At 40.2% G+C, this 72,089-nt stretch overlaps 2 protein-coding genes across 4 annotated transcripts in view; both read left to right on the top strand.

Moving 5' to 3' along the window:
- The window catches only part of GlcT (ceramide glucosyltransferase), an 82,507-nt gene extending 62,029 nt beyond the window's left edge, over positions 1–20,478 (top strand). Inside the window, 9 exon segments of the mRNA XM_071672205.1 lie at positions 104–257; positions 14,012–14,114; positions 15,205–15,248; positions 15,250–15,420; positions 17,480–17,524; positions 17,527–17,608; positions 18,005–18,155; positions 18,617–18,806; positions 20,161–20,478. Coding sequence (XP_071528306.1) covers positions 104–257; positions 14,012–14,114; positions 15,205–15,248; positions 15,250–15,420; positions 17,480–17,524; positions 17,527–17,608; positions 18,005–18,155; positions 18,617–18,806; positions 20,161–20,343 — 1,123 coding nt within the window. The 3' untranslated portion in view covers positions 20,344–20,478.
- An 18,110-nt stretch (positions 20,479–38,588) lies between these two features.
- Positions 38,589–63,319, top strand: LOC139754649 (phosphatidylinositol 4,5-bisphosphate 5-phosphatase A-like). Of its 3 annotated transcripts, none has more exons than XM_071672182.1 (10): positions 38,589–38,651; positions 41,566–41,620; positions 43,181–43,312; positions 43,593–43,818; positions 44,230–44,405; positions 45,732–45,956; positions 48,016–48,169; positions 50,187–50,324; positions 54,545–54,631; positions 56,402–63,319. In XM_071672182.1, the coding sequence occupies exons 2-10, from the start codon at positions 41,607–41,609 to the stop codon at positions 56,519–56,521; spliced, it is 1,272 nt and encodes a 423-aa protein (XP_071528283.1). In that variant the 5' UTR covers positions 38,589–38,651; positions 41,566–41,606; the 3' UTR covers positions 56,522–63,319. The 3 variants fall into 3 exon arrangements, with proteins under 3 accessions (XP_071528283.1, XP_071528275.1, XP_071528292.1); XM_071672174.1 differs by lacking the exon at positions 38,589–38,651 and adding an exon at positions 38,799–39,347 and having other exon boundaries at positions 56,402–56,979; XM_071672191.1 differs by lacking the exons at positions 38,589–38,651; positions 41,566–41,620 and adding an exon at positions 39,208–39,347 and having other exon boundaries at positions 56,402–56,652.
- The last annotated feature ends 8,770 nt before the right edge of the window (positions 63,320–72,089 follow it).

The following is a 72,089-nucleotide window of genomic DNA, read 5'->3' as shown; positions in this document are numbered from 1 at the left end:
CCACATCCCCCTCCTCCGTGATGTATGACATGTGTACCTCACAGGTGAGGCTGGGGGTGCACCACGGACCATAATAACAACACCTGTGTTTTCCTCCCTGCAGATACCGTCGACTGCACCAGCGTCGGCCGGTGAACGTGGAGGGCGGGGAGCAGGGCGTGCTGGGCGTGAGCATCCTGAAGCCCCTGGTGGGCACGCCCATGGACCCCAACCTCATGACCAACCTGGAGACCTTCTTCACCCTCGACTACCCCAAGGTCAGTACTGCCACTCCGACCTGGCGCCCCTCAGGAGGGGGGGGGGGTCACAAGCCATCTCTCTCTCTCTCTCTCTCTCTCTCTCTCTCTCTCTCTCTCTCTCTCTCTCTCTCTCTCTCTCTCCCCCTTCCCCCGCTGCACCAGAGGGGTCAATAGTGGCATTCTTTTTATCCTGTTTATGAAGCTGGTGGTAAGGCCAGTGGTCAGTTCTGGGTCCTTTAGCTGAGCTAAGGGTGAGTATTGAGTACCCTCGAGAGAGAGAGACTGAGCTAAGGGTGAGGATTGAGTACCCGAGAGAGAGAGAGAGAGAGAGAGAGAGAGAGAGAGAGAGAGAGAGAGAGAGAGGCTGGGGGAGAGGAGTTTAGATGCTGACGGAAAGGTGGGATGGGGAGGGGGACATTTAAGGTGGTATGAGGGAGATGCTATGAGGAAGGAGATGGAAGGGTTGGAAGAAGGTGGTGGGGGGAGATGGGACAGTGACGGGGTTTTGGGTCATGGGTAACTAACTATTGGCAACATGGACGTGAATATGACTTCAGGGAGCCACCCCTACACCCGCCTTACTGGTGTGGTAGTGTATGAGTAGGTAGGGTACACCCCCATAGAGGTGTATTAGTGTATGGGTAGGTAGGGTACACCCTTATAGACGTGTATTAGTGTATGGGTAGGTAGGGTACACCCTTATAGACGTGTATTAGTGTATGGGTTAGTAGGGTACACCCTATGGAGGTGTATTAGTGTATGGGTAGGTAGGATACACTCATAGAGGGGTATTAGTGCAGGGGTAGGTAAGGTACACCCTATGGAGGTGTGTATTAGTGTATGGGTAGGTAGGGTACACCCTATGGAGGTGTATTAGTGTACGGGTAGGTAGGGTACATCCTATGGAGGTGTGTATTAGTGTATGGGTAGTGTATGGGTACACCCTTATAGACGTGTATTAGTGTATGGGTAGGTAGGGTACACCCTCATTGAGGTGTATTAGTGCAGGGGTAGGTAGGGTACACCCCCATGGAGGTTTATTAGTGTATGGGTAAGTAGGGTACACCCTGTGGAGGTGTATTGGTGTATGAGTAGGTAGGGTACACCCTATGGAGGTGTATTAGTGTATGGGTAGGTAGGGTACACCCTATGGAGGTGTATTAGTGTATGGGTAGGTAGGGTACACCCTCATAGACGTGTATTAGTGTATGGGTAGGTAGGGTACACCCCCATAGAGGTTTATTAGTGTATGGGTAAGTAGGGTACACCCTATGGAGGTGTATTAGTGTGTGAGTAGGTAAGGTACACCCTATGGAGGTGTATTAGTGTATGAGTAGGTAAGGTACACCCTATGGAGGTGTATTAGTGTATGGGCAGGTAGGGTACACTCCATGGAGGTGTAGCAGTGTGTGTGTGTGTGTGTGTGTGTAGGTGTTCAAGTTGCGGATATTGTGGTCAGGCTTGGGTGAGGCTGTTTCTGAGGGTGAGTCATGTGACGGAGGGTGGCTGCTAGGCTCTCACTCATATCCGGTGAGGGGCTCATGCCTCACACACACACACACACACGGGGAAGTGCGGGGTTGGTGTGGACGGCGCACGGTACCGTGTGTGTTGGGCTGTGGACGGTGCACGGTACCGTGTGTTGGGCTGTGGACGGCGCACGGTACCGTGTGTTGGGCTGTGGATGGTGCACGGTACTGTGTGTTGGGCTGTGGACGGTGCACGGTACCGTGTGTGTTGGGCTGTGGACGGTGCACGGTACCGTGTGTTGGGCTATGGACGGCGCACGGTACCGTGTGTTGGGCTGTGGACGGCGCACGGTACTGTGTGTTGGGCTGTGGACGGTGCACGGTACCGTGTGTGTTAGGCTGTGGACGGTGCACGGTACCGTGTGTTGGGCTGTGGACGGTGCACGGTACCGTGTGTTGGGCTGTGGACGGCGCACGGTACTGTGTGTTGGGCTGTGGACGGTGCACGGTACCGTGTGTTGGGCTGTGGACGGTGCACGGTACCGTGTGTTGGGCTGTGGACGGTGCACGGTACCGTGTGTGTTGGGCTGTGGACGGTGCACGGTACCGTGTGTTGGGCTGTGGACGGTGCACGGTACCGTGTGTTGGGCTGTGGACGGTGCACGGTACCGTGTGTTGGGCTGTGGACGGCGCACGGTACCGTGTGTGTTGGGCTGTGGACGGCGCACGGTACCGTGTGTTGGGCTGTGGACGGCGCACGGTACTGTGTGTTGGGCTGTGGACGGTGCACGGTACCGTGTGTTGGACTGTGGACGGTGCACGGTACCGTGTGTTGGACTGTGGACGGCGCACGGTACCGTGTGTTGGGCTGTGGACGGCGCACGGTACCGTGTGTTGGGCTGTGGACGGCGCACGGTACCGTGTGTTGGGCTGTGGACGGTGCACGGTACCGTGTGTTGGGCTGTGGACGGCGCACGGTACCGTGTGTTGGGCTGTGGACGGCGCACGGTACCGTGTGTTGGGCTGTGGACGGTGCACGGTACCGTGTGTTGGGCTGTGGACGGTGCACGGTACCGTGTGTTGGGCTGTGGACGGTGCACGGTACTGTGTGTTGGGCTGTGGACGGTGCACGGTACCGTGTGTTGGACTGTGGACGGCGCACGGTACTGTGTGTTGAGTTGCAGGAGCGGCTGGTTGATGGCTCCTGTACATCCTGTGGGCGGTGGCGCAAAAGCGAACACAGTGTACAGACAGATCCCCAGGCGCGGGGGGCGCGAGTCGGTGAGCGAGCGACATGTTGGTTAAGAATGGAGCTCCTGTTTCCAGAGGCTCGACGACAATTATAGGATGATAACAGGTTAACAGAAAAAAAGATAAATCAGTCATTTACATTTGGGTAAATCAGTCATTTACATTTGGGTAAATCAGTCATTTACATTTGGGTAAATCAGTCATTTACATTTGGGTAAGTTATGATGCTTTTCAGATAGCTGAGGGGAACATTGTTATGCACGAAATGTCGACACATATCGTGTCATGTTCGGTCGGAATTTCCTCTTATTTTCAGTCATTTTTGCAGCCGTCAGAGTACATAATTGTGCATACCTTGAAGTTAGTGTTGCGGTCACCCGTTGACACGGGGTCTGTATGGTATCAACTGGTGGGGGGGAAACTCCCATGAGCATATGTAACACTTCCTGAGTCCACTGACATAAAAAGGTTGTCGACCGATTCTTTTGAGTGTAATCAAATCTGTATTTTGAATTCTTTTTGCAGGATATGATTCCAAAAGATTTAGTTCAGATACTTTCTAAACGGTATGCATATATATATATATATATTTTTTTCTAGGCTACTGGCAATAAAGACTTGGGTTATAGTCAAGTACAATCCTTCGAGGCAAAGGCTTTTATTTTTTTCCTTATGTGTGAAAATCCAGAGAAACTGCGCTCTTATCCCTGCCATGGGCGGGTATACCTGTGTCATGCTTCAAAACACCAAGGACATGCCGTCATGCTGGAGGGAGGTTTGGGTGCAGCTTTTGTGAGGGAAGAGTTTAATAAGGTTCATGAGAATAACATGTAGTTCAATCTGAAGTGTGCATGCCCGGATAATTGATCCCGACTCCCCCATTCGTGTTCAGAACCGCCGGGCTGCGGTCGTAAGGAGGACGGCTCCCCCCAGTGGTCTGTTACAGTGGCCCGTCTGAATACATCACTTGGGAGGAGATTATGCCGTGTGGCGGTGGTAGTTCGTGTGACGAAGACCCCCTCGCGTATGTCTCCCTCCTCCTTCTCCTCACCTGAGACTGTGTTCTGACCTCTGGCTTTTAGGCTCGGGGCAGGAGAGTGTCTGGCACGGTCCAGTTCCCGAAGACCTCTCGCCGTGATCCCCAGTGGTGTAGATGGTGTAGTAACCCTTGATGACCGGGGGGGGGTCTGCCACTGGAGCGGAAAGCCTGGAGGGATTCGTGCTTTGGGGTGGGAAGTGTATGGTAACACTGCAGATGTGTAGACTAAAGCTATACATGTGTAGACCGTCTGGCCTACCAGGCTGCACTGTTGAAGGGATTTGATGTTTCATTACGTGATCTTTGTTCGTCTCGGGATACACAGACGAGGCGTTACAGTGATGGCTTGGATGATGGCTGCATGGTTAGGTGTCAAGGCGTAGGCGAATGCGTTGAATTTTGGGTTGCATGATTGACAGAATGCAGTGTGATACTGATGGGTGCGTATGGAGAATATATATATATATATATATATATAAAGTTTTGTGGGGCCTGGTTGTGGAAAGGGAGCTGTGGTTTCAATGCATTATACATGACAGCTAGAGACTGAGTGTGAACGAATGTGGCCTTTGTTGTCTTTTCGTACCGCCACCTCGCGCGCATGCGGGGGGAGGGGGTTGTCATTTCATGTGCGGCGGGGTGGCGACGGGAATGAATAAAGGCGGCAAGTAGGAATTATATATATATATATATATATATATATATATATATATATATATATATATATATATATATATATATATATATACTGAAATGTAAAGGTATTTATATGTGCGTTTGTGGACGTGATGCCTTCGTGGCTCAGGGCATGACAGATTGTGGTTATAGTGCCAGCCTTTCCTGAAGGAGAGGTGGAGTATGATGGTGAGGGGCCCTGTGGTGGAGCAGGGTGGTGAGTCAGGGATCATGAGGGGTTCAGCAGGGTGGTGAAGGGTCACGGGGTGGAGCAGGATGGTGAGTCAGGGATCATGAGGGGGGTGGAGCAGGGTGGTGAGTCAGGGATCATGAGGGGGTGGAGCAGGGTGGTGAGTCAGGGATCATGAGGGGGTGGAGCAGGATGGTGAGTCAGGGATCATGAGGGGGTGGAGCAGGGTGGTGAGTCAGGGATCATGAGGTGGTGGAGGAGGGTGGTCATGATGTGTTCCCCGACCCTGAGGTCGACCCCTATGGCCGACCTGCAGCGAATGATGACCGTCACCCAGTTTAAGTAGGAGGACGAGGACGACGTTTGTGGAGTGGCATGTCCCCGGATGACAGACGACGCCAGACGCTCTCTCCGTCAGCCATGACACATGAGGATATCAGCCGTCAGCAGACAGCTCGGCTGATTTCAAGCTGCCTCCTCAGCGCTTTGAAGCTGACGATGTTTTTTTTTGTTTTTTCCATGCTTCACGTGTTGTGAGTCACAGCCACAACAACATACTGCGGGCGGTAGGTCAGGTTTGGTTGTTACCCGTTGGTCCTGGACCTGTTGTGTGTTCTTGTTGACCTGGGAGGGACCAGCCAGCCTCTCTCACCACCATCCCCCGGACAACCATGTCGCGTCTCACGCCACCACCGCCACCCGCTGACCAGGTCACGTCTCCACCACCACCACCATCTCAGGTCACCTCTCCACCACCACCACCACCACCACCACCAGCCGACCAGGTCACGTCTCCACCACCACCACCATCTCAGGTCACCTCTCCACCACCACCACCACCACCCGCCGACCAGGTCACGTCTCCACCACCACCACCATCTCAGGTCACGTCTCCACCACCACCACCATCTCAGGTCACCTCTCACCACCACCACCCGCTGACCAGGTCACGTCTCCACCACCACCACCATCTCAGGTCACCTCTCCTCCACCACCACCCGCCGACCGGGTCACGCCTCACCACCACCACCCACCGACCAGGTCACCACCTCACACCTCCACCACCACATACTGGCCACCAGTCACCACCATCCACCAAAGGCAGTATGAGGAAGAAGTCAGGTCTGTTTTAACCCCTTGAGCGTACGGTCATAATTCACATATAGGTATGATGACGAGGCCATCATATCCAGGGGTCGTATACCTTGGTCGTGTAAGGGTTTTAAGGGTGACCTGACCACCCTACCCAGGTTACGTAATGCCATCTCATTCATATGCCTGAGGTGTCTGGCAGTGGTAGGGGGTGATGGTGGTGGGTCCTGGGTAAGGGATGGTGGTGGGTCCTGGGTAAGGGGTAGTGGTGGTGGGTCCTGGGTAAGGGGTGATGGTTGTGGGTCCTGGGTAAGGGATGGTGGTGGTGGGTCCTGGTAAGGGGTGGCGGCAGTGGGTCCTGGGTAAGGGGTAGTGGTGGTGGGTCCTGGGTAAGGGGTGGTGGTGGTGGGTCCTGGGTAAGGGGTGGTGATTGTGGGTCATGGGTAAGGGGTGGTGGTGGTGGGTCCTGGGTAAGGGGTGATGGTTGTGGGTCCTGGGTAAGGGATGGTGGTGGTGGGTCCTGGTAAGGGGTGGCGGCAGTGGGTCCTGGGTAAGGGGTAGTGGTGGTGGGTCCTGGGTAAGGGGTAGTGGTGGTGGGTCCTGGGTAAGGGGTGGTGATTGTGGGTCCTGGGTAAGGGGTAGTGGTGGTGGGTCCTGGGTAAGGGGTGGTGATTGTGGGTCCTGGGTAAGGAGTAGTGATGGTGGGTCCTGGGTAAGGGGTGGTGGTGGTGGGTCCTGGGTAAGGGGTGGTGATTGTGGGTCCTGGGTAAGGGGTAGTGGTGGTGGGTCCTGGGTAAGGGGTAGTGATGGTGGGTCAGGGTAAGGGGTAGTGGTGGTGGGTCCTGGGTAAGGGGTAGTGGTGAGTCCTGGGTAAGGAGTAGAGGTGGTGGGTCCTGGGTAAGGAGTAGTGGTGGTGGGTCCTGGATAAGGGGTAGTGGTGGTGGGTCCTGGATAAGGGGTGGTGGTTGTGGGTCCTGGGTAAGGGGTAGTGGTGGTGGGTCCTGGGTAAGGAGTAGTGGTGGTGGGTCCTGGGTAAGGAGTAGTGGTGGGTCCTGGATAAGGGGTGCTGGTGGTGAGGAGCAGCAGGAGGTGACCAAGTAAGGTACACAATGGAGTGTAGCGGTGTGTGTGTGTGTGTGGGGCAGGCTCGTCAGGCGTCTTGGTGTAGCATATGTGTTACTCTGGTGGCGTTGTGGTGGCGTGGGGGGGCAGGTGTTACCCCCCGTTGACCTTAGCTGAGACCTTCGTCTCGTAGACCTGGCTGCCCTGGGAGCCAGCATACCTGGCGGCCCAAGCCCTCAGCTACCCTCCCCCTATACGAGATCTAGTTTGGACTCGTCATCTCACAAGCTTCTGTCTCCACGTGGTGCTGAAGATGTTACGTGATGGCGTGTGGGTGGCACGTGATGGCGTGCAGGTGGCGGCACGTGATGGCCTGCAGGTGGCACGTGACGGCGTGCAGGTGGTGGCACATGATGGCGTGCAGGTGGCGGCACGTGATGGCGTGCAGGTGGTGGCACGTGATGGCGTGCAGGTGGCGGCACATGATGGCGTGCAGGTGGCGGCACGTGATGGCGTGTAGGTGGCACGTGATGGCCTGCAGGTGGCACGTGATGGCGTGCAGATGGCACGTGATGGCGTGCAGGTGGTGGCACGTGATGGCGTGCAGGTGGTGGCACGTGATGACTAGGGCCAGGGAGTATGTGGTCTTGGGCGCTGGTGGCCATGGGAGCCGCGGGTGGCGTAGGAAGGTTAGAGGTGCGTATTTCATACCCCTACTTCCTCACCCCCTCCCACCACCAGACATGCGTAACACGCCCCCAACCCCACCATGTCCGCCACCATTTCCCTCCCTGTGTTGGGATCTCCTCCACCCCTCCCCACCCTTAAAAAGCCTCCCACCTTCCCTCAAGGTCCCTGGTTGAGTGGACCTTTTTTTTTTTTTTTTTTTTCAAAGGAAAGAGCAGAGAAGGGGGCCAGGTGAGGATATTCCCTCAAAGGCCCAGTTCTCTGTTCTTAACGCTACCTCGCTAACGCGGGAAATGGCGAAGTTTGAAAAAAATATATATACATATAATATATATATATATATATATATATATATATATATATATATATATATATATATATATATATATATATATATCTTAGGGTGTAGTATTATTTATAAACTTTATCTTATCTGTCAAGTAGATGGGAGGGTGTGTGAGTGTGTGTGTGTGTGTTTATACCACGTTCCACCCACCTTATCTCTCAAGGTACAAGGTCACGTAATGCGTTAACCTTTTGCTGTGTGATAGTACGAGTGTCACGACAGAAGCCGCGGTAAAAGGTGAACGTTGACGATCCAGCTTACTGTGGAGATGTGTGCTGGTGGAGTGGAAGGTGGAGATGTGTGCTAGTGGAGTGGAAGTTGGAGATGTGTGCCGGTGGAGTGGAAGGTGGAGATGTGTGCTGGTGGAGTGGAAGGTGGAGATGTGTGCTGGTGGAGTGGAAGTTGGAGATATGTGCTGGTGGAGTGGAAGGTGGAGATGTGTGCTGGTGGAGTGGAAGGTGGAGATGTGTGCTGGTGGAGTGGAAGGTGGAGATGTGTGCTGGTGGAGTGGAAGGTGGATATGTGTGCTGGTGGAGTGGAAGGTGGAGATGTGGGCTGGTGGAGTGGAAGGTGGAGATGTGTGCTGGTGGAGTGGAAGGTGGAGATGTGGACGATATAGATTCTGAGTGAGGCCGCTTGGGAGTGAGTCTGTCTGGTGGACCTGTAGGTGGAGGAGGGGGGGAGGTGGGAATAGATGGGGGTGTGCAAAGTGAGGGTAGTATGAGAAGGATGTATTCATGTGGAGCACTTGGCTCCTCCTGGAGGAGGCGCAGGAGGTGGACTGACTACGGTATGGTGTGTGTGCGCCTCAGAAGGGGGCCCAGTAATACACATTGATCAGAGCATGAGGGACTTGGCGCACGCTGATGTAGCACGTCTACCCACCCCGTTGACGGAGGGAAACACGCTGTAGAACCTTTTACAGATTTGGTTCTGTGTTCCGGAAGGAGGACTTAATATTCACCGCAGTGAGAAGCGCACAGCGAACGATGAACCAGAAATGGAATATTGCCGTTTACTTCACAGTGGGGTTGGGAGGTATTGGGATAGACTGACCTAGCCCCGGGTGGTTAGTCATTGCCCGGGGGGGGAGGGCGTGACCTGTGACCTCAAGCCTTGACCCAGGGTCACCGTGGTCTTGGAGCCCGGCCAGCGAACCCATTACTTGGGTGGCACTGCCTCGACCGGGGGAGGGGGGCTCCCTTCCTCCTGCAGTGTCCTGCTGACCTTCACGAACGTGTATCCTTCAGCAGCCCTTCTGCACTCGTTGTCCAACATCCCCCAGTCACCTGTATCAACCTCCCTCCCTTCCCTCGCCCGTCTCCAACATTCGTCCCTCACTTGCTTCCATCATTCGTGCCACATCCGTCTCCAACATCCCTCCCTCACCCATCTACAGCGCGCCTCCCTCACCCGTCTCTAAGGTATAGTAATATTACCGTAGGTTCAGCCAAGGTTATGGGCGAGGCCGGGCTAAAATTAGAATGACTATTTAATGTATGTTGGTGGTGGCGCCATACAGGACCTGCTGGCGACGAACTGGTTTTTGGCCGGTGCCCGCCGCAGGGGCAACGCTGCCGCCACTCGGCCTTGGCAGGCATGCCACCACACTCACCAGGCCTCCCTCAGCTCCTGGTAATTAGGCCTAACACAAGGTCATCCTGCGCACGACACGCCCACCTCCGCACCTCTACCACGCTTGTCACCAACTCCGCCACACCGTCACCAGGCTTGCTACATCGTTACCATGGCCGGTTAACCGTCACCAGACCCCGTACACCGTCACCACATCCGCCACACCGTTGCGCAGAACTCTACAATTTCGATAGCAACGTAAGCTGGGGACTGGAGTTGATTGAGCCTGTAAAGAGGGCGTTGTGGTGGAAGGTTCTGTGAACTTTACAAGACTAGGAACGTGGGTTCCTAAAGCCCTCCCAGACAGAGAGAAGGTTGAGAAAGAGGGGGGAGAGGTTCTGTAAAATACATACAGAACGCGAAAGAGCTTTGCAATATATGCTGTGACGAGGTTATAGGTAAGAACCCCAGTCCACCAGCCAGTATTTGTAAAGTTTAAGAGAGCAAGGCATGAATATCACAGGATAGAACGAAGGGATAGAGGAGCTTTGAAAAGAATATTGTATTACAGGGCCGAAGATAATTTAAAACTCATCCATAAGTTCAACAGGGAATATTCTGCCATTTAAAGAGCAGCTCATCAGGCTAAGAAGGTATTACAAGGGAACAGTTGTAGAGGATGATGTAAGAATATGCCAAGGAACTGAATGACAAGTTCAATCAACGTCTTTTCAGCAAAACGCGGAATGCATGAAAATATGTAGCGGGGAAATAAACTGAATATCTAAAGAGGACCTGGACTCATGCCCAACCCATAGTCCTGATGAAGTGTCTCTACATGTGCTAAAGATATATATACAGATACGCAGGACAGACCACTTGAAATGTTCGTGATGTCGCTGGAGAAAGGACGAGTGGCGAGGGAAGGACAACCGTTATGCCAAATCAATAAGAAAGAGGATGGGGTTGGAGGCGCTGACCTACAGACGGGTCTCCTTGACGTGTGTGTGTGTGTGTGTGTGTGTGTGTGTGCTCGGGAAGGCACTGGAAAATATTACCAGACAACATGCCGACAACAACATGAGTTCAGGGGGAGGTCTTGTGTAACGAACCTAATTTTCCATGAGAGAGAGAGCTCCATCTGGACTGCCAGGAAGTGTATGGCACTTCAGCACATAAGATGCTGATGAAAAAAAAATAAAAGCTGAATCTCCCAGAAATAAAGGGGGCAAGAGTGCCTCCTTCGTTGGATAGATTATCTTTAAGGAAGCGAACAACACACGTCTGAGGAGCCTTCTTGAGATTGTTGAAAGTCTTCAGTGGTGTGTAGGGTTCTACCCTGTTACATCCTCGCTTTGATCTGTATGAATTATTCCTGTCTGAATTGTTTGCTGATGATGCTGTCGTGAAGGAAGTAAAAAGCGAGGAGAGGATTGCATCAACGTAACAGAGGAAGTAGACGAATTCCAGGGTTAATCTGATACATGGCTGAAGAAATTCAGTCGTGTAAAGTGATGAGGCAGGAACGTAGTGAAAGACTTCTGTATGAATATCGTCGAACAGGAAATAAACTTCAGCAATCTCTTTCATGAGAGGGACTTCAGGAGTTGACATCGTTCTTAACCTGCCGCTAGAGAACTGTCACGGAGAAAAACAGTCATCTGGCAAATATATGAACTCCATTCAAATATTTGAAAAAAATTCACCAACCTGGTCACATCCTACATGAGGCCATGATTAAAACTGGCTTCTCAAGTTTGGCCACCATACATACATAAAGAAGTACAGAGAACTAATTAAGATCAAGAGCAGGGCAAACTTAAAAAATATTGAGAAGGTAGATCAGGGCAAGAAAGAGGGTACCAGAGCCAAGAGAGCAAAGTTACAGGGAAGGGCTAGAGGCCGTAATTGTCCCCACCATAGAAGAAAAGAGTAAGAGGTGACCTGATCACACTCCTTATGTACACAAGGGCCACTGTTTTGAAAGATGCAGTGTTAGGTCAACCAGAGACCATAACATGAAACTAAACAAGAAGGGATAAGAGATAATATAACAAACGAGATATGGTGCTGGTAGCTCGGGCTCGGTACCTGTGTGAAGGACCGTTTTGATATGGTTATTATGGAAAGTAGCCCATTTGTGGCTACGGACTTACAACACGCTACCATCTGCTTCCTGACATTGGTGGAGGGAGGCCCACACGACGCCAGATGACAACGTTGGTGGAGGGAGACCCACACGACGCCAGCTGACAACTTGGATGGAAGGAGAGGCGTGCGGATTCTGGTTGGTTTGGGGCAGGTTGAGGTAGACGACCTTCTGCTGGTGAAGCAGTTGGGGAGGCAGGCGGGAGGGCGTGGCTGATGTACCTGGCCCGGCCCGCCGTACACGTGGACAGGACTGCACGTTTCTCCCCACTGCCCTCACCTCCCGGCACAGGAGTGTACGTCCCTCCCCACTACCCACACCCTCCCGGCAGCCTTACACACACCTCCAGAAGCTTCTCCTGCACTGGTCACAGCCCGGGTTTCTATAACCAAACATAGTATAGCTAGCCTGTCTTGCTATATTCGGAGGTTGTTGTTACCAAGTGATAGTTTGGTTTATTGAGTAAATATGCAGCCGGCGCCACTGGAGACCCGACATGAATGCAACTAATTGACAAGATTTTTATTCAACCAGACAGACCATTTATTGGGAAAGGGTTGGGGGGTGAGTAAAGGACTTCCTGCACGGTTATTTAAGAAACTTGAGGTTGACTAAAGGTGGTGTAGGGTGGGTAATTTTTGTCATGATGCAGGTCACGGCAGCGGCCGTAGCTGCTGGTGCTGCTGAGGACAAAAACTGGAGCTTGGTGAGCGGCCCAGTGTTACCATCTGATGTGCTGGCCCAGGGCTGGCCTTACAGGGGCAGGCCATACAGGCTGGACACTCCTGCCATCAGGGAAGTCCTGTCCACCTCACTTAAAAATATTGAAGTGATGTCCGGAACCATCGTACACCCTCCATTCATGATTGTTGGTATTATAGTCATACGCCTAGTCATAATCTCTCTCAACTTGGTACTTAGACATATTTGTTTTTTTTATTTTAATTCTTTTCTCTTATCACCAGTTCGCTTAAGATTCGCACATTTCTCATAGCTATTAAAAGCAGGCTTATAACCTCCACAGAACTCATTAATGACTTGTAATTTATCGCGTTCTGCCTTAATGCTTGGTGTCGATCAGGCCTTTCGTGTGTGTGTGGAATTTTCAAAGTAAAAGGTCAGCCGTGTGTAGGAACTGTGGTGATCAGTGGCAGTGTTAGTGATAGACAGACACGAGGTTAGGTAGAAGCCACCTAAAAAGCAGCACCTGGTTACACCAGCAACACTTCTTAAAAGGCCACGCAACACCAGAGGTGACTTGCCTAGCAGCAGCAGTAGCACAGGTGCTGTATAAAGGAATGGTTGGAATAGGAGGTGGAATGGTATCATCAGGTCACGGATCACATGTCTGCTCTGCTCACTACTGGAAGGAGAGATGCGAATGGCAAGGCAACCTTGGGTGGGTTCTGGCCTTCATGTGCCTGTCTCCTCCGTACAACCTCTTCACACAACTAACCAACACACCCTGCCACGTTATAGGGAATAGTGGGTATCCATAACTCCACCAAAGAATGGGTTCTTATAGAGAAAGTTGATGACATGTCGCACTTTTATTGTTAAGCTGATTTGCAAATATTGAGGCCTCTGGCTTCTTTTAATATCCCAGGTAATTACAGTAAATCACTACCAGTAGTATTTTAACCCCAGCCATGGGTAGAGTAAGGGTATTTGGTACTTCGAACTATTGTCTCTTTACATAACTTTAGACCTAACCCTAACCCAAGAGTTGTATCCACATTCTTATTGATGGTACCGTCTTGCTGAAGGGGTTAATTAAGAAACAAGATTGTTTAAACTACCACAGAACAAGAATACATTATTGTGATGATTTTTTTTTTTATTATTATATTGCAGCTTGTTATTGAAACTGAAATATGAAAGTTTATGTCTCACCAATTACCACTTGCACTTTATGTGCACCATTGATAGAGTGCAACTCACACCTTCAGTTACATACATATTGCTCCTCAAACTGACTTTGGTGGGGGGGACATATACCAGTATTTGAACCCATGATCTGGAATATTTCCTGTTACAAATGTATGCTCTCTCCAGTTTGGTGTATTGTTATAGGTTCATTTATTTTTTTATGTAGGGAATAGATTTGGAAATTTCTTCATTAGATCTGAGAAGCTGAAAGAGAAAGGAGTTTTATAGTATGCAAAAGCTTTTTTTATATGCTTTTAGATTGTCCATGTAATATGAAAAGAGAAGTATTGACTTTTTGTTTCCCACAGTACGAGCTGCTGTTCTGTGTGCAGGAGGAAGGTGACCCCAGCATAATGATTGTTCAGCAACTAATGAAGAAACACCCCCATGTTCATGCTGCGTTCTTCACAGGTGAGAGACCAGGCACACTCCTATGTTTTCGGATACTCACACATTTAGGGCTGTGGCCAAGGGGCCCCTCATTTTGGGATACACGCAGACACTTAGAGCTGTGGCTAGGGATCCTTTCCCTTGGGATAAACACACACAGGGCTGAAACCAAGTGTACACACACACACACACACACACTTACAAACTTAGAGCTGTATCCAAGGAACCTTCCTCCTGGGATACACACAAATATTAGAGGGCTGGGACTAAGGATCCCTCTTGCAGGGATATGCAGAGGCATGAGGGCTGGATTGGGTGGACAGAGTAGGTGGCAGGAAGAATGTAGGGTGCAGCATGAGGTAGGAAATCATTATTATTTGCACCATAGGAGGGAGATTTAATAATAGGTAGTTGGAAGAAATAAACTAGAAGGAAGAGAGAGGAAAATAGAGTGTGTGAAGGGGAGAGAGGGAGACGAAAATGTATGAACTAAGGGAGAGAAATATGAAGGTAGTGTGGCAAGTCAAGTAAAAATGGGCCACTAGTTGGACAAAGGTGCTTAACAAGCTGAGACCTGATGAATCTTGAAAAACTGCTTGTGAAGGAGGTAGGGAGATGGTAAGAGGTTAGGGGTTGGATCTAGGAAGTAAGGAAAAGAGGAATGGAAATGGTAAGTTACAAAGAGAGGGAGAGTGCATGTCAGAAGGTAAGATGTGAAGAAGAAGGGAGACCTTGGCAGTAAAATATTGTTAATATATAGGAAAGTGAGAGCACTGGATTGAAATGTCCATTCTTGGCCAGATGATGATAATGTAGGATTGGCCTCATACAGTAGCTTATGAACCTTATATTCATGGATGCAGGTATCAGAATATGTTTAAAAAGAATTATTATAATAAGCAACAGTTGTGAAGCATCAGAAAGAAGCATTTTTTATTCTAATCCATGTTTAGATTTTGGTTATGATGCAACTATATTAGTTTACATGTATTGCACATTGCCTTTTTAAAGAAAACCACAACTTAAAGGTTACATGATTAAGGTTTAGCTCCAAATTTTGTCTAAGACATAGATGAAATGTGATCATTAATCTTGAGTTTTGCAAACACAGGTGGTTTGGAAGTAGGTGTTAACCCCAAGATCAACAACATGCAGCCAGGGTTATCTGGCAGCCAAGCATGAGCTTCTAATGGTGTCCGATTCAGGTGTCCTCATGAAAGAGGATACCCTCTCCGATATGGTGTCCCACATGACCCCTGAGGTCGGGATTGTCCACCAGATGCCCTTTACTTGTGACAGAAAGGGATGGCCAGCAATACTAGAGAAGGTAGTGTTCATTACATAGTTATTTATATATATTGAATATGGTTGATGAAATTCAACCTGATTAAATGCATGATTATGTAGCTGGGATACAGTGAATTAAGGCATCACCATGAGTATTAACTAGACAGAATAAAATGTAGAAATCTGTGTGAGAAGAGCTTTGGAGTAGACATCATTCCTACCTGTTAACAAAGTTTCACCTTAGGAAAGTAGTTGAAGATATAAACTGTCATCTTGTAAATATCAAAACGGTATTAGGCCAGAATTAGAATATACTTCATATGTTTGGTCCCAGCACTTAAAGAGGCAAAAAAACTAATAGAGAGGGTCCAGACGAGGGTAAGGAAGATGATAGCAGAATTAGCCTATTGACTGCCGATGTTCTGATTCTGAAATATACTTATTGTTTGCTGTTTCCCCTATTAGCGAGGTAGTGCCAGAAACAAACAAAGAAAGGGCCTCATTGCTCACATCCGTTCTCTAGCTTTCTTGTAATGCACTGAAACCACAGCCCTCTGTTACTTCATCTGTTCTGGTTTAGTCCAGTGACAGCATGTCACATCCTGTATACCACAGTGCTCAAGGTCACTTTATTTGGTGCATGACTTAACCCACCTGCATTTTCAGGCCCTGAGAACTTTAGACCATATTTATGCCATTCTTCCATCTCCAGTTTGGTCACCCTCTTTTCCTTGTCTCCTCTCTTATGTCATACTATCCTCACTCATTCTCTTTGTATGTCCAAACCATTCCAGTACACCCATTTCAGTGCTCTCCACCATACTTTTTTTTTTTTTACCACATCTCTCTTTCGCTTTTATTACTCACTTGGTTAACTCTCCTCGCATCACTTATTTTCCTCAGATATTTCATTTCCAATGCATTCAGCTTTTTCCGTACATTCTCATCAATAGCCCATGCCTCACATCCTTGCAACATTATTAGGATTAACATACCTTCAAATATAAAACCCTCCCAGATAGTGACTTCTCTTTCGACACATTCCTCAATGCTCCAAGAACCTTTTGCTTCCTTTCCTACTCTACGACTCACCTCCGCTTCCATGGTTCCATTCACTGCCATGTCCACTCCCAAGTATCCAAAACATTTCAGTATTCTTGGTATGGTGTATGCAGTACCTTAAAAGATGAGTATGTTTACAGAAGTACTTTTCATATTGTAATTGTTCTTAAGTAAGTCTTAAATTACATGTATTTTCTTTTGTTTCTCAATTATTTTTCCTGCAGTCAGGTTTTAAGATGTGCAAAACTTTAATGTATAAAGTTTCTGTACTTATTGTTCACTACAAAATGATATTGCTGCATTGGACTGGCCATTTTTTCATTTGTATTGGCACCTTTCCCCTTTGGACCCTGGAAAAAAGAATATTATGTTATATTATGTTTGTGTGAACATCATGATGTCTTAGGTTTCTGATTTTTTGCTTAATAAGCAGCTGATGTATAGTTTCATTATCAATTTCTAGATGTCATTGTTGTGACCCCACATTTTCATGACTTAATCATGTGTCAGAGTACTACTTTGGCACTTGTAGGCAGAGGATGTCAGCATGATTTTCATGACTCACAATCATGGGTCAAAGTACCACTTCAGTATTAATAGTTTGAGGGCATCCATTTGCAATATAGGATAGGATATCAGATTTCCGTGTGTTGCAGAGCCAACACAGGTAGATACAGGACTTTATTTGTTTTTTTACTTTAGGCGTGTTCTTTAGAGCATGTGAAACAAAACCATAATGTCACATTTTTATCAAAACCATCATATCTGCACCTGTCTTATTCTGGGATTTGAGTGACAGGACTTGTACCAACATTCCCTTTCTTTCTCTCTTAGTCACATGACTAGTCAGTATATCAGAAGATGACAAGTGGGATTGTGGGGCCCCAGCTCCAGATGAAATGGCACAGCTGCAAAATAATGCCCACTCCAAGCCTGTTAGATTGGTATGGTAGTTTTTCACAGAGTATTTGTGTCAGCCTTTCACCTTATGAAACTATAAATTGAGGATGGGCATTAAATCTAAGCATTCCCTTCAGGTGTACTTTGGGACTGGGCATGCAAGGATGTACTGTTTCTGGGACTGTTGGATGCTCTTGGCTTTGGTGTCAATTGCTGTACTGGCATGTCCTGTCTGATGAGGAAGAAAGTGCTGGATGAAGCTGGAGGTAAGTGCATTGTATTGTATTAGGGAGGAGCAGAGCATGTTTTTTTTCTTTTTTATACTTTTACTTCATTTTTGCTATTATCCACATCGAGAATAGGATGCAGTATGCCATATCTTCAATACATGCTTTGTTTGTATATCTGCTTCTCAAGTAAATCTTGATCGATAGATTGCCTTAATGAATTCCATTACCATACATGGTAGCTTAAATCATTTTGAGATATGAATTATAAATGTGTATTCATTTTATTTCTGTCGTTATGGACTAAAAGACGTTTTTAGATTTGTATATGATGACAATTTTTTTTTTCCCCCATTAAACATTACCGAAGTTGGATAGTAAACCCTGTACAGCATAAAACTTTAAGATCTATAGAATTGTTGTTCTTGTTTACAGGCATCAGTGCTTTTGGCATTTACTTGGCTGAAGATTATTTCTTTGCTAAGTACATTCAGGACCGAGGCTGGGGTATTCGCATTGCATCACAGCCTGCTTGGCAAAATGCTGGAATTTGCCGAGTCAAGAACTTCCTATCCAGACTGACAAGGTGTGTTAATGTGTTGGATTACAAGGATTTATCTCTTTCATTGTCAATGTTATTTCTTTTAGGAATGCACATGAAGAGAGGAAGAACAATACATGGTTGATCATATCATGTTTGCAGTGTTTAGAGACATATTCTACAAGATATGCTTTAGATATAAGGGATGTTGATTTGGAGGGACTCTTAACTTTCATGAGATGTGATGTTAAAAAAAATGGATAGGCAGCCATTAAGAAATTTAAGGAGTTAAGAACTGTCAGAGGAAATAGTAAAGTGATGATTTGAAAGCCAACATGTGCATTTGTCAAAAATGGATGTTATAAGAATAATGAAGAGTATTCCTATAGTAACTTATCTTTGTTAGCTTTCTACCCATGATTTGGGTTTTACCAAGTATCTTTTTGTTGTAAACAAATTAAAAGTATTTTAGAGCATTATTACTGAAGAAATTCATTTGCTTTCAGATGGTGTAAGTTACGCATAGCAATGGTACCTCATACAATAATCTTAGAACCAGTGAGTGAGTGTATGGTCTTGGGGCTGATAGCTTCCTGGGCTGGTACTGTCTTGCTGCGTGCCGACTACCTCACCTTCTTCCTTTTCCACACACTTACATGGTCCCTTGCTGACTGGATCATGCTCAACATTGTGCAGGTATGATCACCTACATGCCAGGGGATGATGAAAACAGTCATAATTGTCACTGTTATTGTAGTTTATGTTTTTTGTTCGGAAATTTTGGTATTTAGTGATATACCAATAATGCACATAACTGTAATTAGTATGATGTTTTATATACTGTGTTTAGGGAAGACAGTATAAATATTGTATTGTCATTTTTGAACATAGAGAACAGCATATATGAAATTCATTGTGTAGTAAGATTGGTTTTCACTCCTTATCTCTGATTCTCTGAAAGGTTCATTGACATAATGACAGCATGATTGGGATCATTTGTATACATTTCTTCTCTATCATCCTAGGAAGCATCAGGCATACTGTGAATTAGCTGTTCTTTTTATAAGCTCAAACTAGCCTAAACTTTTTTGAAAATTTATCATGGATATGATCCTCTATTCATTTCATCTTGAAAGAGAATCCAAGCCCTCTCTTATATTATTGCCGTTCTTAAGGAATTTCCATTGGTTTTTATTTTCAGTCCAGATACTCAGTTTTTCATTTTCACCCTTATCAAACTACACAGATATTGCAAGCTGATAGCTGTTAAAAGATTTTCATAACTTGTGAACTCCAGTGCCACTTTGTAGCTTTTTAGTGCGTCACCCTTAACAGGCCACTGGCGTAGGGCAACTCTTAGCATAGTGTTTTAGAGGCTCTTGCCTAATGTTCATACCGACTTCCTCTATGTAATGTTCCAACCCATTACTTTTATCTGACGCTCACTCCTAAATGTTCCATCCCACTATTCCTACCTAATGTTCCTACAAACCACTTATCTCTGTTGCTCCTACCATTTTGCCTAGAGATGGGGCTAGCACTTAGCACTCATCACAGGAAAATCTAGAGTTACGAAGAATGTGTTGTGTGAGTTAGATGTTAAGTGTTATGTGTGACTAGGAGAGATTTTTTGTTTGCGGAGAGAATGTCAGCAGTCCAAATGTGGGTAAGGCAGAAAAAAAAAATCAGTTACCTGGGTAAGAGGATTGTTACTTGACAACCATCAAAGTGTTGACTGACTATGCAAGCTCTACTAACCACTTGATACCAAGGTGGATAGTACCATTAGAATAACTCTTTGGTCAGTGGCTGCCTACCAGCTACTGCTTACTTGGAATTCATTATTTCCCTGATAATGATTTTAGCACAGCCTTTACGTTACAGGAGCCCCATAAAAGGGGTCCTAGGGTTATGTGATCAGCTAATTATCCTTAGAGGTGTGAGTGAACTTCATGAGAAAATAATTATTTTTGACTTGGTATGGACAACAAAATTTTCTTTTCCAGTGATTAAAGTTACAAGATAAAGTGATGCACTTTTTCTTTTTCAGAATGGGCCTCCTCCCTTCAGCAAGTTTGAATTTGTGATTAGCTGGTTATTCCGTGAAGTGAGTGCACTCTTCATCTTTCTCCATGCTGTATGGAACCCTGTCATCAGCTGGCGCACTATGTCCTTCAAGCTGCGCTGGTGGGGTGTGGCAGAACCCGTCAATACCAGGGTTTCTGTTATGTGAGGTGAAATTCATGTATGACCATAGTTATGGCAGGCTCCAGCTTTCTGTGGCAACTGTCACATGAAATTTACTTCAGTAATTCAAGATTGGCTTCACAAATTTTTTTATATGTGATGTCCACTAGTAGCATTTCAAGTGAAGCTTCTTTGCGTCAGGATACCATTTGAATATGGTATCACTGATGTCTCTCTCATTTTGAAGTGTGTATGGAAACACCAACAATAACATCCATATTGTGAGCTTGAACAAGTCCACAGTGAATGTAACAGTACTTTTGATTCTAATAGAGGGTGCATAAAAAGTTGCCTGATTTTGCCTGGTAATTTTATTGCCAGTTCCAGCCAAGGGAGGTATACATCTCATATTGGTCCATATTGCGACAGTGTAGCTAATTCTTCACTTTCATGTGTGCTGATATTTGGCAACATTATTAAGTAATAATACATTTACCATGGTGAATGAGATAGTTACCATGGTGTTATTTAGACTTTGAAATTATCATCATTCACAATATTAATATAATTATGCATAGCCATTTGTGAAGATTGTTACTTCATGGTCCAGCAGTTAAGTGGTGACTTGTGCAGCATATGAATCCTGTGTTATTATGAGGACACTAGCTGAGTTTCATTTCATACTGAGTGTTTGACATGGATGGTGGTCTCAAGATGAGTGGATTGGTGGAGTTTTATTTCATAGTGAGTGCACAAGAAAGATGCATGATTGTGATGAGATCATGAGTTGACTCTTGTTTCATGTTGAGTGCATGAAGTATTTGTCTGGTTTGATTTGAAGTGTACCAGCTAAGCTTCTGTCCTAAAGGGTGAATGTTCAGCATTATGTCTCATGATGAGTGTAACAGCTAAATATTATGTCTCGTGAAGATTGCATTAGCTAAGCATTGTATCATGATGAGTGCATCAGCTAAGTACTGTGTTTCATGAGGAATGCAGCAGCTAAGCAGTATGTCTCATTATAAGCACAACAGCTAAGTATTGCATCTCATGTTGGGTGCATCAGTTAAGCATAATGTTATGTTCCTGTATCTCATGACGAATGCAACAGCTAAGTATTGTGTTTCATGAAGTTTGCATCAACTAAGCATTGTATCTCATGATGAGTGCATTAGCTAAGTATTAAGTCTAATGATGAGCTGCTAAATCAGTTAAACGTGTCTCATGACGAGTGCAACAACAAAGCATTATGTCTTATGATGAGTGCATCAGCTATATATCATGTCTCATGATGGGTGCCTCAGCTAAGCATTTTATTCCATGAAAAATGCTTCAGCTAAACAGTTTCTTATTATGAGTGCATTGTTGGAGCATTTTGTCTTTTTACGTAGCTTAGTGGATGGGTGTCTAGTTACGTAATTAGCAGCTGGCACTAGTACAGAGCATGATATAAAAGTGACGGCTGTGCACATGAACTTCCTACCACCACCACTTACTGGAAAGTTCTTTCTCTAAGGGTTAGTACTTAAAGTTTCAGAGCTTTGCAAGACTTTTCTTTGCAGTTGTAACAGTGAGATTTGACACCTCTAGAGGTGTAATGAAACAGTATATTACTGTTTATATTTTGTTATTTTTAGATTTAACGTGTGGGATTCAATACTTTGTAAAATAGACAATTGGTCAGTCCACCAAAAGTCTTGTCTTTTTTATTTTTGTGACCCACCAACATTACCTATTCGAATTTTGGCATGGAATTTAAACATACTTCATATGAGGGTAATATTTGTCATTGCAAAATGATGCCCTATAAATGCACACAATAATGAACCATCCTGAGTAGAAAAATATTCACTCTGTATTGCACCACCTCATGTTCCTGCGTAGAGTCTGTAAAAGTCTGTGGAGTATTAGTGCTTAAGGTGTGTCATTCAGTTATGCATCAAACCAGGATGCAGACAAGGAAAAGTCACACTGGGAGTAATGACAAACATTCAGATCGTCAAATACAAACAAACATATAGTATCAGAAAACTAGGTTAGATCAGATTGCAAGTGTTGGAGGCAAACAGAAAAGAAATTAGGAAATTTGAAAGAAAAAGGGTTTTACTTTACACTCTTGCAAACCTAGTCTGGCTCTCTGGACCCACACTCCAGGTGAACTGGATGGCCACCATTTCTCTCTCGCCTATCAATGCTTATTATGTATTATAACTTACAGGATTATTTTCATGCATAATATGTATATTTTAACATGTATTTGTTTGTTGATGATTATTTTCTATTATATATGCTTAACACTGAAAACTAAGAGAGAAACGGAAAGAGAGATGACATTTTCATCATTCTGGCAAAGAACAAGGGATTTTGAGTGATGAGTCTTGGCCAGCCTTCAAACCACCACACATATATACACATTATTTACAAAGAGAATGGAAAATTTCCCACATGCCATTTATATCATCATAAAAAACAATTGATGAATAAATAGATATTTTGGGAATTTTTGAAGGTTGATCAAGCATTGGACATCTTTTGTCTGTGGAAATGTTGGAGGGTGATAAGAGTTGTGTCATTTGTTCATAAAAATGTTAACTCAGTTCAGAAATGTCACACTTATAAGATGGGGTTACGGTTGATTATTCCTTATCTGAAGTGCCTGGTACTAGAAGTGTTTTGGATTTTTTGGAATTTTTTCATTTTGGAATATTTGCACGTACATAATGTGATATTTTGGGGTTGGGACCCAAGTCTGAACACAAAACCCACTTATATTTCATATACACCTTATACACATTGCCTGAAGGTAATTTATACAATGTTTTTAATAATTTTGCGCATGAAACAAAGTTTGTGTAACACTGAACCATCAAAAAGCTAAGGTGTCACAACCTCAACCTCCCATGTGGACAATCTATGGTTGTTTGGCATCATCTTCATTCTTGATTCTGAATATATATGTTACTGATAAGCAGTCACTTTCTTATTCATACTTAAGTACTTAACAGTTTCATACGTTTGGTGTCATATATCCAACATGCCCTTGAAATATCTTTGAAGTATCATACATGTAACTTGCCCTTGAAATATCAATGAAGTATCACATCTAACATGCCTTTGAAATACCTTTGAGGTACTGTATGTCTAGCATGCCTTTAGAATACCTTTGAAGTATTGTACATCTAACTTGACCTGCAATACCTTGGAAATATCATACATATAGCATGCCCTTGAAATACCTTTAAAGTTTCATACACCTAACCTGTCCTTAAAATACCTTTGAAGTAAAATACATTTAATGTCCTTGAAGTACCTTTGAAGTATCATGTACCTAGCATGCCCTTAAAATAGTTTATAAGATAACCCATTATAGAATGAAGATGTGTGAGCCACAGTAACATAACTCCAAGATGAAGCTGCTACACACGATATAGGTAAATCCAAAGCAGAGCTGAACAAGATGCAGGCTGTTCTCGTAGAGAAAGATTTCTTAGTGAATGCTATGGAGAATAAAATTTACGCTTTTCGTTAGAACCATTCAAAACTTGTATTTAACTGGAACTTCAGAAGTGAGAACTGAAATCATACGAGTATTTTGGATTTTGCTTGTGAATGATTTTGACCATCAGAATGTGTGTTAAGCTCATCTAATTCTTGTACAGCCAATGGATTTCTCCAGTTTTTGAATTTGTATAGGCCTATATTAGAAACACCATGTTGATAACTTGAACATTTTCTTTTGCCTGTGCTAGAGGACTCTCAGCCTGTCTTTTGTCAGCCTGTCTTTTATCAAGAATAGTGTGAGTACATGCAAGGGTTATGTTTTGCCAGTCAGTACCCAACTCTTCATCAACCCTTCAGCTATGTCCATGCAGACTTTATTTTTTGGGAATTATTCAAAGCCACTCAAAGGGCTCAACAACTTAGTAGTTAGCTTTTATTATATGTTTTCCCAAGAGCATATTTTTATTAGTGCTATATGAGCTTCTGGTTTCATCAACATCAGAAAAAAATAACTATCTACTGTATTTCAACATGAGAAATATTATATCTTGCCCATTTGCCTCTTACTCTTTCACACTTCCTCAAATAATTATCAAAAAAACCTTTTCAACCCTACTATATCCTCACCAGTTCTGAATGAGCTTTCTGACTCTTCAAACATGCCCATGAAATTTGCATTAGAATAAGATGAATGTCCACATAAGTAAGTAAAGAAAATTTAGATTTGAAAATATTGTGAATACATGACCTGTCCTCTCACAACTTTAGCTTCTCATTCACCCAGCTGTTGTTGATTGCTAAAGCTGTGCTGATCAAACTTTTAATATCTTTGGACCTGCGGTGACCTTACTTTCATGGCCATCTTTTAACTTTTTCCAAAGGGCAGCATATACTTAGAACTTTCAGGACATAACATAGCATGTAACAAAAGCCAGGTGAACTATCTTCTGAATCATCAGCTAATACACCGTTATCAAAAGTCATGTACGTTACCATGTATATGAATGATGATATTCCACAGAATAAATCATGTGATTGACCATGGGTTATGCTACAGGAGTCATGATCCAATGGAAAATGTCCCATTTTTGGAAATGATGTAGAGAATTTTTTTTTACATTGTGCAGTTTTTGTAGTTGACAAGTTACCTATATGAACTGAGCGTAAGCTTTTAAACACTAAGGAAAAACTAAGTAGTTACTCTTGGTGGGTCACAAATTAAATATGTTGACCAGGCTGTGGTCTAAAATGGTTGATACAGTAGTTTAGTATTCACCAACATTCGTTTTGAAATATGTAGTACTCTCATTGTTTTCTGAAAAAATTGCTTTACTAGGTTTAATACATTAAAGTATTTACCTCAGAGCCCAATAGAGGTAATAAAGCCTAGTCACAGACAGGTGCTAAATGTCTATTAAGAGAAATACAGAATGCTTCATTATATATTCCGTCCCACATCACTTAGGCTGGTGATGGTCAAGGCTTTTATTAATTATAATTCACACTAGATCTGGAGAACCTGACCTAACATTGACTGGCTCATTTGTGGAAAAACAGAAAGCTAACCAGCCCACCAGAGATGATTATATCATTCTGAAAATGGATCATTTCAAAGGGCTTGGCCTCCCAGTAACCAGGCCATATTTTTAAGAGTCAGCAATGTATGATAAATTTGTGAAGAAGTAATTGGTGGAGAATATGATTTAGTATGAAAATTGACTTAATCATGTCCGGAATGGTATCTTGAATGTAATGGATGTAGGATGTATATATATATATATATATTGTGTATTAGGACATGTTTGTATGTATGTGAGTTTGTGTGTAAGGGAGTGGAATATGCAAATCTAATATGCCAAAAAGAAATGTATATATAAGGGGCTTAATCCTTATTTAGCCCTGTGCACATGGAATCTGGGGTCCGAGGTGGCTATTGGGAAAGCATTTTATGCAGGTTTTATACTTTTATTGTCACTTGTATGACTCACCACATCCACTCACAGTTTTAACATCCATTGGTTGATAAAGACTCCAATATCTGTTTTAACATACCATAGATAATGTTGCAGTATCTTTGGAGCAAAGATTAAAATACTTGCTGTATATCACAATTCCTAAAGATACTGAGTAAGATAAACTGTTCAGGAATACATTAATCTTTGAAAATGATAAAATGCATTGACATTTCAAAAGGTATAATACATTAGGTAATTGTGCTTAGTAAGGCCAACCTGCTATTTGAATATTGTGCTGGTTACTAGCAGTACAGCCATTTGTTTACCTGCAGCTCTGATCTTTGCAGTTCTTTCCAAAGTAAATATCCTCAAAAAGTTTCTGGTTACGGGTTAGCCCTTTCCCATGAGCCACTTCTACTTGGAGTGCTTGAAATAGTGCTTATACTCTGTGCCTTTTACATATCTGGCATTCACTTGCATTTAATTACATTTTGTATTAATGTAGAGTATAAAGAAAATATCTTTGTCACTTTAGCTCATTAAGTAAAAGGAACCAAGGTTGTTGCTCAACTTAGTATGTGAATAAGTGTTTTGGTGTCCTTACTGTTATTCTGAAGTTTAAATTGTTGTAGCTTTAGGGATTTTTCAGAGTTTTTGTCAGAGATATCAGTTTGCTGAGAATTTCAGGCAATGGAGGAACAGGAGGGAACTTTGATTTAATTTCCATAATTAAAATAATTTGATTCTTCCTTTCATGATTTACTTTGTAGTTGTCATGTAAGCTACAAGGAGTATACCAAAATTATATTGATATTAAATGTCAAAATAAAGTGACAAACTTTGCATGTTTTGCTTTATATGAATAGCAAATTAAGTATATTATGTAGATAAACTCTTAATGAAAAATTTAAATATGAATGTGAGCATAATTAAAGCATAGAAAAATCCTAGATGAAAAACACTGCATAAAAAATGAGGTGGGTAACTGATGCATATTTTTTTTTAAGTCATTGGATTTGCATGTAAATTGCATCAGTCATAAATTTACAGTTTTACTTACCATGTATTTCAGAGTGGTTGTATGGGTATATATTGCTACCTGATTATCCCATATTATTTCTATTAAGTTTTCTAAAAAAGAATTTCATCTTGGAACCTTTGATATGTGAAAAAAATGATATTACCTATTCAGTTTTTCACAGTATTGTTATCAGGGCTTTACCTCTACGCACATTTATTACAGTTAGGGAACTTATGATTGCATTTCTTCTAAATGGAGACTATAAACATCTGAAGTACTCATCACATGAATAGGATATAATTCCTTCACAAGCAATACAGTAATTGATGAGTTCGAGTCATGTGTTCAGGATCGATTACAGAATTAGTGCAGTTATTGTTAATACAGTATACTTCCAATATGCCCAACCCATGTCATATTTTGTAAGAAATGATTTATTATTGATGCTGTTGAAAATCATGCTGTGACTACTTATCATTTTCTTGTATGATAAGCAATAGTCATAAATGAAGTTAATTTTTTGGTGGTGTATGTTTGAATGTTTAGTGTATGTTTACCAAATTGTTCATCACCAACAGGCAGTACAAACTTCATAGTTGAGTAACTTGCATGAACTCTCCACAACTGAACATTGTTAAGTTCGATGGATTGCAAGTATTCATTCTCTCCTAGTCACATGATGCAGTTGCCATATTTGCTCTGTGTAAATGATAAAATGAGAAGCAAGAAGGAAAGAACATAAGGAAATTTTTTCTTTTGAGTTTCTACTCCAACTTTGTCAGATTTATGGTAACAGAGTTCTGTATATTTACAAGTTTTTTCACATAAAGTAATGTATTCAGATTATATTTTGTTCTTTATAAATGCTCTTCTTGTCTCTGTGCATTAATAAATCAATGTTTAGTGGTTGCACCTTTGTTATATTTCAAAAGAAAGATAATGTTTGCATTTCATGTAGATTTTTTGTTTCAGACATGTAAATAAAGCCGCTAGTAAGTTTAGTGTTTGATTTTAGTGTATAGTGGTATCAGTTGTTAGAAACTGATCATTTTAAATTCACATTTGGTTTTCTGCACAATATATTACATATGGATAGTTTCACTTTTTTAACAAAACGAGAAAAGTTCTTAGGAACATATGACTACACCTGATTTGTGAGGTAAAACAAATTATATGTTTTAATGTAAGGATTTAGCTGCCATCACTTACAGTGAGAAACTGGATTAAATAGTCTTTGCTGAAGCAGATGAAAACTAGCTTTTTTTTTTTTTTTTTTTTTTTTTTTTTTTTTTTTCCGCTGTCTCCCGCGTTTGCGAGGTAGCGCAAGGAAACAGACGAAAGAAATGGCCCAACCCACCCCCATACACATGTATATACATACGTCCACACACGCAAATATACATACCTACACAGCTTTCCATGGTTTACCCCAGACGCTTCACATGCCTTGATTCAATCCACTGACAGCACGTCAACCCCGGTATACCACATCGCTCCAATTCACTCTATTCCTTGCCCTCCTTTCACCCTCCTGCATGCTCAGGCCCCGATCACACAAAATCTTTTTCACTCCATCTTTCCACCTCCAATTTGGTCTCCCTCTTCTCGTTCCCTCCACCTCCGACACATATATTCTCTTGGTCAATCTTTCCTCACTCATTCTCTCCATGTGCCCGAACCATTTCAAAACACCATCTTCTGCTCTCTCAACCACGCTCTTTTTATTTCCACACATCTCTCTTACCCTTACGTTACTTACTCGATCAAACCACCTCACACCACACATTGTCCTCAAACATCTCATTTCCAGCACATCCATCCTCCTGCGCACAACTCTATCCATAGCCCACGCCTCGCAACCATACAACATTGTTGGAACCACTATTCCTTCAAACATACTCATTTTTGCTTTCCGAGATAATGTTCTCGACTTCCACACATTCTTCAAGGCTCCCAGAATTTTCGCCCCCTCCCCCACCCTATGATCCACTTCTGCTTCCATGGTTCCATCCGCTGCCAGATCCACTCCCAGATATCTAAAACACTTCACTTCCTCCAGTTTTTCTCCATTCAAACTCACCTCCCAATTGACTTGACCCTCAACCCTACTGTACCTAATAACCTTGCTCTTATTCACATTTACTCTTAACTTTCTTCTTTCACACACTTTACCAAACTCAGTCACCAGCTTTTGCAGTTTCTCACATGAATCAGCCACCAGCGCTGTATCATCAGCGAACAACAACTGACTCACTTCCCAAGCTCTCTCATCCCCAACAGACTTCGTACTTGCCCCTCTTTCCAAAACTCTTGCATTCACCTCCCTAACAACCCCATCCATAAACAAATTAAACAACCATGGAGACATCACACACCCCTGCCGCAAACCTACATTCCCTGAGAACCAATCACTTTCCTCTCTTCCTATATATATATATATATATATATATATATATATATTTTTTTTTTTTTTTTTTTTTTTTTTTTTTATACTTTGTCGCTGTCTCCCGCGTTTGCGAGGTAGCGCAAGGAAACAGACGAAAGAAATGGCCCAACCCCCCCCCCCCATACACATGTACATACACACATCCACACACGCAAATATACATACCTACACAGCTTTCCATGGTTTACCCCAGACGCTTCACATGCCTTGCTTCAATCCACTGACAGCACGTCAACCCCTGTATACCACATGACTCCAATTCACTCTATTTCTTGCCCTCCTTTCACCCTCCTGCATGTTCAGGCCCCGATCACACAAAATCTTTTTTACTCCATCTTTCCACCTCCAATTTGGTCTCCCTCTTCTCCTCGTTCCCTCCACCTCCGACACATATATCCTCTTGGTCAATCTCTCCTCACTCATTCTCTCCATGTGCCCAAACCATTTCAAAACACCCTCTTCTGCTCTCTCAACCACGCTCTTTTTATTTCCACACATCTCTCTTACCCTTACGTTACTTACTCGATCAAACCACCTCACACCACACATTGTCCTCAAACATCTCATTTCCAGCACATCCATCCTCCTGCGCACATCTCTATCCATAGCCCACGCCTCGCAACCATACAACATTGTTGGAACCACTATTCCCTCAAACATATATATATATATATATATATATATATATATATATATATATATATATTTTTTTTTTTTTATTGTCGCTGTCTCCCGCGTTTGCGAGGTAGCGCAAGGAAACAGACGAAAGAAATGGCCCAACCCCCCCCATACACATGTATATACATACGTCCACACACGCAAATATACATACCTACACAGCTTTCCATGGTTTACCCCAGACGCTTCACATGCCTTGATTCAATCCACTGACAGCACGTCAACCCCGGTATACCACATCGCTCCAATTCACTCTATTCCTTGCCCTCTTTTCACCCTCCTGCATGTTCAGGCCCCGATCACACAAAATCTTTTTCACTCCATCTTTCCACCTCCAATTTGGTCTCCCTCTTCTCCTTGCTCCCTCCACCTCCGACACATATATCCTCTTGGTCAATCTTTCCTCACTCATCCTCTCCATGTGCCCAAACCACTTCAAAACACCCTCTTCTGCTCTCTCAACCACGCTCTTTTTATTTCCACACATCTCTCTTACCCTTACGTTACTCACTCGATCAAACCACCTCACACCACACATTGTCCTCAAACATCTCATTTCCAGCACATCCATCCTCCTGCGCACAACTCTATCCATAGCCCACGCCTCGCAACCATACAACATTGTTGGAACCACTATTCCTTCAAACATAGCCATTTTTGCTTTCCGAGATAATGTTCTCGACTTCCACACATTCTTCAAGGCCCCCAGAATTTTCGCCCCCTCCCCCACCCTATGATCCACTTCCGCTTTCATGGTTCCATCCGCTGCCAGATCCACTCCCAGATATCTAAAACACTTCACTTCCTCCAGTTTTTCTCCATTCAAACTCACCTCCCAATTGACTTGACCCTCAACCCTACTGTACCTAATAACCTTGCTCCCATTCACATTTACTCTTAACTTTCTTCTTCCACACACTTTACCAAACTCAGTCACCAGCTTCTGCAGTTTCTCACATGAATCAGCCACCAGCGCTGTATCATCAGCGAACAACAACTGACTCGCTTCCCAAGCTCTCTCATCCCCAACAGACTTCATACTTGCCCCTCTTTCCAAAACTCTTGCATTTACCTCCCTAACAACCCCATCCATAAACAAATTAAACAACCATGGAGACATCACACACCCCTGCCGCAAACCTACATTCACTGAGAACCAATCACTTTCCTCTCTTCCTACACGTACACATGCCTTACATCCTCGATAAAAACTTTTCACTGCTTCTAACAACTTTCCTCCCACACCATATATTCTTAATACCTTCCACAGAGCATCTCTATCAACTCTATCATATGCCTTCTCCAGATCCATAAATGCTACATACAAATCCATTTGCTTTTCTAAGTATTTCTCACATACATTCTTCAAAGCAAACACCTGATCCACACATCCTCTACCACTTCTGAAACCACACTGCTCTTCCCCAATCTGATGCTCTGTACATGCCTTCACCCTCTCAATCAATACCCTCCCATATAATTTACCAGGAATACTCAACAAACTTATACCTCTGTAATTTGAGCACTCACTCTTATCCCCTTTGCCTTTGTACAATGGCACTATGCACGCATTCCGCCAATCCTCAGGCACCTCACCATGAGTCATACATACATTAAATAACCTTACCAACCAGTCAACAATACAGTCACCCCCTTTTTTAATAAATTCCACTGCAATACCATCCAAACCTGCTGCCTTGCCGGCTTTCATCTTTTGCAAAGCTTTCACTACCTCTTCTCTGTTTACCAAATCATTTTCCCTAACCCTCTCACTTTGCACACCACCTCAACCAAAACACCCTATATCTGCCACTCTATCATCAAACACATTCAACAAACCTTCAAAATACTCACTCCATCTCCTTCTCACATCACCACTACTTGTTATCACCTCCCCATTTGTGCCCTTCACTGAAGTTCCCATTTGCTCCCTTGTCTTACACACTTTATTTACCTCCTTCCAGAACATCTTTTTATTCTCCCTAAAATTTAATGATACTCTCTCACCCCAACTCTCATTTGCCCTTTTTTTCACCTCTTGCACCTTTCTCTTGACCTCCTGTCTCTTTCTTTTATACATCTCCCACTCAATTGCATTTTTTCCTTGCAAAAATCGTCCAAATGCCTCTCTCTTCTCTTTCACTAATACTCTTACTTCTTCATCCCACCACTCACTATTTTAGCTATGAAAGCTAAAATACTAAATGAAGGAGGGATGATATTACCTGTAAAAGGAAAGGGGAAATTTAATTGAGTTGGTAGTATTTTGCTGCATTGATACTATTAGAAAGTACCTAGATGAATAGGTTGCATTTGTTATGATTTTTGCTTGGCTCCAGTTGTTATCCCCATCATATGCTTCTTACAACATGCAGAAGACAGGTGAGCTGATTTCTTACTCCCCCAATCCCTGGGATAAAGGAAGTTTGTGATTTAGTATAAAGTCATTTCTTATGCATTGCCAAGTGTTAAGTGAAAGGTACAGAGGAGTATTTTTCTATGGATTAAGTTTCAGCAACCCATTTATTGTGAGGCAGAGAAAAAAAACGTGACTGGGCCAGGGTATCAAAATATTATGGACACTGCAGTACTAGCTCACTGTGCTGCTGTCACTTAATCTGTGATTGATGCCTGTAAACCACCAACTATTATTATTATTATTATTATTTTTATCATTATTATTAATATCATTATTATCATTGTCATTATTATTATTATATTTCTTTCCATTTCCCATGTTAGCGAGGTAGCACTAGGAACAAGAAGAAGAATAGGCCTCATCTGTCATTCTTTAGCAGTCGTGTAATGCACACAAACCACATCCACCTATCTACAGCCAGGCCTCACAGACCTTTCTGTGGTTTCCCCTGGCTGTTTCATGTTCCCTGGTTTGGTCCACTGACATCACATTGCTCCCTGTATACCACATCAATCCAATTAAGTATCTTCTTCATGCCTTTCACATTCCTGCATGTTCAGGCCCTGAAGACCCAAAATCTTTTTTCACCCCATTCTTTTATTGCCAGTTTGGTCTTCCATAACTTGTTCCCTCCACCTCTGACATGTATATCCTCATTGTCAATGTCTTTTCACTCATTCACTCCAAATGACCAAACCATTTTGGCACATCCTCATCAGCTGTCCCAACTACACTCTTCTTATTACCACATTTCTTTCTTACCCTTTTATTTTTTAATCGATTTAACCACCTCAGACAACATATTGTCCTCAAACATTTAATTTCTAACACATCCACCCTTCACACATTCTCATCTATAGCCTATGCCTTGCAACCACACAATGTTGGGACTGCTATACCTTCAAACATACTCATTTCCACCCTCCCAGATAATGACGTCTCTTTTCATAGATTCCTCACTGCTCTCAGAACATGTGCTACCTCATGACTCACTTATACTAATATGGTTCCATTTGTTGCCATGTCCACTCCCAGGTATCTAAAACACTCTTAATTCCTCCATTCAAACTCACACCACTTCCCAACTGAACCATGTAGGCTTGTTCATATTTACTCTCTCAGCTTCCTCCTTTCACACATCCTCCTAAAGTCTGACACCAACTTCTGCAGTTTTTCACTCAAATCTACCACCAGTGGTGTATCATCATCAAACAACAACAAACTCAATTCCCAAGTCCATTCTCATGCCCTCCAGACTACATCCATGCCCCACTCTCAAAGAATCTTTGCATTTATTTTCCTCAACACCCGGTCTCTAAACAAACAGCCACCTTCACTTGGAACCACTCCCTCCTGTCAACCTACTTCATTAAAAAAATGTTCTTTCCATCTGGTTGTTCTCCTTCCACACCATTTATTTGTAAGTCCCTCCAAAAGAAATCTCTGTCAATACTATCAAATGTTTTCTCCAGATCCATAAACGCCACAAACAAATCCTTGTTTTATTATTATTATTATTATTTTTTTTTTTTTTTTGCCGCTGTCTCCCGCATTTGCGAGGTAGCGCAAGGAAACAGACGAAAGAAATGGCCCAACCCACCCCCATACACATGTATATACATACGTCCACACACGCAAATATACATACCTACACAGCTTTCCATGGTTTACCCCAGACACTTCACATGCCCTGATTCAATCCACTGACAGCACGTCAACCCCAGTATACCACATCGATCCAATTCACTCTATTCCTTGCCCTCCTTTCACCCTCCTGCATGTTCAGGCCCCGATCACACACAATCTTTTTCACTCCATCTTTCCACCTCCAATTTGGTCTCCCACTTCTCCTCGTTCCCTCCACCTCCGACACATATATCCTCTTGGTCAATCTTTCCTCACTCATTCTCTCCATGTGCCCAAACCATTTCAAAACACCCTCTTCTGCTCTCTCAACCACGCTCTTTTTATTTCCACACATCTCTCTTACCCTTACGTTACTTACTCGATCAAACCACCTCACACCACACATTGTCCTCAAACATCTCATTTCCAGCACATCCATCCTCCTGCGCACAACTCTATCCATAGCCCACGCCTCGCAACCATACAACATTGTTGGAACCACTATTCCTTCAAACATAGCCATTTTTGCTTTCCGAGATAATGTTCTCGACTTCCACTCATTCTTCAAGGCTCCCAGGATTTTCGCCCCCTCCCCCACCCTATGATCCACTTCCGCTTCCATGGTTCCATCCGCTGCCAGATCCACTCCCAGATATCTAAAACACTTTACTTCCTCCAGTTTTTCTCCATTCAAACTTACCTCCCAGTTGACTTGACCCTCAACCCTACTGTACCTAATAACCTTGCTCTTATTCACATTTATTATTATTATTAATATTATTATTATTATTATTATTATTATTATTATTATTATTATTATTATTATTATTTTCCCATACACTATCACATTTCCATCTGAGATAGTCATGACTGGAGCATGCTCTGCCTGTCACATAAGTCACTATATTGTAGAAAATAAAGATATGCTACATCACAGGCCGCTGTCCCAAAGGTGTGGTACACCAATAAGCTCCCACATGTTACCACCAACCACAACCACAACCAAGCCATAACCAGCCCGAGCTTATACTTTATTATTATTAGGTACAGTCATTAATATTGAGAATACTTGACTTCATGGATGCTTATGAAAGTATTTTCAAAAGGAGGAAAACATGGATATAAGGGATTTACTTTTACAAAGGTAAGACTATAGGAATATGTGTTCTGTGTGCTCAAAGGGATAAAAAAATATATATATTTCTAATAGAATATTGCCATAAATATGTAGTTTAATTCCATTCAAGTGACTATGACCGTTAATATATCAGATATATGTATAAGCGAAAAATACAACAAACACGTCGAATGATGTAATATATTTCCAAATATTGCCGTCATGGTATATGGTATGCCTTGAGTTAGTGCGGTGAAGGATACATGAAATAACAAGAAAAAAAAAATACAAAGATCTAAAAAAATCCTCAATAAGGATGACGATAGCTCATCGGAATTTCTTTGTGAATTATAATTTTGTAACTAGTAGTAACAATGTCATTAGAACAGACTTTTATATATATATATAAAAAAAAAATCATGAATGTCGAATGGTCTTTGTTTATCTTGGTTAACTTTTGGTGAGTGCAACGTGTCTGTTATAATGGCTTCAGCAATGAACCTGTTGGCTAGTTTAGTTCCCAGATTCTTCAGGAAAGCTTATTGCAATTACAGGACAAGTAAGTGATGTGAAATAATAACTGTCTTACGTGAACCTTCGTTGTTGGTCTATATGGGGCCAACCTTATGAATAACAAAAAAATCAGGCATATCCTGACTATTTTTCGAGAGTATATATTGTCATTATAGTAAGATTGATTTTGAGAGAACACTTATTGCCACTCAAAATATTTAACTGATAAATAAATAATACAGGCTGACAAAGGGGGAGCAAGTAAGGTGAAATATACAAAATAATGTGTGTGCAGCTGATTTATCGAGAAGGCATAACCAAAGTATTATATATAAGCTCTAATAACAATGAATATTTTTGTATCCTTACCGATGAAGTGCATTGTTTCATTATACTATGTTAAGATTATAATGTAGGGAATTTGAAGTTAGGTTTTTTTTTTTTTTTTAGTCGTCAGGGAACCAGGATCCCTCACACTCCCTACTTGCTCCTGAAGATGGTGGGGGAAAAAAATATATATATGGCCTTTTCGTCTCGAGATTTAGAGTCCAGTGGCCACCTCATCAGGACAAGGAGTCTTATTTGCCTTGTATGGCTTCGGAGTGCAGTTTGTGCTTCTCTTCAGGAAAACGGATAACCTAACCTAACGTACTTAAGGTTTTCATTTTCAAGGCTGAATAACCGGTGGAAATCTAATCTGTTCTAGAAACCTTACTTCAGACACGTAACTTAGTCACTAAAGAACAAAGGGATAGTGTTTCTCTATGTCGGCGGACATTTAATTAAAAGTTTTCCCCGTTAAATATGAGTTGAATATCTCCAGTTTTTGATATCTCCCACCCCCAGACGTACCAGATATTTGACAGTGATCGAAGTGAACAATATTGTAGTTGGCCTGACCACGATAAGTAGTCTTTGTAGTCCATATTCTACTCAACTGATTGTCCTACAGTAATCACTGTGTATGAGTCCAGAAGATCCATAGGTATGTGTATACAAGTTCATTCGTGAAATTTAAACTTTTGATGAACTGAAAAGTTCGCGGTGAATTTTGGCTGAGTGAACTTTTCAGACATGTTCATGATCTCTGGTTCAGGGGTCTAGGCTTCCACAAGGCACATTCTTAAATGTTGTTTGAACAATATATGAAATGAAAGTATAACCATTGGTAATTTGCACCAAGGTAACTCTGTCATGTGTATTTGATACATTATACCATATAGAGTGTCGTTAAGAACGTTTTTGAAAAAATCCAAATGATATTTCTTACTCAATGAGAGAGAGAGAGAGAGAGAGAGAGAGAGAGAGAGAGAGATGGGTTGAAATATAGATCAAAATTGGTCCTGAGTCCCTGGCATCCCCATCTGCTCCTGAGAGGTATAGTTTATATTTTAGGTTAGGTAATAAGGTTAAACCAGTGTAGAAAATAGAGAGGGCAAAATATTCAGGTGGTATGAATAAAAGGTCAGTGTAACCCTGAGCTGATATTCAGAAATGCCTGGATTGAAAGTGCGTCCAAGTTTAGCTTGGCGGAACCAATCATCTCTCTGCTGACCTTCTCTCTGTATTCGTATATATTAAAGATCATGATGTAGATTATGTAAACGGAAAACGTCTGAGCAATCATATCGTATATCTTTTTATTTATACCCATTTAATTATTGCTTTCTTTTAACCTTGCCCTACTAAAATGGGCATTAATGTTCGAGATTTCTCCCGCCCAGAAATAGTACAAATTGATAACACAAGTTTGTCTGACGCTCATGGGTTCGAATCCTGGTAGCGGCAGTCGACCGCCAGTCAACCCACTTGTTCATCCTCCCTTTCGGACTGATTCATAAATCGGTGCCTAGTATATGCTAGGGTATGTGTTTGTGTTTGAGTACACACATATAATAGTAAAGACATGGGACATATATACAAGGTTAGAGATGAGGCGATACAAGTGTAAAACTCAGTACAAACTAATCACACGCATGTGAATTTAAGAACATTTACACAACTTTTAAGGCTTCCCCAAATCCTATACCTCCCCTTCCAGTCCTCTTTAACGGCCTCACAACATTATATCCACAACAAAATAAGATTGACTATAAAAGGTGTTGATAAGGGCAGGAAAGATCATCAAATTATACACATCACTTTTCAAGGGGAGCTCAAGCGCACTGCTCCAGCCACAATTTTCCACTCTAATATTAGGACTTGAGAAGCAGGTGGCGGCTTTAACATCCCCTTCAAGATCCAGGTAGCTAATGAAACTAATCCAGGATGATGTAGGGTGATGAATATATGATGGAAATTGACAGACAACAGTGAATACCATGTAGGGTAAACAAATCACAAGGAGCATAGTGAAAGGGACCTTGGTGGCGTTGACGTCATGCCATCCTTGTCACCAGAGCAGAATGATGAGAGGGATCTTTGAGAGAAATTTTAGTTCAATGTTGCATGAACTGCGCAATATATAAATTCGACTCAAGCTGGAATATACCACAACAACCTGGTAGCTCTCCTCACCCGAGGAATAGCATAGAACTGCCGGAAAGGTTCTAGAGGAACGTAATAGCAATTTTACATGACGTGAGTGAAATAAGTTATTCTGAGAGAGGGAAGCCCTTTATCTGCCCACTGTGGAAGAAGTATAAGGGGAGACGCGATAACCACATGTAAATGAAAGTAGAGTAAGACAGATGACGGTGGGACGTGAAGTATTTCTTCAACAACAGAACTGTAGACATGGAACAAGTCAAGCTGTGAGAGGAAGTAGATGCGACTGCCATCAGAAAATTGAACATACTCTGATTATAGTAACATATTAAACGTTTGGTCCCACGGACGTCGAGCTCCCCTCCACATATATTCAAATATGCCACACTGAAAAGGTGATAACTAATTAAATATCTCTAGGTCTTTGAGGGAATGGAAACGTGATCATACTGCAAAGATGCCGATTTGGCCTTTATCTTAACCACAATCCGCAAGCTCACTAAACTAACACGCGCGGATATCACATGGCTCCGGGTTAGTGATGAGGTTGTACTGAGTGCAGCCAGCAACAGCCAGATATTCTGCTCATTGGTTAATTTCATTCACTTGTTAAACTTTTTCTCTTTTGTCTTTATGTACATGTATATCATGTAGGGTACCAGTAACCTTCGCCAGTTTAAGATATAATGGAACACTTTTTGTAAAATGCAGCCATCTCAAGTGACGTAGAGCCAAATTGGTGGAAAATGGAGTGTCATCACATCAAAATGCCCGTTGTGTGAATTATTCCACTTTGTGTGTGAAAATCTGAAAAATATTGATACACATACAAACTGTATCACTATATACTTATCTAAGATGGATTTTGGATTACACACAGGCCGTGTGACATCATTGATACCCTGATATCAGATATGAAGTTAGTAGTGGGTTCGAGAGTGTCGTGCCAAGGGGTTTTAAGTTCGCTCATGAACTCTGTACGTTTAAAAGGAGAAAAAAAAGAAAGAAGTCTTAGACCAACACACCACATATATTTATATCCGATGTAGCATTTTATCCACGTTCGTCTTTGGGGGGGGAAATAAATTTATTTGCTCGTGGGCAGAGAACGGACGAACACACGCATGGTATCAGCTGTGTTTACAATCGTGTTGTCAACTGTGTGAGGACCTGGGTCCACGGTGCCTCATCACCTGGTGTCAACCTCGCTGTTGCCTGGCCCCCCTGTCACACTTGGGCGACGGCCCATAGCCATCTAGCCCTCTAGTCGTCCACAAGATTAAGAAGGTATAAAAGATTTCTTCCCTTTTAAACTGCGGGGGTGTGTGCGAACAGCCAAAGTGCCTATGAATCGATGACCGTCATGAGAGTTAGTGTCCAAGGAAGGGTTTTAGGGAGAGCATGTCAGAGAGGAGGTATTCCTCGCCGGTAAGAGAATGTCATTGTGAACAGGAACTAATCATAACCAGGGTAATGTAACTTAATATGTAACCTACTTGAAAGGGCCAAAAAAAAAAAATCACCTGAGAGGATCAGACTCCTGAATAGAAAAGCACCCTTGTAACTCTGCAACTTAAAAAGGTAGTAGAGTCTTTGAACGACTTGTAGCATGTAGAATCATACATTATGTACTGTTATTGCACCATCTTGTTTCAATGGTGATTTGAGGAATAACTTCACATAGCACTGGACCTGATGGGGAAATCATATGGATATCTTAAATTTTTATATGATGATTATATATGTTGGGTAATTTATCAGTTTAGCTGTACATAGAAACTAGCTCTGGATCTTAGTGATTTTGTGTATGAATATTAGTGTAGAGTTTAGATAAGTATATGAATTGTAGAGCATGATTTGGACCATTATCTATACGTTGTTTCATGATACAGTACTAGATAAGGTGATGTTAGTGAGGGTTATGAATGTCTGGGAAAATTTGGAGACAGTTAATGTAAAAGTAGATGAAACATTTACGAAATCAAAAGAACCTATGAACACTTCACCTAACATCCAAAACAATTGAGATTTGCCTTGATATTCAACTTTGTAGTTGAAATGTATGGGACACACCCATGATTAAACATTGCACCATCTGACGAATGTCACTAAGCAGATGACAGACCACATGGTCATTTATGTCATTGCCCACCCAGTCCACAGACAGTCATTTCATGTATTCCCTAACTGCAGAATAAATAAATGGTATGTAAGCACCACATTTTCCTTTATATTCATAAGCCTCTTCATTGCTTTTAGTATCGTAGAATGAAGTACAGTGCTTGAAATCACATTCTGCAGCCATTGTTGTATTATCATTGCAAAATAATGTCACTTGAATCCAAAACTTGTTTTGATACCCAGCTGAGTTGATGATGGAGAGGGCTGTAAAAATTAGGGAAAATGCAGGGTTATGTTACAAATTAACTGAAATGCTCTTAGAAATCAACAGAACTAGTAATGGTTTTTGTTATTTTGAGCAATCAACGTATTAGCTGTAGAATTTCTGGTGAAAGTTTTTATTGCATAAGATAATAAGTTGGTAGTGGCAGCATCTGTGAAGATCAGGAAAATGTGATTAAGTTAAAGAAAGTGAAGCACAAGAAATCATTTGAACCAATGAAAACCTGACCTTAAACTGCCAACTATGATGTTTTTGTTTTTATCCCATGTAGTGTGTATCTTGTATTTGGTAGAAGGAAGCAGAAACACTCAAACAAATTTACCACCAACTAAATATAAACCAAAATAATCCCGAATTTTTTTTGATAACATGAAGAATAAGATAAATTTTGATCGCTTGAGGAAGTTCACAGGTTCTCTTGAAGTTTACTACAAGCATGTGTTACACAGTCCTTGAAAGTTAACTGAGAGAGCGAATTAGAATTGGATGAGAAGTCAAAAATTTAGATATATGAAAATATGAAATTTGAAGAGAGAACATTGGATACTTGGTGCATGGCTAAGTGCTTTGTTAGACAGAAATTGAATAGTAAAACTGTAGATGAAATTCTTGGACATTGTTTTTTATGTAGTATGAGGGATGTAGCAATTCTTTGTTTCTTTACATAGTTTTGTTTGTTTTTTTGCATGCATATTCTTCCTCATGAATCACCAAGTCATAGTAGATCATTCCTCCCTATATTGTATCATCTTTCAACCATTTTCTCATACTTCTGTTCCTCCTCAACTTCCTTTCACCTTCTTTTCGCTTCCCTATAATCATCCTTTCTCCACCATCAACTGTCTTTTCCATAATCTGCTTGCTCTTGCTTTCTTTCCCACTTTTCTCACCACTTTTGCTGTAATTTTTCTTCTTGTCGGAGGTAAAGCCATGTCATTGATAACATTGAGTAGTAGATAAGATTAGGGACTTGTTTCATTTGCTGTATTGCTGTCTCTGAATTGGAGAAAATGTAAAAGTATCATTACAAATATGTAGAAATTGCTAACAGCTTTTTAAGTAGTTTGTGGAAAGTACACTAACATATTACTTCTCTGTCAGGCCAGCAACTTGAATTAAGACACAAAAGGAGGATTACAAGAATGGAGACCTTAAGGTAAGCAACACTACAGTTGAATTTGCTAAGCAAAAAGATTAAGTTTACCGGAGTAAATAATCTTCATTTTCCAAGCCAAGGGCATATCATCTACTGAGGGGTTTTTGCAGGAACTACAATCCATATATGCTATCAGTAGCTTGCAAATTTTCCTTATAATGCTTGGATTCCTGTATGTCTTGTACATACAGTGAGTACTGTACTTAACTTAGCGAGCCCATATGTAATTGTTACAAAGAATATCTGACTGATAATGGCTTGAATTTAGAATGTAAAATAGAATTCATGAAAATGTAATGCTATCATTGAATCTTCTGAAGAAAGAAATATTGTGATTTTCTGATGAAGCAACTGTTTCAAGTGGAGTTGGTGAAAGTAGCTTTGTTTTTTGAAGCTGGTTCCCAAAAATTGTCAGTCATCCACCTAAAATGAAATAATTTTACTTTTTCTACTACTTTTATAATATAAAATTAGACCTTTTTTTTTTTTAGATCTAGGACTGAAATTCTTCGAAATCCATGCTCTGTCGAGAAAAATAATGATTTACATCAGAAATATGAAAAAAAATGAACCCTGACTTATACTGTCATTTTACCATTCCATTACACATCTTTTGGCATATGTCAGTATATCAGATGATAAGTGATAAGAAGGAAATAGGAAATAGCACTAGAGTTGACCAGTTATGGAAACTTCTGCTGTTTCATCCCCTTGAGGGAGTTCCTGGAGGGAATGAGCATCAGAGATATAGATAGATAGATAGATGATGGGGCTTTATTATTGAATATGTATGTAAGGTCTTTGTTTAACTTTCATACTTATTTGCCATTAATCACATTAGTTAGAAAGCATCAAAAGCAGATGACTGATCCTCTCCCTACTGTGTTTCTTCGTTACGTCAGTAATACCGGAAGGGAGGATTTTCAGCCCCCAGCTCCTATACTTCTTAGGCGCCTTCTATGACATGTAGGGGATAAGGGGCAGTATTCCTTCTTCCCTGTCTTAAAGGATACCTGTATTTAAAGTATTATCTATAAGAATGGTCATATATCAGAAATGTTAACGTTAAATCATGGCTATTTACTCTGTGTGTATACTGCTGAGAATATATGTGTGTATACTGCTGAGAATATATAAACACATCCACTAATTGCAGTGTTGATCACAGATGGCAGCACACACAGACATGTGGCAGAGCTTTCAAGGATATAAGGCTGTTCCTTCTTTTTTGCAGTAGAAGGAAAGTTTCTATGAAGCTGTGGAGTAAACCTGCATCCTACATATAAATGCCTATAAATGTCAAAGCAGATATATCTTTTAGAATCAAAAGTGTTAATGTACAAAATGAATGCATAAGGAGGAACTTAAATGTTTAAGTTATTTGGTTTCAATTGTAGTTTTATAAGATCCTCATTATTTCATGTTTGTTTTGTATATGTGTTCTGATGAATAGGCTGATTTCTTGTTAGATAAGATGATTGTGAATTATTGTTAAGGAGAATATTTAGTGAGTGTATTTGATAACTTTTTAGGTATCAATATCTCTTTTCTCACCAACAGAATAGCATGCATTTCTTGGAATGTAGAGACCACATGGCCAGAGCAGGACCTTCACACTTTAATGGGAGTTCGCAAAGATCCCATTATCAAGCGTGGCTTGGACGATCACCTCCCAGACTTATATTTTGTATGGTGAGACTTTGAGAAATGTTTGTAGATGTACAGTGTTTTGTACAACAGTAGCTCACTTTTTGATGAGATTTAGAATCTTGTTTATGTGTCTTATTAGTTGAGCATAAATTGTGCAATTAATGCTGTATATTAACTGAAGGTAATTGCTTGATATATATATTTTGCAAAATATATCCCTTTGCCATGTTTCATTTTAGAAGTGATTGCAGTATCTGAATCCATACTAACAAGAATTGTTGGAGAAATTGGGAGTCATTCACTAAAACTTATGTCTTCTCAGCCTTCAAGAGGTAAAGTCACAACCTCAGAATGTAGTGATGGATACCCTGTTTGAGGAGCCATGGACCAGTGCATTGAGGGAAATTATTGGCCCGCACAATTATGTGAGGATCACTGGTGAGCGTTTGCAAGGGATAGTCACGAATGTATTTGTTAAACGACAGCATCTCCCTCATGTCCGTGACATACACACTTCAGTTGTCAGAACTGGCTTAGGGGGGTTTTGGGTAAGTTTTTTCTTGCACCATTTGGGCAATTCCCCCCCATGCTGTGTACCTGGCTGTTAGATGCAGCTTTGTCCCGTTAGATTAGAGGTCTCTGTATTTCATGCTTATGGGTAATGGGATAGATAAGTTTAAATGTTGTTAAACAAGGCATAGATCCATACAGTGATGAACTGAGGTGATTTTGTAAGTTATGCTGTTATTGATTGATAAGCCATCCATAAGTTTTGATACTAAAGATAGATTCATGGTAATATATCAAAAATTATAGGGCTTTAGTGTGCTTTGAAGAAAGTTTACCTTCTCAGGTCATATGTCTAAGTTTTTGTGCACCTTTATACATCAAGATTTCTTTTCTTTAAACTAATCACACAAATGTGACAATAGCATGATTCCATGTTTCATTCATTCCAGGGTAACAAAGGTGCTGCCAGCATCAGATTCTCTCTGTATGGATGTTCCATGTGCATCGTTAATTGCCACTTGGCTGCCCATGACACAGGATACAAGGAAAGGGTAGAGAATTTTAATACCATTGTTGACACTACCCAGTTCCCAGTCCCAGAGACTAGTAACATTCTCTACCATGAGTAAGTGTTTTGTATGAGAAGCTTGTTTCCAATGGAAAATAATCCTTGATATGGATATCTGTAGTTATTAGACACATTAGGTAGAAGTAGTCGGTAAGAACATTGGATGGAAGCCTCTGGAAACACTCTGCTGGAGTTGCCTTCAGCCAGTGGCCTGTTAACGATTAGGCACTAAAAGCTAAGAAAAGGTAATGGAGTTCACTAGATATAGAGACTTTTGCCGTGGTTACCCCCTTCAGGGAGTTCCTAGAGGGAATGGGATCCAGAGATATAGATAGCTAGATGAATAGATTTGAAGTTTGAGATGATTTCAGGAGCAGTTTTTACCATATAATTGTAACTCTTTTTTTAACCTGAATGCTTTTGCTGCTTTAGTGAGGTAGTATCTGGAGCACACATCCAGTCTCGAGCTGCCATGTGTAATGTACTGGAACCAGAGACTACCATCCACAGCCAAGTCTTACTTACTACTCCTTGGTTCATAATTATTGGATGGAGAGGACATTGTTTTCTGTATTGTGTTGCAGAAGAACTGTACCATGAGAATATCTTTTGTAACATGAATGCCATTTTAATTCACAACAGTAACATGTTGAAGTTTACAGCTTTGCACAATCCTTGTTTTATTTTCTTTGGTACACCATAGTGTGTCTTTTGGTTATATATAACAACGATCATTCGTCACTTTGTAATAAATGTTCTAAGGGTCCTGGAAGCACTCGTAATTTTTTATTTTAAAGGTAATTGAATGCCTGTTCAAAACTTAGCTACAAGTAATTACTGAGTTGATATGACAGAATATTTCACTGTGTGTAATCAAGTTTGGTACATTCCTCAAAGACAAGCCAACTTTGACCATAAGTATCCTATTCATTTTGTATTTTTTCCTTGACTGATTTTTTTGGGTATATTAGATCCAGGCTTGTCTTATGAGTACCTTTTGCTGTTTGATAAATCATAAATCACTGAAGTGGAACAGTTCTAAGTCCATCGCTACAGAGTGAATGACTATACTCTTGACCCAAAGTCACATGAATTCTGCTGTCCAGGATCCCTATTGGAATCACCACACTGGTTGCAACATGGAAATAAGTTTGAACAGATTACCTGGTAACATGCACACTATGGGGCATTAGTTTTTCAGACAGTCTGGAAGTGTATACATTTCTGGAGTACTTGTATCATTGCAAGGCCATAGCAGTGGCATTTAACCATGGGAAAAGGATAATTCTAAAGGTTCTCCACACACTAGACACTATACTGTTTCCTAATTGTTTGAAACATGTAGTAGAGTATGTGAATATATTTTGGGTCTCTTGCCCACAGCTATGTTTTCTGGCTTGGAGACATGAACTTCCGTTTTGAAGCCCATGTGACATCAGAGGCCATAGCTAAGCATGTCTCTGAAGCTAACTGGTCAGCGTTGGCAGAAGTAGATGAGTTGCAAAAAGCTCAGAAGAGTGGGGATGCATTTTCTATGTTAAAGGAAGGGAATCTAAGCTTCCCACCAACTTACAAATACCTGGAGGGAACTAATACATATGATTTTTCGTAAGTATTTAAAAAGTTTTAGAAATCAGTTTATTCACCCATTTCTATCATTGTATTCCTGCTTCCTTTTATGTATTGTTCTGATTTTATTTTTTTTGTAAGTTGTGCTTCACTTTCTTCATTCCAGTTATTTACATGCAGTCTCTGTGATGAATTTGATATATGGAGAGGGCAAACTAGCGTAGATCCATTGGGTATGGTATAAAGACTGATTGTGTTATACATAGTAAAGTAGAAAGCAGAGTAGTAAGTAAGGTCTCTTGATGAACCTCAGAAACACATTATGGTGTTTTGTTAATATCACATGTTTTGACATTAAGGTCATAACCTACCATTTATATGTGCAGGCATGAATGAATATCAAAGAGAAAGTTGAAAAAGATTTTATATTCTCAGCAAGTGTGTATCTGAGAATATTTTAAACAAAGATAATTACTTAATGGTTTACATCAGAAATACACATAGGCTTAGGTAAAGTCTCACAGTTTAGAAATCTGAGTGCTGACAGATTCATGTACTTTCAGTCTGTTTTGGGTACATCTTTGACAGCTGTGTGTTATCTGTGATTGGAGGGTTACCTCAAAGATAGGTGCGTATTATTATTATAGTGTGAGTTAGATAACCAGTTAAAATAAGTATTAAAACGCCAAACAGTTTTATTTGTAAGATATTCGCAAAATATGAAGCGTACTAACACTAGGCATATTGCAGTCTCTTTCCTATTTATATTGTTCACACTGTTAATGCTAAACTTTCACCATTGGCAAGATGATCAGTAAGTCCACTTTTTGCTCTAAGCAAATAATTTTCCTTGCCTTCTTTTGGGGTAGCACCACAAACATCTCTAGCTTCATGCTTAGAAGCCATACTGTATTAGATTTAAGGGCCAAAATCAGGAAAGAAGTTCAAGTTGGTATTCAAAGCTTGTATCAAGGTCACCTATGGAGTTCCTCAAATGGCGAGAAACTTAGTGGGAAAGAACGATGCAGGCAGAGTGCGAGTAACAAGGTCAGGGTGACTTGGTGACCTTACTTTCTTATTGTTGTACACATTTTCTCATTAGCACCATGCTGGATTTTGCTGAAGTACGCTAGAAGCAGCTGTGCAACACCCATCGAAAGCATTAAAAAATGCTGCAGATACCCAGAACTTGGTGTCACTGTTAGTAAACTGCAGATGGCATTATTGTGTATCATGGGTCCAATTTATAGTAGTGAAGATTAAAGAACTAATGGGAGAGTTAGATTGTAAAAGAGATGATTAGATGCAATTAGAGATTGTGGAATGATTGGTGACTCGAAGCATGGAAATTATTTTGTGTAGGGAGCTGGTGTGTCTGCAGACTTTGCAGACTTTGATCTGACATGACAGATCAACTAAGTGTGAAAAATGAAAAAAATAGATTAATTTTATAAGTGTAGCAACCCACCCCATGAAATTGGAAATGGAGCTTATGATAGCCAGAGAATATGTTTGCTATATTGAACATTGAACTGGGACACTTACATTATAATTCTAAGAATATTGAGGGATTTCTAATTCCTGAGGTTAAAGTCTTCTGAATCAGTTTCACTTTAGTCGTTGCTGTTATAACACATAACATGTCAGGACTTAATTGAAGTTTTCATTTATGTTACGTTAATGTATCTGGGTGGTTGTGCTTGACATGTTTCCAGCCCTGAGCAAGACGACCCACACTTAGCTGTAGGTAATATTTTGTTGACCACCCTTTTAAGAATATGTAAAATATGTATAATCATCTTCCTGACTTTTCATTTGTGTAGTTTGAAACTGCTCATTGAATCTACTTAATTTCAACTTGAGTGCATGTTTCACTGTTTTATGAAATATATGCTGCTTGGTCTCATAGAAATAAAGGGTTGAATTGATTGCTTTAAGTGACATGTCTCTGAACTTGTAATTTTTGCATGTCATTGATCAGAAAGGAAATAGATTTCAGCAGGAAGCAGGCTAAAAAGTCATTGATTTTCTTGATGTTATGTTGTGAAAGCATCTATAAATGTTAGATCTTTTAAGTACTAAGAAATATTTCTTCAAGACGGAGACCAGCTTGGACTGACCGAATCCTGCACCAGGTTCATGTAGATGCTTATGAGAATGTCAAGCTTGGGGTAGAGCAGACATCATATGCTCCAATTGAAGTATACACACAGTCTGACCATAAGCCCATTATGTCTTCTTATAAGATAAAGGTTTGTATATAGTTACTTTTTTTATTGAATGCATAAAGTAGGCTTTTTTGTCAATTGCTGTATTTGCATTTTCTATTTAGAATATGTGTCTCTTGACAAGTTACAGCATTTTATACTTCAGTTTTGACATATAAGTATGACATCAAAATTTAGGCATTTTTTCTGACAAGTTAGTCCAAGGTATTTGTCCACCAATATTTTTTTCAAAGATTAACATCATATATTTAACCCTTGTACTGTGTAGTTGATTTACAGGTGATACCCTGAAAAGTGTCAGGTATCCGTAAGTTTAATTTTCAATATTGAAAGATAAGTGTTTATGAGAATTGTCAGTAGAATATATTGATATTCATATTGGATTGAGAAAAATGACAGTTCATGCAAAAAAAAATCAGAAAATGTTTGAAAATTTTTTCTCCCATATTTGATACAGAAATTTACTCATCTTAGACAATATATAACTAAAATCGTCATACATGAAATGTATTGGTTATCAATATGCATCATGTAATATTAGTATCTTGTATAAGACGTGAAGGATTTTCTGCAGTTTCATAGCTGCATTCCATGCACAAGCAATGAAATGAAGGACTCGATAGAAATTCAAATGATTTACAACAAGAATGCCTTGTGAGAGGGATCAACATTTTAACCACCCTTTCCGGAATTATTTGTACCACTACTCCAAAAGAATAAGTGAAAATTAAGTGAAAATTAGATCATTATTTTGCTTAAAACAGGTTGTGCGTCTGTATCATGGATAATTTTATAGTCTGCAACGCCTTTTTTGTATTTCAAAAAGATGGAAACAGGGTCTCCCTTGATGATTTGAAGTAGAAATATTGACTGACAGCCCATGCTGTTAATGGCTGAATTTGGCATAATAAAAAATTGTCAACTCTGAAATTTTGTGTCTTCCCCAAGGCAGCAATCTCCTTATGATCTTTTTATTGATGTGCTCTTGTCATAAGCAAACTGTAGAATTTCAGTATTTTTTGAACATTCAAATACTTTCATGATACAGTATTATGTATTTAATTTTGAAACAATTTAAATACAGGGCAACAGAAACATCTCTGGCCTTCGAGTTGTCAGTTTAATGTTGCATTGAGGTCAGTGGATGGAAAGCTGCTACGTATGTGATCTGCAAACAATTAAAGCTTTTTAAATTCTTTGGATTTGTAAATAAAGCTCATTGAAGTTTTCTGGGAACCTTTGCTTTGAAAGATGACCATTATGTCCAGCAGTGAAAGGTTTATGGGAATTTTATTAGGTGTTTGTGCATGGTCGTGTCTAAACATGAAGCCTCATTTTTTAACGAAATAAGTGAAAGAAAAGTTTGGTAACTAGTTTTTATGGACAGAAGTCATTAGTAGAGCAGAGAAGTCTAGTGGAATGAGAAGGTGAAGAAATAAGGAAATGAAATAATGTAGTGTTGAATGATCAACTCCATAAGTTACAAAACTGAAAATGACAGTGAAAAAGTGAAGAAATTAGGAAATGAAATAATGTAGTGTTGAATGATCAAATCCATAAGTTACAAAACTGAAATTGACAAGTTTTAATTAAAGATGAGGATGTGTTCAAGAAAATTTAAATGAAGAGCTTAATTGTGCAAAAATGATAAAGGCAGATGCTCAACCCTTGAAATAATTTGAATATATGGTTGGAGAGGGATGAAATTCACTATATATTTTACAAGAGCTGTAGATGGACAAATAATTTCCGTTATCTACCTATATTGGTAGACCTGTGCATTGATTAAAGTGTATTAAGAAGTACTTATTTCATCTAGACTTCACCACAAACTTATTCAGCAAATTGCATTTTTAGATTTTCTCTACTTTCATCGGTTTAATAGGATTGGGGTTGAGTGGCTGATTGCATATTCTTGATTGTATCTCTGTTTATTTTCTTATTACTGTTCAATTTTTGTATGATTTTTCATTATTTATTCATTACATCCCTAAATCTATCGTTATTGTGTATTAATACAACTGTATGATCCTTCCTGCAGGTGTTTGCCAACCATGAAGAGCGCTGTGTCAACTTTCAGCCTCTGGGAACTTGGGTAGTAGGAGAGGGTGGTCCATTTAAGTTTACCCTTGATTCTGATGTTGTCATCTCACCGTGGGATTATGTTGCTCTGTATAAGGTGCCATTACCAAACTTGTTTTTTGTTAGAGTTAAGGGAAGCCAGTGCCATGGTAAACAGTCAGATCTTAAAGAGGACTTAGGAATTGAGTGTAAACATTGATAAGTGTCCAGTACTTCTCTGCAGATGAGGGGATTGTGGAGATGTGTATGGAATGAAGGCTGCTCTGTGTGGTAATATTAAGGTAGTCTCCCCCACAAATTCACTTGGAATTATATGTGTGGAAGTCATTCTTTCACTTTTAACACATTAGGCATGGCTTGAGGATATCTCAGTGATGCTGATGAGGCTGTCTGTATCTGATCTTTGCCTGTAAATTGGGAATGGAGTAATAGTGATATATAAGTAGGTAGATATTTAGACTTCCCCAGAACTTTCTAAAGGGGAAGTAAATGTTTATAGTTGTGTTACTGGAGTGATAGTTTTCATACTTGGTGTTTTGACAAGAAAATAGTGAAGTTGGAGAAAAATGTAGCTTAGACATTGAAGCTTATTGATTCAGTGGTGAAATTGATGAGAACTGCTATTGACGTTTGTGTGAATAAATTGTACATTTCCTTTTCCATAGCCAGAGGTTGAACCATTATGTGACGTTCATTTTTTTCATTCATTTCAAGCTAAAAGTTTGTTTTCTAAATTGTTTCTTACATTTTTCATATGTATATATATGTATGTGTGTGTGTGTGTGTGTGTGTGTGTGTGTGCGTGTGTGTGTGTGTGTGTGTGTGTGTGTATATATATATGTATATTATCCCTGGGGATAGGGGTGAAAGAATACTTCCCACGTATTCCTCGCGTGTCGTAGAAAGCGACTAGAGGGGACGGGAGCGGGGGGCCGGAAATCCTCCCCTCCTTGTATTAACTTTCTAAAATGGGAAACAGAAGAAGGAGTCACGCGGGGAGTGCTCATACTCCTCGAAGGCTCAGAGTGGGGTGCCTAAATGTGTGTGGATGTAACCAAGATGTGAAAAAAGGAGAGATAGGTAGTATGTTTGAGGAAAGGAACCTGGATGTTTTGGCTCTGAGTGAAACGAAGCTCAAGGGTAAAGGGGAAGAGTGGTTTGGAAATGTCTGGGGAGTGAAGTCAGGGGTTAGTGAGAGGACAAGAGCAAGGGAAGGAGTAGCAATACTCCTGAAACAGGAGATGTGGGAGTATGTAATAGAATGTAAGAAAGTAAATTCTCGATTAATATGGGTAAAATTGAAAGTTGATGGAGAGAGGTGGGTGATTATTGGTGCATATGCACCTGGGCATGAGAAGAAAGATCATGAGAGGCAAGTGTTTTGGGAGCAGCTAAATGAGTGTGTTAGCGGTTTTGATGCACGAGACCGGGTTATAGTGATGGGTGATTTGAATGCAAAGGTGAGTAATGTGGCAGTTGAGGGAATAATTGGTATGCATGGGGTGTTCAGTGTTGTAAATGGAAATGGTGAAGAGCTTGTAGATTTATGTGCTGAAAAAGGACTGATGATTGGGAATACCTGGTTTAAAAAGCGAGATATACATAAGTATACTTATGTAAGTAGGAGAGATGGCCAGAGAGCGTTATTGGATTACGTGTTAATTGACAGGCGTGCGAAAGAGAGACTTTTGGATGTCAATGTGCTGAGAGGTGCAACTGGAGGGATGTCTGATCATTATCTTGTGGAGGCTAAGGTGAAGATTAGTATGGGCTTTCAGAAAAGAAGAGTGAATGCTGGGGTGAAGAAGGTGGTGAGAGTAAGTGAGCTTGGGAAGGAGACCTGTGTGAAGAAGTATCAGGAGAGACTGTGTACAGAATGGAAAAAGGTGAGAACAATGGAAGTAAGGGGAGTGGGGGAGGAATGGGATGTATTTAGGGAATCAGTGATGGATTGCGCAAAAGATGCTTGTGGCATGAGAAGAGTGGGAGGTGGGCTGTTTAGAAAGGGTAGTGAGTGGTGGGATGAAGAAGTAAGAGTATTAGTGAAAGAGAAGAGAGAGGCATTTGGACGATTTTTGCAGGGAAAAAATGCAACTGAGTGGGAGAAGTATAAAAGAAAGAGACAGGAGGTCAAGAGAAAGGTGCAAGAGGTGAAAAAAAGGGCAAATGAGAGTTGGGGTGAGAGACTATCAGTAAATTTTAGGGAGAATAAAAAGATGTTCTGGAAGGAGGTAAATAGGATGCGTAAGACAAGGGAGCAAATGGGAACTTCAGTGAAGGGCGTAAATGGGGAGGTGATAACAAGTAGTGGTGATGTGAGAAGGAGATGGAATGAGTATTTTGAAGGTTTGTTGAATGTGTCTGATGACAGAGTGGCAGATATAGGGTGTTTGGGTCGAGGTGGTGTGCAAAGTGAGAGGGTTAGGGAAAATGATTTGGTAAACAGAGAAGAGGTAGTAAAAGCTTTGCGGAAGATGAAAGCCGGCAAGGCAGCAGGTTTGGATGGTATTGCAGTGGAATTTATTAAAAAAGGGGGTGACTGTATTGTTGACTGGTTGGTAAGGTTATTTAATGTATGTATGACTCATGGTGAGGTGCCTGAGGATTGGCGGAATGCGTGCATAGTGCCATTGTACAAAGGCAAAGGGGATAAGAGTGAGTGCTCAAATTACAGAGGTATAAGTTTGTTGAGTATTCCTGGTAAATTATATGGGAGGGTATTGATTGAGAGGGTGAAGGCATGTACAGAGCATCAGATTGGGGAAGAGCAGTGTGGTTTCAGAAGTGGTAGAGGATGTGTGGATCAGGTGTTTGCTTTGAAGAATGTATGTGAGAAATACTTAGAAAAGCAAATGGATTTGTATGTAGCATTTATGGATCTGGAGAAGGCATATGATAGAGTTGATAGAGATGCTCTGTGGAAGGTATTAAGAATATATGGTGTGGGAGGAAAGTTGTTAGAAGCAGTGAAAAGTTTTTATCGAGGATGTAAGGCATGTGTACGTGTAGGAAGAGAGGAAAGTGATTGGTTCTCAGTGAATGTAGGTTTGCGGCAGGGGTGTGTGATGTCTCCATGGTTGTTTAATTTGTTTATGGATGGGGTTGTTAGGGAGGTAAATGCAAGAGTTTTGGAAAGAGGGGCAAGTATGAAGTCTGTTGGGGATGAGAGAGCTTGGGAAGTGAGTCAGTTGTTGTTCGCTGATGATACAGCGCTGGTGGCGGATTCATGTGAGAAACTGCAGAAGCTGGTGACGGAGTTTGGTAAAGTGTGTGGAAGAAGAAAGTTAAGAGTAAATGTGAATAAGAGCAAGGTTATTAGGTACAGTAGGGTTGAGGGTCAAGTCAATTGGGAGGTGAGTTTGAATGGTGAAAAACTGGAGGAAGTGAAGTGTTTTAGATATCTGGGAGTGGATCTGTCAGCGGATGGAACCATGGAAGCGGAAGTGGATCATAGGGTGGGGGAGGGGGCAAAAATTTTGGGAGCCTTGAAAAATGTGTGGAAGTCGAGAACATTATCCCGGAAAGCAAAAATGGGTATGTTTGAAGGAATAGTAGTTCCAACAATGTTGTATGGTTGCGAGGCGTGGGCTATGGATAGAGTTGTGCGCAGGAGGTTGGATGTGCTGGAAATGAGATGTTTGAGGACAATGTGTGGTGTGAGGTGGTTTGATCGAGTAAGTAACGTAAGGGTAAGAGAGATGTGTGGAAATAAAAAGAGCGTGGTTGAGAGAGCAGAAGAGGGTGTTTTGAAATGGTTTGGGCACATGGAGAGAATGAGTGAGGAAAGATTGACCAAGAGGATATATGTGTCGGAGGTGGAGGGAACGAGGAGAAGAGGGAGACCAAATTGGAGGTGGAAAGATGGAGTGAAAAGGATTTTGTGTGATCGGGGCCTAAACATGCAGGAGGGTGAAAGGAGGGCAAGGAATAGAGTGAATTGGAGCGATGTGGTATACAGGGGTTGACGTGCTGTCAGTGGATTGAATCAAGGCATGTGAAGCGTCCGGGGTAAACCATGGAAAGCTCTGTAGGTATGTATATTTCCGTGTGTGGACGTGTGTATGTACATGTGTATGGGGGGGGTTGGGCCATTTCTTTCGTCTGTTTCCTTGCGCTACCTCGCAGACGCGGGAGACAGCGACAAAGTATAAAAAAAAAAAAAAAAAAAAAAAAGATATTTAGATAGGCTTCATTACTAAAGTCTTGGTTAGTATGTCTTAGAGTTTCATTTTGTATTTATACAAATCACACATTTTGTCTTATTATTAGGTTTTAGGAATAGTTCATGACTTGATTAATAAGTAATGGTTTACACAGGTGGACTTCACATCGATGGATCAATACATTACGTACACTTACCTACCCCAGCCTCCTCTTGGGAATACAACACAGCGTACCATCCAGGTAAGTTACTAGATATGATAAAAAAAAAAGTTTTGTTGTTGTCATGCGATTTTTCTTGCCATTCATATCCACTTCATGGAATTAGGCATCTCTTCCTCTTTCTAGCATACAGGTTATGGAACCCCAGTTCAGCAGTATTGATTCTTAAGAGGCACAAGCCTGTAGATCCACATCATGTGAATGAGAGTGAAGATCATGGTAATGGAATCTGCCCTTTGTCAGCTGGAATCATTAGGGTTATGGAATCTGGTTTGCAGTATATATTCTCACAAAAGGAGCATGGGTGTATACTCTTGATCTGTAGATAGATAGATGGAAATACTGTCATGAAAGATTTTTCTGTTGTTATGGGTATGGCCTCTTGCTATCTATTGGGTGAAGCCCTGTATATTTATATCTTTGATGAATATTCTTGGGCTGGTTGAAGCTTTCATACATGGAGAACATTCATCAGAAACAAGGATTTGAATGGAGGGATGGTATGATGAATATAGTTTATACTTCTGCTGTTAATCTTGGAAGGTGTCATTGGTTTGAAATTCCATCATCATTTGTGAAAATATGAAAAGAAATTGTGATCCTGTATAAACCGATATCTTGGCATATAAAAGTAAAAGAAAGTACACTGAAATAATGTAGTTACCTATGTTTGGCCTCATGGAGTGCTGACTAAACAGCTGACATGTTGACAGCTCAAGAGGGGAGGACATGGAGATTTTATGTCTTCTCTTGAACTTGGAATAGCACTGTACTATTATTTGATATACAGGCACATCACTGATGGTGAACAGTGTGAATGTATTTAGAAATATTCTGTTCTGCACTCTGAAAATGATTGGGAGGAAGGATTATGACCTGCATGCACGTCTGTGGTAATCCTAATCCTTCTACAACTTGAGAGAAAAGGAAAGTTCATATAGTTCATGTTTCTTTGTATCTCATTCTGCTCATTTCTTGCCAAGGCACTTTGTTAGTGTTGGATAACATGAAGATATGTAGAAATATTATGCTACACATACCGAATGATGATACACTGTGCACTATTCTACAAATGTTACCAAAGTCCACTATCACCACAGGATTACATCCATGAAAGTTAATTGCAGTTGTTATGTGATCTGTTCCACATGACTTGATAAAGGCCAAGCATGAGGGTGTGAATGTATGGGTGGTAGGATCCCATGCTGCCCAGGCTTCTAACACTCTAAAATTACTCTGTGAATCACATTTCTCACTTTGCATTTGTTGTTCTTCTTTTTCCTCACCAGCTGATTTATATGATGATACTTGCTTAGGCCTTCCAGCATTTACAAATTTTTTTGTGAGGTCACTATACATATGACCTCAGAGGTTGACAGATGTGCACCCAGTGATGATTGTAGGAGTACTGAGGAGAGGTGTATTTTTTCCCATGCTTGCCTGATAGTGAGATCTTCATAGATTACTAGTAGTATGATAAGTCAGGAAGATATATAGACAGAATAAGGAGCAGTGAAAAATCCTATTATATTGGCCAGTATTTAATGGTTAAGAATCATGAGTGGAGACATGTCTTTTGATATCACTTTAGAACACTGGTCATACTTGCTGTATGTGTTTTAGTAAGGTGGAAGGCTGTGTGCATTTTATCTTCAATATGTGTATGGGAACACATTCAAAGATAATAGAAATGAAATTAGATTTCAGAATCAGCGCGAGAATGTAAATTTTAGTGTAGTGTCTTATTTTCTGTCATTTATGTAAAAGTGAATATATGCTTTTCTTCTCTAGCTCCTGTTCAATGATGAACTGCTGCAGCATCCCGGTATGTATCGCCTAGTTTATTATTCAGGGAAGTACAACTCATATCTTGGCATGAGTGACCCTTTCCCAGTTATTTCCCAATCATAGTAACTCTACCTGGTCCAGAAGCCTCTGAGAAATGTGTGGTTTTCAGTCTTGTAACAGATGTGGAATATTTCTAATCCTTATGATCAGTACTTGTGAATGTGTCAAAAGGAATTTTGTTTTGGCTCCAGTTTGATGTATCATACCTATTTTACTTTGCTTGTGCCATTTGAGTATTTTTAAGGTTTTTGAAATCCAGCAAAATCAGCTAGTTCAGTACTTTGTGAGCTAGTGCTAGGGTTCATTATCCTGGCAGAGATTCATGTACTACGTATAGTGTGTACAACTGAAAGCATACCTGTCAGGTACTGGTTCTTGAATTAGAAAAAGATGGAGACTTGGATCTCCAGTACCCTACGTGCAAACAGGCACGAGAATATTTGTACTTCATTAACGTGAAAGTCAGATGTTTGACGAAAGTCCTCTAATTTTACTGATAATGATAGAAATGACTTTATAAAGTTTTTTATTGAATTCTACCTCACCCTTGCATTATTGTTATCATGTATAATTGATAAAGTGTGATGTGTGTGAAATCTCAGCTTTGGATGGTTGAATATTATTTTCTTATACATTATATATTTTACTGGTGTTTATTAAAATGATATCATATGATGATGGTTAGCCTGGCAAAACCTCTTGGCTTCATATTAAGAGTACCCATCAAAATTTGAAGTAGAAAGTTCATTATACAAAATGTGCTTACTAGATAACTATTGGAACACTTGTTACCTCATGAAGTAACTATGAACCGTTTAAACTAATCATGACAAACATTCCAAATCCTACCATTGGATAGCTGCACCATTGTTTCATAGATACCTACCTTACAAGACATCTCTGTTGACCTGTCCTTGTGTTTACTTGAACCATTATAGGCCATTGATTTTAATTGCTGAAGGGAGAGAGTATAGATGGTTCAAGTAAAAATGAAAAGCTTACCCTTGCCACACACTTCAGCAACCTCTTTTTACAGAGCCCTTTTCCCTGGTAGAACATTGATAAAACACATACACATCAAATTACCTCACATGTACTTCACATTTGCATTCCCAATCCAGTCTTAAACACCACTCCATTAGACATACGCCCATATGAAATTATACTCTGCAGTCATGTGCAATTACCCTTTGTCATATTCATTATTTCACAAGACCCCCTCATCCTGAAGGTGTAACTTCCACACTGAAGACCCAGAACACCAACTCCTCCTTATCCTGTTCATACCCCAAAAAGACATACATAATGTGCCAAAGCTGTTGACATGTGCATATGGACAGCTTTTTGAGTGCTACATAGAAAGGGAGTTTGGGCTGGGAAAGTAAAAAAATAGAATAAAGGTATTATTGTTATTATTTTCTTTTTCATACTTGATTGCCGTTTACTGTGTTAGTAAGGTAGCACCTGGAACAAAGAAAGGCCACATCCACTCACATCCATTCTCTAACGACAGCATCCATTCTCTAACTGTTGTGTAGTGCACCGAAACCATATTTCCTGATCCACATCCAGGTTCCACAGACCTTTCCAGGTTATGACCAGTATACTACATTTTTCCAATTTTACTCTATCCCATGCATGCCTTTCACCCCTCTGCATGTCTAGGCCCCAATCGCTCAAAATCTTTTTTACTCCACCCTTCTGTCTCCAGTTTGGTCTCCCTTCTCCTTGTTCCCTCCTCATCTGACACATATATCCTCTTTGTCAACGTTTCCTCACTCTTTCCATGCCCAAACCATTTCAGTATACCCTCTTTTACTCTCTCAACCACACTCTTTATTATTACAACACATTTCTCTAACCCATACTTCTTTTTTTATCACCAAGAGTGGTAATTTACCGTATTGATATTGATGAATATAATGATATTCATATGAAGATATACAGCATACTAAATTACTTTTGTACCAGTAGAGATATACTGCACATCGACTGTGAGTGAGCTAATAGTGTGCCACACTTTCAGAATGGCCAGGACACCTTGTTAAGAAGTTGTTGTACCCTCAGCTTGTTAGTTTAATGGAGATTTTTCTTTTAACTTATTTTTTATCATGAGGCAAGCTGTGGCTGTATGGCCTCCCATTATACTTATGCTATTTGTTTATTCCATCCTATTTTTTTATCATGGGGCAAGCTGTAGCTGTATGGGCTTCCATTATATTTATGCTGTTTGTTTATTCCACCTGAGTACATCATTGTTTAGGGCTTGTATAGTTGGCAAGCCTGAAAGAATGGTGCCACTATCTAGTGGTAGATTTTAGAAGCATGGTTTACTTTCATGATCCATGATTAGCTGACCTGATACAGCCCAGCATTTAGAGATAGTTTGATTTTCACAGATTCACAGTTTAGAGTTTCCTTTTGATTAATAATCAGCCTATGAGACCATCAGGTCTTGCCATGTTCTATACCCAAACTTGCTTCTCTCATGTTGCAGGAAAAAAATTGATACATGAGTTTTTTAACTCTAAAAGCAGAGTTACACATGCAGAGTCATTCATAAACGTTTTTTTAATGAGTTATGTTCACATAAACATCATTAGTAATCAGTAAGACTCAGACCATTTGATGAAGAATTCTGCATGCCAGTTTGGCTGTTGAGTAAGTAATCATAATTACATGCATGGACTAAAGGTAATTGTATGTTAAAAGAAGGAGGGATGCCTTTGTGGGTATACAGAAGGGGAAATATATATTAGTGTAGGATAAGGTTGGAAGAAATGGAGCTTAAAGGTAGATAATAGATTGATATTGAAAGTTATAAATTTTAGGGGACAAATTTCCTTGAAACTGTATTATACAAACAAGGAGATGGCATTGTGCAAGTTGCCAAAATATTCTGGGAAGAAAGGGGACTTCCCCCTTTGTACGATTTGTGTAGGTGACTGGGACCAGTTTAGCTTCTGCCTATTTTGTAAATAGAGTATTTATATTTCAAAAGTAGAATAACCTCTGTAGAAATCATATATTGGCATTGTAAAGTTATCTTGACCTTTCAACACAATAGTTTGGATTAATGAAACCAAAATGTATACCACTTGAACAAGTTTTCACACACTGATATTTGTGCAAATAAGTTCTTGGGTAAATCAGTAAGCTTAACACGTATTGTATGGGAATATGAGAGAAAGTTTTTAATGAGCTCAAGGCATATACAGAGCTAGAGACCAAGAAATGAAACATGATTAGTATGTGCATGCATACAATGTATTGGTGTTTTTAGTAATAGTTATTCAACAAATTGCTTTAGCTTGTGTGAGTCAGTCGTGGAGACGTATATAGTGATTTAGGGGAGGTGCTTACTCTTTTCATAATTGATTAAATTAATGAATTATGGTTATGCAATATATATATCCCTGGGGATAGGGTAGAAAGAATACTTCCTATATATTCCCTGTGTGTCACAGAAGGCAACTAAAAGGAGTGGGAGCAGTGTCTGAAAATCCCCCCTCCTGTTCTGCTTTTCCAAAAGAAGGAACAGAGTTTTCCCCACTAAGGATTGGTCATCTGTTCTGGAACACTACCTTGCTAACACAGGAAAAGGCGAATATATATGAAAAAAATTAAAAAAAATATGTATACTTCCCACATATTCCCTGCGTGTCATAAGAGGTGACTAAAAGGGGAGGGAGCGGGGGGCTGGAAATCCTGCCCTTCAGTTTTTTACTTTTCCAGAAGAAGGAACAGAGAAGGGGGCCAAGTAAGGATTTTTCCACTTAGGCTCAGTCCTCTGTCTTTAACACTACCTCGCTAACTCGGGAAATGGCACATATGTATGGAAAACAAAATATATATATATATATTTATGTATATTATTATTTTTGTTTTTATTATACCTGATCGCTGTTTCCCACATCAGCGAGGTAGCGCCTGGAAACAGATGAAGCATGGCCCATCCACACACACATATATTTATGTATGTATAATTGATTCCTGCCCCAGGAGTCCCTTCTAACTTTATGAGGCTCCTGCTGCACTCAGGGTACTGGCTGCATCCACTGGCTGGGACAAAGGATCATAAAATGTTATGATGTGTGTCCATCTATGTGCAGAGAGAGTGCAGGACAATTGAGTATTAAATTTTCTTTTCATATTTATGGTAGTTATATCTTTGGTATGAAGGGTCTTGGGGTATGTTGAAATGGTGTTTGTAATGTTGTAGTGATGGGTGGTGTCCAGAGTGAAAGTGGAAGAATTTGATTCTGGTTTATTTGGGGAGTTTGGTTTCTGATGGGTGTATGTCTGGGGGGTTGGAGTTTAAAACTGAAATGTGAGGTTCTTGTTTATTGCTTGTCAAATTATTTCAGTATTATGATTTTTGGGGTTGGCGGGATCTGTGGGTAGAAGTTACTGATGTGTGAGGCAGGGTAAGCCTTATATTTCTGCTTGGGGTTTGATGGGTATAGATTGGTTTGGGTGGGAGGGATCTAGTGCTGTTACATAGAATTGGGTTTCAAGCATGTTGAGGTGAGTGTGTATTGGGAGGATCTTTATTTTATTGTAAATGTGCTGAGTGTTTGTGGTTGCTAGACAGCCAGTGATTGTTCTGAGTACATTATTTGGTGTGAAGTGTGGTCTGCAGCATTGCTATATTTGCTTTTGAAAGCATGGAGGACTTGGCAGGTGAAGCATAGTTTAGTTTGGAGAAGAGGCATAGTTTGCTGTGGGTAAAAACCCTATCTCTGTCTTATACTTCAGCAACCTCACATCCTGCAAAGATAGCACTGGCAAAAGACACACACATTATATTGACCCAACATGCACTAAACAACTGCCATCCAAATAAAGTCTTTTACACCAGGCATACATCTAGCTGAAACCACACTTCTCATACAGACACAAGTTACACATTCCTATCTGTTTTCTGGATATTGCCATTCTTTAGCTTTCACCTTTACACTAAATCTGACTTCTCACTACAAATGAGTCCAGGTTCTCCTTCTGAAAGTAGTGCAGCCTTGGGCTGCAGGAGCCTTTAGAAAGGCCCTGGGGTGGTTATAGAAAAAAAAATTATATATATATTCAGTTTCATGAGATTGAAAGATTTACACTTAGTAAAGAAAACAAGTAACTGACTGAATGTTTCATTGTAAAATTAGATATTCATAACTGTACAAGTGAACATGGCCACTGTACATTATTACTTTTTAATCATGTATCATTGAACTTGTACTTATGGAGTTTATGTTGATGAGAAATGCCATGCAGAGAATGAGAATCTATGAACAATATGAGGTAACAGAACTTGAAGTAAGAGAATGTCATACTGATGAATGAAGCACAAAGCAATATTAGTGAAAAATTATGAAATAGTGTTTGAAGCACAATTCTTACTGAGATTTTCCCTGCAAAGTTCATACATGAAGCAAAAAGCCTAACTGAAAAGATTGTAATTGGGAAAAATATATGTATCATTACAAATAGAATTTTACTCCCAGCCAGTACAATTAAGATCAAGTATTCAAGCTGTACATACAAATGTATGTATACATTAATAGAACTTTATTGCGGTGTTTTAAGGTTGAGCATGGTTCAAAGACAGCCATGAATCTTAAGAAGGTGATGTTTCTCAGTTACTACTATGCTGTTGCCTCAAATGTGTGGTCACTGTGATCTATTTGTCATGCTTCAGTTTTTAGATTTTGTTTTCAGGTTTGCTGTTGGGGCATCTCTGTACTGTAGATGTATTCCTTTATTTAATTATATTCATTTTAGAGTCATGAAGATCCAGTTTTCACATGTTTTCAAGCTAATGGCAAAGGTACTTACATAGATTTGTAAATCCAGTTTTCTGATTCTGATCTTAACTCAGTATAGTTATGGTAGGAAATTAAATTCCAGAAAGACACGATTGTTACAAAAAAATTTAAAAACAATGCTCTTTATTGTTTTGTAAACTGTTAACATATGTATTGTTGGGCTTTTAATGTAAACAGAGTATCTCTAATGCCTTTAGTTTTGATAGGTTCTTGACCAATATGAGGCCTTTTAGCTTTCGGTGCTGGAGCAGAGAGCTTTAGAAATGTTAAAGGATTTTCAGTGGTATTGCTCATATCCCATTATTGATCTCAGCTGTACCCTCTGTATATCATATCAAACATTAAAATCAGTCATGATAATAGTCATAGAAGGACTTAACTTTATTTCTTAACTCTTGTCTCTCTCTCATTTTCTTCTTGTAATTTATTGGACTTTCATCCTTCTGTCCATGTATTATTATGGCTGAATCTCCTTAATATGAAAAAGAATTTTCTTTTAAGCATGGTTTTTGAATGATTATCATTTGGGTCTTCTGAAGTACAAAAAGCACTTAAAGTGTGAGTTTCATAATTTCTAGGAAATACTACAAAGAACTGCATTTGATGAGGGAGCCATAGTGCCTAGGAAGTCAGTCATTCCATAATGAATTTTGAATATGTGATCTTTAGGGAATATCACTCTCACATCTACAAATTCTTATTGAAATACTGCAGTTTCTGTTGGAGCATTAGAAAATGTACAACTTTTTTTTATCTTTAGTAATTGACTTCTGTTAACCCTTAAATGCCTGATGAATTTCAGCAAGTTCCTTACAGTTTGGGGTAAAAGAAAAGCTTCAGATTTTCTGTTTCCCTTTTTAAGATTGGAGGAAATACATGTAGAATTAAAGGATATAGGCAAAAAAGTAAGTTGAAATATATGAATGTGGTATAGTGTTGTAGCCACCACTTTGAGACCTTAACTGAGGGAAAAAGAAGAGCAGAGAGGTGAGCCTCATGACACAAATTCATTGATGCCTCTTATCATTGTTTATTAAAGAAATGCAGTATGTAAATGTAAAGAATGTGTAAAAAAAAAAAAAGAGAGAGCTGATATAACTTACATGGCCATGAGCTAGCTTTAAACATAATGCTAAATTCCCCTGGTGGAGGCAGTGGGATGAAGGAGAGTGGGGGTCAGGAGTCTCATGACCCAAATTCACTAAATGATGCATATCACTGTGCATGGTAACAATTTACATATGTTTTTATGTTTACATATTCACATTTATTTACATGTATTCATGATCCAGAATTACTCCCAGTGAGATAGTCTCTGTACCATATGTCTGTGATATGCACCTAGAGTGAACAAGATACACTTAGCAGCCATATCTGTCAAAACAATGGTGGATTGTTCAAAATAAGCTTTCGAGAACTAGCACTCTCATGATGACTCCTGCTGCCTGCTAAGTTTTTGTATGAAATTTCTGGCATTTAGGGGCTAGTAAAACAGTTGTTGTTCTAGACTTTTTGATATATTTTATAAAGTTTTCAACTAAAACATGTTGTAAATACCATGCTAAAGATTTATCTTATTTGATTACTTGATTGTATATACCACCTTACAGTGTGTAATTGTATCATTGTGGAATAAGAGGGGAATGATGCACAGTATTTTGCATTTATTGTCACTTTCAATTTATAAATTTCACATTGTCAGTTTGGACAACTTCACCACAAGCTTTATGTGCTATACTGTATAGGCATATAGGATTCTACTAGAATGTATAATAAAGAGACAAAGTACAAGCAGAAATATGTCATGATCATAGCTTTGTGACCCAGTGTACTGTGTGAGTGTTTATGCTTCAAATGTATGAGGCATGGTTAATGTACTATGAATAGATATTTTGGTGTTTCACTGTGTGTGATGTTTGCTAGATGGGTATATGCTAGTGCCACAAGGACCCTTTGGCTCATATGATCTAATCTGAACATTCAAACCGTGCATTGCTCTTCATGTTATTCATGAAAATATTACCAAGCCTGACATATATATACCTGTGCTGTCTTTTTTTGAGCAATAAATGTGTTGAATATATGGAATGATGAAAAATATTGCAGGCTGTACGTTTATTATGATCACAAAGTGTTTGTTTAAATACTCAGAGAAAATGAGTACAAGCTATTTAAGTAAACAGTCAAGTCAGAAAGGTGGGGATTTTGTTTCTCTTTTTTTTGCCCTTTGGTTTTGTGGGTGAGAGACCCAAAGATTAAGTACTCATGGATGGCACAGATTGGTCATGGTCAAGTACATCGATGAATAAGTGAACCTTCATGTCAATTGTATAGGAAGACCAGTCTAATACATTACCATTATCACATGTCACACTTGTACTCACATTGAAATTAGCAATTTGTATTTTCACCAAGACAAATGAAGTTACTTGGTTTTGAATTCACTTTTCATCTAAGTTACTCCTACACATTTAGCATATAAAAACTATATGATGAAATGATTATTATTATTGATACTAGTGTTGCATTTTTGGTCATATTTCTTGGAATGTTTTTGTAATTTGAAATATGTTCACCTTATCATGTGGTTTAACCTTTTTTTATATGTTAAGTATAAAGCAATATAGTGTCTTAGCTATACAGTAATAAAGATAAGAGAACCAAGTGTATTACATAGGTGTAAATACTGTATGAATGAAAATTTTATTAGAGTGTGTTTTGGGGAGTATAGCTGTATGACTTTCATCTTTTGAGTGTTAAACAAATTCATGAGGTAGAATTATTGTTGGAAATAAGGTTATTAAAATCATCTCTTAAGTGATTACATTTTATGATGTCAGCACTTTTAACCTAATCATATTATTCTCTGCTCTTATATAATCATAAAGCATTGAAGAAATGGATGAAATCATGTTATTGTTTTATATCTGTATGACTACTTTTGAAAAAATATGAATTTCAGCATTTTAGAAAATTTTAGGAAAGAGCTAATGTATTTTAGTGGAGCAAATAATGTTGCATATTATTGGTAAGAATGCATTAAGATGTATAAGCGTGCTCTTCACAATATACTTTGGACAGCAGTTCTGTATTGTAATGGCAACCATATCACCACAGTGATTTTCTTTTTTGGTCATTGATAGCGGAGTGATTGAGTTGATACCAGTAAGTTTGCATAAAGACAGCCTTCATCAGGTTCAGACATTTTGTTCATTTGCTTAAAAAATTTAGGATAACTTGGTGAAGTTGCCAAATTACATTATTGGCTTTAATTCTTAATGTTGTATTAGCAAGGACACAGTGGCCCAAGTGATACCTGAATTGTGAACAATAGAATTCTGCAGTTTGCAAAAACAAAGTTTCCTCTTTCATCTTTTCGAGTAAAATAATGTTGAATGCTTTACAATGTGAGAATAATTTTGATCTCAGTTATATTATTCTGTCTGTTCAGTTTGTAAACACTTTCACTAAATAGTTATAATCAATTACAAGATTATGTGATCATGCCAAGTTCTGATTATTTATTGTACATTGAATTAGAGGAAGTAATGCAGAGGCCACCAAGAAATGCCTAGTCCTTGTGTTATGTGAGAGTTAAGCCTTGTACAAAGAAAGGTGGAGGCCTTAGAGCATGCATATTAGATTACTTTTTACAAAGAAATGTTGTTAAGGATTTTATGGATGGGGCCCTACATGAGATGATACTGAGTTGAGGTGATAGTGGTGAATTGATGAGTCATAGTTAACTCAGTTGTATGCAGATGATATTGTGCTGTTAACTGAGTCATTGAAAAAGTTGGTTAGAATGATGGGTGCTAGGAGGAGAAGGAGGCGGTAAGTGAATGTGAGTAAAAGTATAACTCTTAGATTTTGAAAGGTGGGATGTCACAATGTAAGAATAAGTTTGAATGTTTAAGAACAGAATGCTATAGAAAAGTTTAGATAATTAAGATTGAATTTCAATAAGGATGGTTTTAGGAGAGCTGAAGCTGAGATCAGAATCCTGCAATAGAGAAAAACTGGAGTTAATGAAAGATTTAGCGAATGTAAGAAGGCTGCATGATATACGGATGTGAAACCCAAGTATATGTAGGTCAAGATTGGTCAGTTTTAGGGAATCCTGTGTTGTAGTCCTTGACACATTTAAGTTATCTGACAGGGTGCAGCATTGGGGTTTGATCTCCAGGCTCTCCTCTTTTGGGTTTTCTCCCTCATTCCATTCTCTTAGTCTATACTCCTCTGTTGGTAGTCAAGTCTTCATAATTGATGAAGGATCAACTTTCCTCTTTCCCTATTCTCAAAGGTATCCTGCAGGTGTCTGGCCTGTCTTCAAGGCTCTTCGTACTTCTAATGTGACACCCTTCCTTCAACTGATAACTAAATGCACTTTGCACTCATGGGCTCAGGATTCAGCTCTGCATTCCTCCACTTTTTTAAAATCTTTTCCATCTTCTCTTGTGTGATCTACATCTGATCCATGACATGTACCATATAAACTCAGATTTAGACAGGATTTCTAACTGGGACAGATGCAACTTCATTGAGTTTGATGCCATTAAAATCCAATTGCTTCCTGTTTCCCTTTCTAAAACCCTCACACCTTTAGTATCTTCTTTTATAGTATAGTAATTCCACCACCAACCACAATAAACATATTTGTTAACACCATATTTTCTTTTTACTTTAAATATACAAAGGATTGATTCATCCTGCTATGGAGTACTGCTTTCACATATGGTAAGGTTTTCATCTGAAAAACTTGACAATTTAAAAGCAGTCTGGTTAATCAGCTCTCTCAATCTGACCTCATAACTTGACCCATTTGCCTTTTGCCAGTGTTAGTTCTCTTTCCTTAGGTTTCTACTGATAAGAATTATCTGATTCTTTGCCCATACCACTACCTAGACCACAGACCAATCCTTTACAAATAGCAGCATCAAAAGATCACTGTGATAGGCCATTATGATGTTTGTTTCTTCCCTTGCACTTCTAAGAACTGAACTCTTTTATGTTATCATGTCTGTCCTAATATTTACTACTTGTTCCTTTTTGAAAGTCAACTTTTTCACAACCTTCTTAGCTCTCAGGGTATTTTTCCACTTCCCTCTTTACTTTTCAGCTCACCTTATGAGCTTTTGGCATTGTTATGTTGTCTAAACTTTTCATGTGTCATCTATCTAGTAACTTTTCACTTTTTTATCTCCTTAGAAATCAGTGATTCACATAAATTGGATCTAATTAGAAATTATTTATTGATTGTCCTCTATCAAGTTTCCTCATTTCATGCTGATCCAATATCTAATATAGCTACGTTTAAGTACAAATTGACCTCTGATTGGCTCAAGTTGCTAAAATATTTTTGGAAGCAAATGAACAGATTGGAACAAGATTTTACTAATATGAATGGTTTCTATCAAGACTCCTCAGTTCTTGCCAATCTGACTTTCAAAATAACTGCCACAGCTCATCTTTGGTTTAAAATGGCTCAAATTTCAGAATGAAAATGTACGCTATATGGTAATACAGTTGAAGGTTCAAGGAGAGATGTAGACCCCAGAAAAGATAGATAGATGCAGTGAGAGGATTGATTGGGACTAGAGATATTTCAGATGAGTGGGCCAAAGGAATGATTTGAAAGATAGTGCAGTAGAAGCATCTTGTGTATAGAGGTGGTGTGAATGGAAACATTAGCCTCAATAAACAGGTCAACTTAAAAGGCAAAATTAAAGGGTAGGAAGCAGTTCTTTAAGTAGAGAAGTTCATGTTTCACTTTCAACACATTAGGTATGGGTTGAGAATATGGATGAGTGATAGAAGAGCATGTACGAACCTGATCATATCAATGGACTGTAGAATGAACTTATTGGTGATAGATATATAGGTAGAATGATTTTTTGTGAATGTTCCTTCAGGTAACAAGAAAAATATAGTTTAAGGATAGTTCATGAGATACTTATCTGTATAGAATGTAATGATGAGTTAGAAGTTTAAAAGCAAATTTATTGAGTAGCTGTAATAGTTGTAATGCTTTAAAGGGAGTTAACGGAATGCATTGTAAGAATTTGCAGTTCCCACTTCATTGAATTCTTGCAAATTAAGTATATTAGGTCTAGATTCTCAAGAGATTTAAGCGAAATGTTGTAGACCCTCATATGAGGAAATATATCTGACCCTGAGGCATGTCAAATTCTTGTACAGTTGTTTTAGAGATTGTCTGTCTTACTGTGTACTGTCATACATAATATTATGCTACACCACACTTTCTCATTGGCTGTGTGTAATTTCAAAATGAACTGTGATGATGCTTGTGATGGAGGTATTAATGACATGAATGTGTAAGAAGACTAGCTTCTCATACTTACCAGATCTGTGCCAGCAGTCCATGGTAATTTTTTAATGCACAGGATGAACATTTAAGTGCTTAGCTGGAGATGTTTGTTTTAAATGTAATAGAAAATTATTTATCAGCATTTGTGAACAGAGGCTTATCAGAAATAAAGATTCTGTATATTACTCTTCTCTTTTAGTTTCATGATATCCAGTTTTGTGCTTTTGTATTTGAGTTTCAGAATTGATGTGGAAGCTGGAACTAAGATATTTTTTCTCAGCTGCACTTTTATATCAATAGTAGTACTATATGAAACAGAAGAAATATAAGAGAAGTATTCTCTGATCTTTAGTTTTTCTTTTGTTTCAGCTAAATTTGTATCTTTCTATCTGTATATCTGATGCCCTGGGAATTCCCATCAAAGGGATGGCCACAACAAAAGTCCCCACTTATTCCTGTCCTTACATACCTCCCGTGCATTTCCTTTTTTTTTCTCAAAAGCTTCTATAAACCTTCACCCTCACCTCCACCAACTCGTGATGTGCAAACACCAACTTACTCACCTCTTAGGGTCTTCAACTCCCAGTACACTGTGGCCTTGCCCCTCTCCCAAGGACTAAAAAATATCTCTCACACACCCCCATCGATAAAGAAATTAAAGAGGCATGGTGGCATCAAACATTCTCTAAACAAATCAACCTTAATTTGGAACCAATGACCTTCCTGCTTGCTCTCAACTTACTTTGTTGAGACTGCTACACTGCATCTAGTAGCTTTCCTCTTGCATTCCATGTTTGTAGCACCTTCCACAAGGTATCTTCCTCAACCGTATCAAATGCTTTCTCCAGATCCATAAATGCTAATTATTATTATTTTTATCATTATCATATTATATACAAGTGTGTAGCAATGCTTATCTCACATTAGCACTGCTACTTCTTATTTGCAGCTATAGTGCCCATGGAGTGTGTGCCATTTTAGTAAGCCAGTGTAAAGAATCTGGTTGATTTTCCAAACCATAATTACCTGCCCTGCACAACGAACCTGGCCAGCAACAGTAATTCACACCTTATGAACGACACATTGCTTCATCAACGCCTCTCAAAACAGAAGCTTTATCTATTTTCTAGATTGGATGACCCTAGCAGCTCTAATAAGCCAAGCATCACCACCATGGGGGTCAAGGGCCCTACATATTCAGAGAATGTTTTTCATCTGGGAATGATATCAAGCCTGGGAAAGAGGTGATGACTAGATGCTGACATTTTTAATGGACCTTGGCAGTCATAAGCCCTCAGCTTAAATAACCAGTTAACTAAATTTAGGATTCACTCTAAGACACTTCACCTTTGGTTATGCATATGCCATAACTTATGATGCAGGACCACGTGATTCAGGCTTGTCTACCCCTTTAGCAGGAGCGGTATAGGACATTGTCATTACATACCTACTGCAGCAGCGTCACGGAAATCAAAATTTTCATACTGCACCACAACCATGGCAATGTCTCCTCTCTCTTGTTTAGTCAAGTTTTACACTGGTTTTCCACATTGTAATGTGTTTGAAATTACAAATGTAGACAAAAAGATACTAGTGCAACTTAAACCAAAGAAGTATATATATATATATATATATATATATATATATGTATATATGTTTGTGTGAATAAATTGTACATTTCCTTTTCCATAGCCAGAGGTTGAACCATTATGTGACATTCATTTTTTTTCATTCATTTCAAGCTAAAAGTTTGTTTTCTAAATTGTTTCTTACATTTTTCATATGTATATATATGTATGTGTGTGTGTGTGTGTGTATGTGCGTGTGTGTGTGTATGTGTGTGTGTGTGTATATGTATATATATATGTATATTATCCCTGGGGATAGGGGTGAAAGAATACTTCCCACGTATTCCTCGCGTGTCGTAGAAAGCGACTAGAGGGGACGGGAGCGGGGGGCCGGAAATCCTCCCCTCCTTGTATTAACTTTCTAAAATGGGAAACAGAAGAAGGAGTCACGCGGGGAGTGATCATCCTCCTCGAAGGCTCAGAGTGGGGTGCCTAAATGTGTGTGGATGTAACCAAGATGTGAAAAAAGGAGAGATAGGTAATATGTTTGAGGAAAGGAACCTGGATGTTTTGGCTCTGAGTGAAACGAAGCTCAAGGGTAAAGGGGAAGAGTGGTTTGGAAATGTCTGGGGAGTGAAGTCAGGGGTTAGTGAGAGGACAAGAGCAAGGGAAGGAGTAGCAATACTCCTGAAACAGGAGTTGTGGGAGTATGTGATAGAATGTAAGAAAGTAAATTCTCGATTAATATGGGTAAAATTGAAAGTTGATGGAGAGAGGTGGGTGATTATTGGTGCATATGCACCTGGGCATGAGAAGAAAGATCATGAGAGGCAAGTGTTTTGGGAGCAGCTGAATGAGTGTGTTAGCGGTTTTGATGCACGAGACCGGGTTATAGTGATGGGTGATTTGAATGCAAAGGTGAGTAATGTGGCAGTTGAGGGAATAATTGGTATGCATGGGGTGTTCAGTGTTGTAAATGGAAATGGTGAAGAGCTTGTAGATTTATGTGCTGAAAAAGGACTGATGATTGGGAATACCTGGTTTAAAAAGCGAGATATACATAAGTATACTTATGTAAGTAGGAGAGATGGCCAGAGAGCGTTATTGGATTACGTGTTAATTGACAGGCGTGCGAAAGAGAGACTTTTGGATGTTAATGTGCTGAGAGGTGCAACTGGAGGGATGTCTGATCATTATCTTGTGGAGGCTAAGGTGAAGATTAGTATGGGTTTTCAGAAAAGAGGAGTGAATGTTGGGGTGAAGAAGGTGGTGAGAGTAAGTGAGCTTGGGAAGGAGACCTGTGTGGGGAAGTACCAGGAGAGACTGTGTACAGAATGGAAAAAGGTGAGAACAATGGAAGTAAGGGGAGTGGGGGAGGAATGGGATGTATTTAGGGAATCAGTGATGGATTGCGCAAAAGATGCTTGTGGCATGAGAAGAGTGGGAGGTGGGCTGTTTAGAAAGGGTAGTGAGTGGTGGGATGAAGAAGTAAGAGTATTAGTGAAAGAGAAGAGAGAGGCATTTGGACGATTTTTGCAGGGAAAAAATGCAATTGAGTGGGAGAAGTATAAAAGAAAGAGACAGGAGGTCAAGAGAAAGGTGCAAGAGGTGAAAAAAAGGGCAAATGAGAGTTGGGGTGAGAGACTATCAGTAAATTTTAGGGAGAATAAAAAGATGTTCTGGAAGGAGGTAAATAGGGTGCGTAAGACAAGGGAGCAAATGGGAACTTCAGTGAAGGGCGTAAATGGGGAGGTGATAACAAGTAGTGGTGATGTGAGAAGGAGATGGAATGAGTATTTTGAAGGTTTGTTGAATGTGTCTGATGACAGAGTGGCAGATATAGGGTGTTTTGGTCGAGGTGGTGTGCAAAGTGAGAGGGTTAGGGAAAATGATTTGGTAAACAGAGAAGAGGTAGT

Source organism: Panulirus ornatus, chromosome 2 (genome assembly GCF_036320965.1).
Source record: "Panulirus ornatus isolate Po-2019 chromosome 2, ASM3632096v1, whole genome shotgun sequence".
Classification (NCBI taxonomy): domain Eukaryota; kingdom Metazoa; phylum Arthropoda; class Malacostraca; order Decapoda; family Palinuridae; genus Panulirus; species Panulirus ornatus.
Note: the sequence above shows the minus strand (reverse complement) of the source record. Positions and strands in the feature narration are given on the sequence as shown.

Bases quoted from the DNA above. Each gene is read 5' to 3' on its own strand.
- LOC139754649 (XM_071672182.1), top strand. The intron at 43,313-43,592 runs GTGAGACTTTGA...ATGTCTTCTCAG, and splicing joins CCAGACTTATATTTTGTATG to CCTTCAAGAGGTAAAGTCAC. The intron at 54,632-56,401 runs GTAAGTTACTAG...TTTCTTCTCTAG, and splicing joins CAACACAGCGTACCATCCAG to CTCCTGTTCAATGATGAACT.